This window comes from Pygocentrus nattereri, chromosome 25 (genome assembly GCF_015220715.1).
Source record: "Pygocentrus nattereri isolate fPygNat1 chromosome 25, fPygNat1.pri, whole genome shotgun sequence".
Classification (NCBI taxonomy): domain Eukaryota; kingdom Metazoa; phylum Chordata; class Actinopteri; order Characiformes; family Serrasalmidae; genus Pygocentrus; species Pygocentrus nattereri.
This window is the reverse complement of record NC_051235.1, coordinates 21,651,223-21,723,311: the sequence shown is the minus strand read 5'-3', so window position 1 is coordinate 21,723,311 and position 72,089 is coordinate 21,651,223. Positions and strand designations below refer to the sequence as shown.

General features: G+C 37.6%; 1 protein-coding gene across 1 annotated transcript; it reads left to right on the top strand.

The window, feature by feature from the left end:
- The first annotated feature begins 22,849 nt into the window (after positions 1 to 22,849).
- Positions 22,850 to 59,819, top strand: smad3a (SMAD family member 3a). The gene is made up of 10 exons (XM_017703570.2): positions 22,850 to 22,907; positions 23,056 to 23,292; positions 40,277 to 40,470; positions 41,466 to 41,600; positions 44,410 to 44,484; positions 45,332 to 45,382; positions 46,130 to 46,342; positions 46,564 to 46,701; positions 47,371 to 47,515; positions 55,538 to 59,819. Exons 1-10 carry the CDS (start codon positions 22,867 to 22,869, stop codon positions 55,659 to 55,661), a joined length of 1,353 nt encoding a protein of 450 aa, XP_017559059.2. The 5' UTR covers positions 22,850 to 22,866; the 3' UTR covers positions 55,662 to 59,819.
- The last annotated feature ends 12,270 nt before the right edge of the window (positions 59,820 to 72,089 follow it).

Genomic DNA, 72,089 nt, shown 5'->3' with positions numbered 1-72,089 from the left:
AACTGCCCGAAACCTGGTTTACTACTGCTCATGTTCACAGTCAGTGAACCAAAAATCAAAACGTGTCTCTTTGATTCCACCACCACTTCCTCATTATGTTGGTGGTTGGATAGTGTAGTGGGTAACATCTCTGCCTTCTATGCTGTAGACTGGGGTTCAATCCCCACCTGGGCAACACCCTACACTATACCAATAAGGGTCCTTGGGCAAGACTCCTAACACCACCTTGGCCTTACCTGTGTAAAAATGATCAAATTGTAAGTCGCTCTGGATAAACAATAGGAGAGCTTGCATCATGGCTGCATCTACATGGATGCCAAAGGGAAAAAATCTTGATCATTTCAAGAATTTAACCTTTTTATTTACAACCAAAACTTGACAATGAATATACAATACATATATTTAATTTTTTTTATTTCACAAAAATAGTTTTTTGTGCCTTTGGCCTTTGGCCTTTGGGTTTCCCCACTGCCTGTGAAGCTACAAGACTAATGTAGCTAACAAATAATGAAAGCTTATCCCCTATGAATTATTGCTGTGCAAATCTGCATGCCTAAATCAACATGTGCTTGCCTCAAACTGAAATGAGTTGTTAAGAAATAAACATCTTGGCTGATCAACTGGGGTAAGGTGAGTTTGTATGTATTTGACTCTGTGACTTTGTAACTTTGATAGATATGAACTTGTCAAAACAAACATGTAATTAAGGATATTAAGCACACTGGATCAAAGGCACAAAATACTTAAAATACTGAAATATACAAAAATAGTTAAACTCCAGGGATAATTAGTTGAATATGATCTCTCTCAACTCCCTAGATTAATAATGACCTAATAACTTGTAAAAGTCCTCTAAGCCATCCAAAGCCATGCATTCTTCCGGTTGGCAGGATGAAACAGCCACTAATCCACCTTTACGTAGTATTAGGCTGAAGACGTGTTCCATGTGAACCCTGAGGTCGAGGGAAGCGTGCTGTTAAAGCTGCTGTTTGTTCTGGAAGGCGACTGCTGCAGCGCCTGGCTTACTCAGCAGTCTGCCCGGCCCCACCTCATCCCTTTTAAAACAAGACTCCCAGAAAGCCACATGCGCCACGGTGGCCCGGCCTCCGCGGCCTCCAGACGCATTCTTCAGACCCATGAATGCTATATTATGACTGTGGAGACAGGGAAGGAAAACTGGCCCACTCACACGTTTGTATCTGTGCAGGGAAACGGAAAAAAATGGGGCCTTTTATTGGGAAAGACCTCGGCGAACGGGGGTGGTTGCATTACAAATGTTTTCTAGCAAATTCGTGCTGCCATTGACAAAGATGGAGGCTCTGAGTGGGTACAGGGTCCGTTTCAAGCATGTTTTAGGCTTTCTTACAGCAGCAGAAGCTCAGGAGTGGGAGTAGCCCTTCAGATACTAAAAGGCCATCTCAAATCATTCCTCAGTTATGTATGTACTGAATGACAAAAGTAAGGGGCCTGGTTGGTCATTAAGGGGATGATGGCTCTTGTAGACTCCTTGTTTAACACCTAGTAAAAGAAACTGGGGATTCAGTCAGTTTTACTCAAAAACACAGTCCCATTGTAGTAATAGCCAACACAAGGGGAATTCCATCAATTTCTGGCATATTTCTGTCACTGAGATGTAAAGAATGTCAGTCAGATGTTAGTTCGAAAGTTAGATGTGAAATGGCTGATTGTAGAGAAAAAACTGACTCAAGTTTCTTTACCTTGGATGTAATAAGAAGCAGGGGTCACAATGTCCACATACATACAAACTAGCATTTTATTTATAATCCAACATGACCAGTGATGATGGTAAATTAGTGGCAAAATCTGAAAATTAGTATTTGGGTACTATTTGCCTTACAATGTCCACCATTGACTTATATTGAAAATGAACTACTGTTCTAATGTCTCAAGCATCAGGCAGCATATTTGTACTCATGTTAGGTAATACCTCCTAGTGAGGCAGCCTTCATTAAATGCTTCATGTGTCTGGTTCCCATTACAGCGACTGTGAATAATTCTGACTCAGTAAGTTTGCCTACATTGGCACTGTTACTTTCCTTCATATGGAACAAGAGATTGATTTGAGACACAGATCAAAATTGCATTCAATTTTAAGATCCAAATACTCTTGCATTGTCTTTTTTTCACTGCACCTGACATCAGTTCATGAGAAACTGGTCGGTTTTGCTCTCTAACTGTCTGCGTTTGTCAAGTTTAGAGAGCGAGTTCCCCACATTTAGAAAGCCTCTGTGTTTCACTGTATTTCTGGCTGGGGCTGCAGCGCTGCTCTGACCTCACTGTGAACCTTGCCAGATTACTGACTGTGGGGATTATGGCTTGATTCTGGCTCCAGCTCACATCCAGCAATACCGTGGCCCATATGTGTCAGGGTCCCCAAAGTGGGCTAATCTAGGGCCAGCTCCACTTTGACTGTTTCAAATGCATTTGTTTGATAAGAGATAAACTGTTTTTAGGGTAAAATTCAATCTTGGTCAGAATTCTTAACTTGTTTTTGATACAGCATGCCACAGAAATGTTAAGGTTAGCATTAGCATTTCGTCAAGTAGTTGGCCTCATCCCTAGTCAAAAGAAAGCTGTGTCTCTTAATAGAATGGATGGTGGTGCTGTGGATAAGGTGTGGTTCAAGGGAAATCACTCCGTCAGTAATTGCAGTAAAATTGTGTGTCTCACCCTCAGGCACAGTGTTAATAGCTGCTATTAACACTTCATGGTATGGCAGGTTTAACAGAGTTCTATTAAATTCAGTTCAGGTCTATATACACACGTTATCTGCATGTAAAATAAAATTTAAAAATTGTTAGTAAAAAAACTTTTTTTTTTTTTACATTTTTTATTTTTCTTCAGCATTTGAGGACAAATGGAATGAATGTAATGCTCCAAAATCGCCTGGAATACAATTGTAATGTAATTATTATTATTTTTTTTTTTTTGCATCATGATGATGTGCATATTTTATACTTACAATATTTGTAAACAATTTGTCACTTTTACACTCTTTGTGAATTATTTGTATATGGTGTAATGTGTTTATACATGCATATTTTCTGAAAACAGGTGTATGCAATGAATTTGTTTTTGCTGTGCACTTGCACCATGGACACAACAATAATGTATTTATTAAATATTTTCATTGTCTCTTGTACTTATTCATGGATTTTAAAGGAATAATTAGGCAGAAAATCCAATTTATCGTTGTTTACATTATTTGTTATACATATACTCTGAAGTACAGTATAACTAAACACATTCAGTCTATTCTCAGATGTATAAGACAATACTTGCAGTATTAAGGTAGCAAAAAAAATAATAATTCTGAGTTACCCACTCTCCTCTACTGCTCTGTGCTTACTTCTTCCTTACCTGGAAACTCGCCCATCTAAACAATACTTACAAAACAACATTGAAATCGCTTACTGATCTGAATGTTTTTCTGTTTCTCTCTTTTTTTCCAGATAAATCTTTCTCTGGGCCATATAACCCTCAGGATGATAGCGCTTCGAATCCATGTGTATCTAAGACCGTCATCCAACTCGAAGTATGATATATACATTTCTGTGCGCTAAGCGTCCTTAGTGTATACTTGTATTGGTGTTTATTCTTAATCCGAGCTCTGTTTTGTTTCTTTAAGCACTATGTCTGTCAGCCACTGTGGTAATTATAGAGAGACAGAGAGACTGGGCTGGGACAGCCCTCTCTTTCAACAGCTCTCAACCACAGCACTCCTCAGGCTCCGGGCTTGAAAGTCAGCCAAGAACATTTCTCTCTCTCTCTCCCTCTCTCTCTCTCTGATCTCTGTTCTTTCTCTCTCTCTCTCTCTCTCTCTCTCTCTCTCTCTCTCTCTCTCACTGTCTCTCCCATCTCTCTTTTCTCTTTCTCTATCTTACTTTGTCTCTCTTTCTTCCATCTCACTCACTTTTCTGTTTCTCTCTTCTCCGTCTCCCTCTATCTCTCTTCTGTCTCTCTCTGTCTCTCTCTCTCTCTCTCTCTCTCTCTCTCTCTCTCTCTCTATCTATCTATCTCGCTCTCTCTCTGTGCCCTTTTCCCTCCCATTTGCCTTGCAATAACTGTTCTGTCAATGAAGACTGTTCTTGGATTGCTCCCATCAGAAGGATGTTTTGCTTTCATCAAGTGATTTAGAGTTCTAACTATTTTATAGACCTTTCTGGGGATGGAAAGTGTAACTATCATTCCAGAAAGTCTAAATTGTTTGCTTTATGCTTGCAGTCTGCTTTCAGTGTGCTCTGTCAATACTTCTGCAGCTGGGGGATCAATATGGTAGCTGCTGAAATCTACTAGCCCAGCACTGATCAGTCCCAGATGATGCAAATATGTTCAGGAAAAAAGTCAACATAATTCTTATTATCAAATATTTCTTTCCATTTTATTTTTGTGGTTGTTATGAAAAGCCATTCAGTGGAATTATAAGACAGTATTTAGCAAGTAAAATTACACAATTCTAATACAAATAAAGGACCCTTTCCTTATATAGGAGAATAAACAGTCAAATACAAACGTTTTGATGCCCTTGGACAAATTCCCCTTTATCTCTGCAGAGAAATCTTAATGCATACTTACTGATTACTTGTTAAAATCACATGCATACATTTTCTAAAATGCTCATCCCTCTGGGTCGCAGGGGGAGCTGGAGCCTATTCCAGCAGTCATTGGGCAGAGAGTGAGAAACAGGCTGGACAGGTTGCCAGTCCATCACATGGTGCAGAATTTAACAAAAAAACTTAAAAAGTGCAAAAATTATGTCACATTTCATATTTTCTGTTTTACTTAATTTCATTCTGATAAAGTCAGCAAATAAGTAGAAGCTGCATACTAAAGTTGCAGAAAATGCCATATTTAAGTTTGTTCCCTGCTGCATTATGTAGAAAAAAAATCAACAAAATATGTAATTTCACTGGATGTTTTCAAACTTTTGCATAGAACTGTGTACATTCTACATATAGTTATATAGGTAAATATGTGGACTATGTGTTGTTTTATATGTAGCTTTGATGTATGAAAGAAGGAATCAATTCATGATACAGATATGGCTGTTACTGTTTGCTTGGGCCAGTTATCTCTTCCAAACAGCAGCTCCACCCGTACTGACCACTTTCGCTTGTACAACTGCTCTCCAGCCCTGAGTTTCTGATAGAAACTCCTCCTGTACTGTGGTGCATGATTCAACTTAATCTCTCTCTCTCTCTCTCTCTCTCTCTCTCTCTCTCTCTCTCTCTCTCTCTCTCCCTCCCTCTCTCTTTCTCTCTCTCTCTCTCTCTCTCTCTCTCTCTCTCACTATCATTTGATTTACCAAGACAATGAAGCTTTAACTCGCTCATAATCGTTTGGGTTTGAAAATGCAGCATCATGCTGTAATTCTCTCAGTGTGCGTTTGTGTGGGCTGAGGCAGGTTTGTGTGTGTGTGTGTGTGTGTGTGTGTGTGTGTGTGTGTGTGTGTGTGTGTGTTGTTAATTACAGTCTGCTCTCTGATAGTCTGACAAACAGGTCTAATGGAATGAAGGAAAGGTAAAATAGAAAGAAAAACAAAAAATATAAAGATAAAGAAAAATAAAACACAGAATATGAAATGTGCAATAAACTTTGTACAGGCCACATTTCATGCTTTATTTTTTTTCCATTATTATTTTGTTATTTTCAAATATAAGAGTTTCATATAGTATGTAAACATGGTCTACCCAGTCCATACAATTCATATCTGGAAACTAAGCTGCATAAATAGCCTATATGATTCCATTGTTTGTGTGTCACTATAAACTGAGGCATATATCCACCTATTTAACCAACCACTGTTCAGGCCCACCCATCACATTCTGTGAGTATTTCAGTCTTCAGTTTAAATGCTGCACAGGAGAGGTAATTGAAACAGAGCTAATTTATATATCAGTCTTAAAGACACAGTAACAAAAAAAGCCAGTTAAAAAGAGGTTGAAAATGATCATATAAAAATGATTCAGAAACCCAGAGCAAAACTTGTTCTGATTGGTCTAAAGTGATGACATTTTGTATAGTTATGTCTTGGATGAACAAGCACCAACAGGAATTAAGAATTGAAGATTTTAGATCTTAATGGGTTAAAGACATTGTTAACATACACAATCTGATTGTTAGATATTGCTAAATACTAATTATTAATACAATACTTAGTAATTTGTATTATTGTGCAGTGCTTAAATTAAAAGGCCTATATGTTACCAGTCATAATTCATTTTTACAGGACCATTCACTAACTGCTCCTTTTCACATAAACAGAATTAAACAGACTGTTTTATTACTGTGTATTTAGGATTAGTATACATAAATGATCATTCTGTTTGGTAGTCCTATGTTGTGCCGCATACAAAAAACAATCCAGGAAGAAACGCTCTTTAATACTTCAGCTCAAGTGGGTGGAGCTAGACTTCAAAAGAACATATAGGCAAATAAATATAAGTGTGACAGTTTATGTGACATCACAAAAACAGTGGATTAAAAATGGGCAACTTAGTTTCCACATATACTGTATGGACTGTATGGATATGGGTTGTTTAACAAAAAAAATTCCTATGCCAATCCATATCTGTGTTTCCTGAATAATAAAATTGATTAAGATATTTTAATAAAGCTGAAGATGAAAAAATAGATAAAAAGGTAAATGCATCCAGTCTCTGTCTCTGTCTCTGTCTCTGTCTCTGTCTCTCTCTCTCTCTCTCTCTCTCTCTCTCTCTCTCTCTCTTTCTCTCTCTCTCGGCAGGAGGATCGGATGTTCCTGTGTCTTTAGCAGTGCAGTTGGTCGGCAGACGGCCTGGCTCCACACTAGACTGGGCATCCGCACGCAGCCAGACATTTTCTCATCTGCTTTACTTTCACTGCGCTCAGCTGAGCGTGCTTGTTGATTCCACACATTCACTCACACACACTTACACATACTGGAATGGATACACTCAAACATGCTCATCATTGACAAAATGCCTGTATACACTTATATGTATATAGAATGAGTGGCATGAGCAGTGCATCTGTAGAGCACCAGAGCTAAAACATGCACTAAGAGACATAGACTTTCATTTGAAGGTTATTATTATGAGTCATATGAGAATGCCCTGACATCTTAATACGCATGACAATTATTGGAAACAGAGTGATATTTCATCCAGATACTATTAAAAACTGTGTCAATAGAATAAAATAATGAGGGTGATTGTGTGGGGTGGGAGCAGATATTGTAGATTTGCACACTTATGCAGTACTCATGCATTACTGCACCATCAGAACTGTGGATTTTTTTGAGTCCTATTGTTTTGTTTTGTTTTGTTTTGTTATTGTTACCATTCTTCTTTGTGCTTTTCTTCATCATCATCTTCTTTTCCTTGGGTTTTGTCTTCTTTGTACTTTACTTCTTTTTATCTTCATCATCATATTCATTATTGCCTTCTTCTTTTCCTTTGCTTTTTCCTTCATCATCTTTTTAATCATCATCATAATCATCATCAATTAATTTTTTTCTTCAACTTCCCTTTCTTTGTCATTACCACCATCGTCATCAACACCATTTTATTCTTCCTTTAAAGAATAGATAAATGTTGTGCCTCCTTGCCTAATTTAATGTAATACGACACTGATTTGAGAAAACAACAGCATTTTGTGTCGGTTATCTATTTGACACAACCCGTAAAAAAGACTGTAAGGAATAAATATGGCATCAAACTCATAATCATGATCTCTGTCTGAGTGAAATCAGAGCACATGGGGCTCAAAATGGAATTCCTCTCTCATTTATGTGGTTATGCTATTATAGGACTATTTTAAACTTGTCAAAAGCCCCCAAAAGCATGTTAAATATCATAACTGTTGAAGTGTCTGTCTTCAATGGATTAGGCCTTTGTCATCTTTTATTAATTTGTGTGGTTATTTATATCATATATGATCTGGTCTCTCTATTTGTCCCACAAAATTATGTTTTTCAAGACTTTGTAAAAAGGCCATGGTAATGGGCCAAACTTTCATCTCGAAGTCGCAAATGTCTGAGCTTCTTCATCACTTTCAGCACTTGCTGCCATCTAGTGGTAGTTTGATGAGTGAGTAAGTAATGACCTTCGTCTAGTCTGAGGAGCAGGACAGTCTCTGGCATCAGACTCTGGCTTCCAGCCACACAGCAAGTCAATATTTCCCTGAAAGAAATATGAGATCTGAATGCTCACTGGAGCTAAGCAACCTCATATGTTTTCTTTTGCATTATCTGCTCCCATTCACGAGGACTTGGAGAGAAGCCTAAATAGCTGAGTGATCCACTGTTGATTTATAACCATGCAGAAAGTATCTTGTTTAATCTGCTCAATTACACTAGCAGATGCTGTAAACGTTTCCACAAAAATCTGAATACTTCCTAATCATGATAAATAAATTGAGGCTCCCGACTTCAGCATTGTTACTTTAAGATTCCTGGTAGATCCCAAATGCCTGGTGAAGCTCCAGGAAGATTTTAGTGATTTTAAAAAGAACCAATGAGTGCAAAATATTTCAACAATCTATCTGTTTAGCTAACTAACTAACTAACTAACTAACTAACTAACTAACTAACTACTAAATACCTTAGTTTCAGGACTGTACAAAAAACCAATTATCAAATTTCCAGGCAAAATGGCCATTAAATACAAGATATTTTATTTCAGAGGAGGTAATACATATTGCATTAAGAAGGGGAAAGGCAAAGAAAAATAAGTGGAAAAAAGGATATTCTAGAACTGATGTTCCAAAAATGAGTTGAAAGATACACAGAATAAAGGACTCATACATACGGACAATATATACACAGCACTTTAAACTTTCATCTTTCAAAGAGAGGAAAAAATCAAGTTCCAATATTGCTTCAGATCTGAAAAAATCCACAGGTGTTTCTGTCCATTCCTCCACTGTGAGAAGACAACTCAGCGCTGTGAGTCTGAAAGGATGTGTAACTGTCAAGAAGATGTTACTGAGTAAAAGAAACTGACAAAAAAAACAAAAGAAGACACATTTGGAGATCAAACAAAGAATCTGGTGGTTTTCTCAGAACAATGGACAGACCACCTCAGTTATGAACTTTGGTTGCATGGAAAAATATCCCTGCAGAATTCGTTAAAACACTGAAAGCAAGTCTCATGAAAAGAATGAAACCTGTAATAAAAGCAAAGGGAGGACACACTACATTAGTACTTAGTACTATTAATACTTAATTCTAGAGTAACTTAGTACTTAATGATAGTTTGACTAGAAATGAAATAAACAAAGTGTGGTTTCTGGCTTTTACACAGTACTGCACACGAGAAGAATCATTAACAAATGCTAGAATTCTATGAATGAGACTTCTTATGAATTCTTTTAGAAAACTTTGGGGAACTTTGTTTTGCTCTACATCTTTCATAGATTCAAAAACTCTTAGTCTGCACTGACCATTCATCATCAGTCAATGTTAATGTTAATGTTGCACAGAATCATCCACATAATACTTAATGAAAAGCTTCCTAAGCTTGATAATACTGCCATGTTTTTAAAAGGTCTTAGTAATGCTGAGTAATGCTTGTGTCTGTATTATTGATTCAATTAGGCAAGTAGCAGCATACAAACTAAACAGCTATTCATTAATGTATACTGTGTACATACACTGGTATTTAGGTTACATCACTCAGTTGGCCCTTTCAACATAGGCCAAGCTGACTTTGGATATTTGTTATGTAAGAGTAAGATGTGGTAATTTTTTTTGATAAGCAAGATTGTTCTTCAAGGGTTCTTTAGCAAAGATAATGATTCTATATAGAACCATCAACACTTTGACAACCCTTTATATCATTAAAGATTCTTTGCATCATAAAACATGCATCAGATTGATGGACAGAGTGTTATATATGGTTCTGTATAAACCTTTTGGAAAAGGGTTCTATATAGCACCAAAAATGGCTCTTCTAGTGTTACACACTGAAAAAATGGTTCTTTAGTAAAGAAAATGGTTTGATATAGAACCATGAACACTTAAAGACCCCTTTGCATGATTAAAGGGTTATTTTTATCATGAAATGGTTCTTCAGATTCATAGAGAATGTGCTGTAGATATTTCTGTGTAGAAGAATCCAATTGGGTGCTGTTTAGAACCCTTTTCAAAATGGTTAAATAGATATGTCTGCAAGACATTCAGAAGATCTCTTTCATGATGCAAAGAATCATCCCTTTAATCATGCAAAAGCTTCTTTGGGTATTCATGGTACTTTATAGAGCTATTTTCTTAACTAAAGAACTAAAGAACCCTTAAAGAACCATCACTTTAATATTGTAGACTACTTTTAATTAGTTACAGCACTTAAGTTATTACTTTACCAGTACTTTTTGGCACTTTAATCCTTTATGCTACTAAACTGTGAAAACAAACCAAAACATGCATTCATACATAAACTAATTCATGTAGCTACATTTTAAGAAAGTCTAGATTTTTTTTTTATTAAAACAAAAAACAAATTTACTTTGTCCTTTTGTTTTTTTAAATTGATTGTAAATGTGTCTCATAACTAAGCAGAACTTTGGCTGTTATTAAATTAATGAAGGATGGTCTCTTTGCACAGCACTGTATATACAAGTATATACACCATGCAAAACATTTCATTTTAAATCAGGTGATGTTAAATAATAACAACAGTCATAAATCATATAATTCTGTGATGTGCAATTTACCTAGAGCCAAAGTCCTACCACTCAGAGCAGGAGGTGGAGGGTAAATAACACGCCGTGTTTGCTCTTGTATTTTTAAGCTCTGTTATTTCCTCTAACGAGTATTTTGCGTGCTCTCGGTGTGCATACAGTGTTTAATTATAAATTACAGGCTGTTTGTGAAGCTGCTCTGAGCCCCTTTAGAGCCCCCATGCTGGAGTCTCCACCCAACATCTCTCAAAGAGACACATAGAAACTCCCAACTCACTAAAAAAACACTTCTCATTAACACAAGCCCACACAGTCCAGCTTAGAAACAGCTTCCAATTTTAGTCTGAATGATTAAATAAAAGCTTGCGAAGGTGACAAAAAAGTGCATACAAAGTGTTAGAAGACAAGTACAAACAAGCAAACAAACAATAAATAAATAAATCAGTAAATAAAAGAAACTTAAACCATATCAATTACTTAATCCAATAATTGAAAGCAAGTACAATCCATTACTATAACATGGCAACACTGCTCAGGATTATTGCACTGTGGCATTTTCACCACAAGGGAGAGCAATGCAACACACTGCAAACTCAAGTTTTACCCCCCATTTAACTCCAATGTCCATCTCTATAAATTCTATTCTGTACATATGTGAATGCATATGGAATTTCCAATACTATTGGTAATATATATTAGACAAATTACAAAAGTGTCTTGGATAGTGGCATAATGTCCATATATGGACTCAAACCTGCAAGATTTGAGTCAGCACCAAGTAATCCTTGTCATTCTCTTTGCTGTATTTCCATCGTACTCAGTAAACCCTGGAGTCTGACTTGTGTGCTAAATCTAGCATGCATCATCCCCAAGGACAATAGAACAGTCAGCTCAGCAGGCTGCGTCCAGGCCTGTGTACACATTAATGTGTGAATCAGCACCCTGGAGTAGGGCAACACAGACTGACACTGCAGTTAAAGTATATGAGGCGATTCCCCGGGTGTGCACTCTATGACCCAAACATGGCCCTTTTTCACTCATCTTGAGCAAATACTACAGCAATATAAACAAGGTGACTCAGTGGGAACGTGTAACTGCACGCACACCTCTTCAGTTGTACATGCCTTATAGGGACAGTATAAAATCAATCATTAAGCCCTCGAGCTGTCGCTGGCCAGCAGTGAGTAAAAGTGTAAACATCAAAGTTATTCATTCATAATGTCGTTTGTAAAAAGATGTGAGGTGTTGACAAAGGCTTGCTTCATCCGACTAAATAATGACATGCATCATTTGGCTCCAGGCCTGCTCATTGTTTCATGAGGAACCCATAAATCAGTAGATAAAGCTTCATACTTATGATTTCATACTATTGTGTAACATTTTTTTTTTGTTTTTTTTAGTCAAATTTTTTATAAGTTGTTTTCATTTACCAAACACCAACTCAAGTTACCTAACATGAAGATGGTAGAGCTAATTTATATTTTTGCATGACATTTTATACACGTGAAACCAAAGCTACCCAAAGTTTGGCCAAATTTGGCCCATGAGAACATGATTAGATTAGGCCTGTTCGAATGTTACCCTATCCCCAACCGCTCAACCAGTGAGAGCGAAGACATTTTTAAAATATGTATTTCACTCTCATTTTTCAGTTAAAATTGTGTTTTTGAAGTCTTTTACCACAAATCATCACTAACATTACACTTTGGTCCCTCCAAGACAAAACGTTTGGCCACCTCTGAATTATACTTACTTCATAAAAATCTTTCATATTTCACGTTCAAATCTTTTTAGATTCTTAGCACGAGAGTGAAATCAGGAAGTGATGCATCAGTTTCAGCATGGCCTGCCTTACTTGCACCATTAAGTGGCCAATTGCACGTGTACACCCTTGGATATAAAGGTGCCAAAAGGAACCAAAAAAGAAGAAGTACTTTTGGTTCCTTAATGAACCTTTCATTGGACAGTTTGTTGAGGTGTGAGTGTAAGAAACCTTTATAAAGTTTAAAAAGCCTATAATAATGCATTTGTTCAATGCTACTTAATGTTTTGCAACATTAATTTTTTCCAAGCCAAGCATATTTATATATGAAATTAAGTTGTCTTCTGTGAAAGACTATGTATGAACACTATATCTCTAAAACAGCTTTAAGTGAATGGCCATTTGAAGAACAATTTTTCTAAGCTTTGTTTTAGAGTGTAAAGAATTTCTGCATAATGCAAACGTTTTAGAAGTGGCATAGAATATTTAAATCATATAAAGGTTCTTCTTATGCCCCGTATTGACTACTGTAACTCCCTCTTTGTTGGTCTCCCTGTAAAGTCTATGCAAAAGCTACAGTACAGTTCAGAACTCTGCAGCTAGACTTCTCACCCATACTAAGCATTCAGCTCACATCACCCCCATTCTCTTTCAGCTACAACGGCTACCGGTCCCATCTCACTTTCAAAGCATTGCATAACCTTGCTCCCCCCGTACCTCAGAGAACTGCTGACCTCTTACACTCCCTCTCGCTCTCTCAGGTCTTCTTGTAATAACTCACCCACGCACCAGACTTTCCACTTTTGGAGGGAGGTCCTTCAGTGCCATGGCCACAAACTCTGGAATTCTCTTCCTCAATCCCCCAGGGACTGCTCTTCTTTTTTCCTCCTTCAAATCTGACTTTGCTCTTTAATGTGCATTTTTCTTCCTCCTCCACTGCTTAGTTTTTTGTTTGTTTGTTTGGTTTTTTGCCCATGCTATGTGAAGTGACCTTGGATTTGTGAAAGATGCTAGATAAATGTAACTTCTTCTTCTTCTTCTTATTATTATTATTATCATTACAATTATTCAGCCAATAGTGGCACACTATCGTGTGCAGACAGCCCTTCTAATTGGTGAATACAGTTACTGTAAGATGCGCCCAGTGCTGATGTTAAACTGCAAACACAGCTTGATGATCTCCATAGGAATGCATTTCCCAATAGAATGGGATGCAGTGGAGTAGCCTTAAATGAGCCTGAAAGGTTACCATGGACAATGCCAAATTGTGGAACCATAGAACTCTGTGGTGATGGAACTCATTCAACGCCCTTTGGATGAGTAGGAGTGGTGCCTGTGATCAGAATTAATCATCTAGCATCAGTACCTGACCTTGCTAATGCTCTTGTGCCTAAATGCAATCAAATCCTTATAGCAAATGCTTCAACATCTAGTGTAAAACCTTCCCAGAAGATTAGAGGCAGTTACTGTAAAAAGAGAGTAAAGAGAGGACAAGTTCTATTTTGAAAATACTGATTTCAGAAGAAATAGATGAGCTGGCATCTACAAGATACAGTAAATGCAGTGCATGTATGCACAAGAATCAGAATTAGAATCAGATTTATTGGCCAAGTATGTTGAAACACATAAGGAAATTGGTTCCAGTCATTGCTGTCTCTGTAGTATTAAATGCAAATTACAAACAGTGTGAAAATTTTATACAGACAAAACACAATACAATATATACAGTATACATGCAATATGCAGACTATATGTGGACAAATAATATACCTATAATGTAAATATTTATTTACAAACAGTATATAATATACAAGCAACATACAGATAATGTAGGGACAAGCAATATTCATAAGCACACCATGTACACCACACACCATGCATTAAAAGTCATCAATACAGATGGCCTTCACAGTCGAGATTGTAGGTGCGTGTGTGTGAGAGTGTAGAAAAATCAGGACACCGTGTGCTGTGGTAGATTTGGATCTTAGGCAATTGATGGTCTTACAAGAGAGAAACCATGACTTTATGACTGCCAAGAAAGATTCAGTAAAAGCTTACCGCACCCTGCCTCAAACCTTCCATAAAACCAACTTTAATAACACCCTACAGAGCTACACATGCCTCAGGTATGCTCATAAATATGTGCACACACACACACACACACACACAGACCTTGGTAGCATTGGTTTTATGTCTGTCCACACCTGTCACAAAATTCTGGCAAAGAATCATCAGAGCAATTTTACATAACAGACAGTTTTATGATAGTTTTCTACTTTTTTTTGCTGTGGTAAAGGTAACTGATCATAAATTAGACTTGCTTTAGTGAACAAGGTTCACATGACCTCAATTAATCTGGGTCAAAATTAAAAGTGCTCAAACTATTGCTAGTGTTTGCTTTTGGGTAATGCATGTTTTCGCAAATTGCCTGCCTCTAAATAGCAGTTTGCGGTAAAGTATTTTTAAACATTTCCAAAAAAGTTGTGACAGTATGTGAAATGAAAACTGAAAACAATAATTAATAAATTCACTTTAACCTATATTTAAACAAGAGCAGATACACTGCAAAATAAAGTATCTTGTCAGGTGAAATTATCTTAATTCTAGCTGATATATCTAATATTTCTTATTTTGAAATGGCTATGTACTTAGTATAACATTATTTAGCTTATTGCTAGACTTTTTTGTACCTGTTTTAAGTTATTTTATTGAGTGAGATTTTCTCCCTATACAGGTAGATAATTTAACTAGTTTCAAGCACATTTCTTAATCCAGCAAAATTATCTGCTTATATAGTGAGATCATTTTACATAATAAAATTACTTGAAACAAGTAAAAATATTTGGAAATAAGTTAAATAGTCTTAAAGTAAGCGTAAATAAGAAAACATTTTAATATATTAACTAGATTTAAGATTATTTTTTTGGACAAGATACAGTTTTTTGCAGTGTATGTAATGTTTTACCTCCTCAACTTCACTATTTATTTTAAATATTCTCATTCACTCATTCAGAAATTGAGGCCTGCAACATTTTCCAAGAAGTTGAGACAGGAACATCCAGGAAAGCTCCTTTCTGAGCAAGGACAGGTCTAGACTTGTCAAAAAATGCTTCAGGAAATAATCAAACAATTTAAGATGCACATTCCTCCTCAAGTAATGGCAAGGATTTTAGGTAATTCATAATATCATTAAAAGATTCAGGGATTAAGCCTGTGACCCTAAATTCCTTAACTGGCACTGTATTAAAAACAGCATTTTACTATGATGGATATTATCACATGGGCTCAGAAATACTTTAACAAACCAATGACAATAAACACTGTTCCTCAATGCAAGACTGTACTATACACATGTCAACAGCGTCCAGAAATGAGCATGGGTAACTTAACACATACGTGAAGGAATCATTCATAATGAATATAAATAGATATATAGAAATATAGTCAAACACTTCACTGCCTTCTAGATGCCGTCTTTTTAAAGGATGTTTATTTCAACATAGTGCTAAGCCACATTCTGTATGTGTTACAACAGCATAATCAGAGAATGTTCCTTGCAAGACTGGCCCACTGAAAATGTAGAATATTATTAAGTGTAAAACACACTAAAAAGTTGTGCAGCTAAAGACTTATAATGATACAATGAAAAATTTGGCTTTGAAGACTGGATCAGTGGGTGTCATAGTGGTCCCTATACAATTATTAGGTGTTGTTAAAAGGAAATTGATGCAACACTGTGGTGAATGTGTTCCTGTCCAAACTTTTTGGAACATCAAACTTGGTAAGACAATATATTTGAAAAAAGAACAATAAAGCTGATAAAGTAAAAAATCAAATATTGTGTCAAACAGAATTTTCTATATATTGGCGGTTGTTAGTTCCAGTTCACGTTTTTAACTGAATGAGTGTCAATAAATGCCAAAAAGTGCAATGATTTTTAACATAGGATTGGCAAAAAATAAGTAATTCTGTAAGGAGTAGTATGATTAATTTAGCAATCTATAAACAACAATAAATTAAAAAATAACATAATAGCCTTAAGGTCAAGATCATGTACTTTTTTTGCAGTTTATGTGTTTATGTAGTTACTACACACTGATTGTTGCTGTTATCATTCTATAATTGTTCTAAGTCTATATATTTTTCTAATGTTACACAAGGTTGTTCAATGTTCTAGAATTTCCACGATATATTCATAGAAGTGTCTATTAATGATGATAACAATAAAATATCATCACTTTGCCCACTCTTAGATAAATCAATGTCTCATGCTTTCCTATTACACCAAAAGGGCCTTATCAGTTTAGCCCCGGAGTTGTGTTCACAACCAGTGATACAGAGCTCACATGCTTTCCTTTATTCATACTACAAGTCTTCCTGTTGGAGCCCAGCTGAGCCACACGCTCCAGCCCAATCTATCCATCCATCAGTCCGTTCAACCTCGCCTCCCTCTTGCCTTTTCCCCAGGGTCTTCTCAGCCCAGGCATCCACAATAGCCTTATCACCAGTCAACTTGTACATGGTCATCATCCATTCACATTGCCTTTTGTATGGAATAATTCTTCTCACATGCACACACACACACACACACACACACACCCCCAGACACTCACCCTAAATCCCCTTACTTCTTCCCGGATCTGCTGGATCCCATCTGCCCCTCTGCCCCCACACACTCCCATACACACACACACACACACACACACACACACACACCCCTAACCAGCTGTCTCGGAGCTCGGGCCCTGAGGGAATAAACAGGTGCTGCACTTGTGCTGGCTTCTGCAGTCGGACGGCACATGGCAGAACTCATTGGCTCAGTCCAGTCACATGCGCACGCAAACATGCAAGAATAAAAACAGAAGAGAAACAGCAACACAATGTTTTAGTTATGTTTTGGTTTTCCTCCACTAAAATTTTATTGTTTTAACAGACTGGGATATAACATATTGCTAATAAGATATTTATAGAAAATTCCGCAACAGTGCTTTGGCACAACCTCAAAATCAGAATTATACAAAGGGGAAATTAAAGTTTAGTGACTCAAATGAAATCTGACAGTACATGAATAAATACTTGGCCTTCACAACCCTCATGACCTTCTAGGCTTAGAAAAAGGCCATGTGTAATAATGGTTTTAAAAATGTCTGTATTTTACTTCATTTTTATGTAATATAATCACTCCACTTGTTATTTAAACTCTGCTATTATTGCAGCACCTGATTATTAACTTTTAGCAACTTTAAGCTAACCTAATGAAATCGGACAGTAAATGAACAAATAGTTTGCTATCATTTGTGCAGAAGGGAACCTTCTAGGCCTTCATAGAGGGTCTAATGATTTTGAAATCAAAGAATATATGCCTGAAATGTCTAGTACATTTTTATTTAATGTAATCATCCTTAAATGTAATTAGCATTTAAAATCTGGAGTTGCAGTAGTACTACTCTCATTTTATTTTCAAGTTTGGTTGGTTTGCAAAGAAAAATCATCCAGTCAGATTTTTTTCATCATGATATCTAGGTAGATACAGCCAGATGAGCTCTCCCATTTGTAAGGCCTTTAGAAGCTTAACTGAAGGCCTTATATGTATGTTAGATAATATAACGAGGAACGGAAAGTGAATCAAACAATCATGTTTTGATTTACAGTTAGTGGGACCAATTTAGTCACTCCAGGTGTTCTGGAAGTCCTATATACATCACTGGCTATGAATACAGGTGGTAGCCCAATCAGTTTTGATACAGTGTCTGATACAAATGTTTGTGTTTAACCCATTAAATGGTCAGTGCATCCCAGTGAGCCCAACGTTTTATTACACTCTTCTATAGCCTACGAGTAAGAAGTCCATGTAGTCACTGAATAATAAGCCCCGATATATAACGTCTAGAATTCTAAGGGGTTAAACTAGAACAGCCATAAAATGTTCTTGTGGACGGCTGTTAGCTTAGTACTAACAAACTACTAGAATCCCATAAGCTGCTAGCAGAAATTAGCATTATCAAAAAGATGTTTTGGCCAAATTTTGACATTTATTGTATGAACTGAAGGCATAGCTCTAATAGTAACAGTTTACCGCTACATTTGCGATTATGATGTTCACTGCAATAAATGATTCACTTCATGACTTGAAATGCATTGGATGTTACAATATCACAAGGCATAAAAATTTGTCTGAACTTTTTGTTGCAATGCAATATTTTTAAAGTTTCTCTGACTGTTGCCTCTAACTGGGCAATGTGAAGGAAAAAAGGCAGGCAAGAGAGGATGTGAAAATATACACCGATGGTTCTCTAAAATAGCCGAAAGGAAGGGCCTTGGCCATGCTGAGTTGTAGGCCGTTTTATTTTTAGCACCATTAGTATGCTGTTTTATAAGAGGAACACAGGTCATTAGAGGGGAAGAGAGCAAGGCTTTCAAAACTTGCAGCTAAAACAGTTCCTTATTGATGCTGACAGGCTCCACAGTTTCTCTCATGATTAATCTAAAGAAGGACAAGCAGATGCTGATCTTCAGTAAAAGATAAAACATGTTGTTTAATACACGCAATATTGTTAGCAGGGCTTGACATTGAGCTTTTTTGGGGTAAATCCACTTGTCAGTAGAATAAAAAGGTGACTACCCCTATATAAAATTACACATTGTGTGAGCAAGCCATGTGGTTTGATGGTTACTTTAGCAGCTAATACGTTTACTTACTTCTATATGCCAGCACTGGCCCTTGGACTGACTTGTTTTGGAACTTCATCTAGTACTTGTTCAGATTGTGCTGGTTTTAAAAAGTATTGTGACTGAATAGCTTAGCAGCTGCCATTGCAGTGAATCCCCCAGGTCTAATGAAGATATGAACTATTTGCTGTTTGAAACTATTACACATGCGCCTCGGTTTCTGCTAGAAAACCTTCATGTATATGCTGAGATTCTGTTCACTCCTCTCAGAATATGTTTGTTTTGTAAAATAGTTCGTTAGCCTGTTTGTTAATTTTGCTTTGTATTTACTGAATTTCAGAATCCAGACGAACAGACAAGCATTAATGTTGAACCCTGGTTATTGTGACTACTTTTAAATACAATCACTGCATTTTAATGTAACTTTTAGATCCACAAGCTAGCTAGCTATATATATATATATATATATATATATATATATATATATATATATATACATACATACATACATACATTTACATTGGCATATCTCTAGGGACGAGTTACATACACGAATGTCTATCTTGATAGTCGTGATTCATAAATTTTGTTGTCCTTAGTCATTCAAATGATATCACTTCTGTATCCAGCAGTTGCAGTATTAGAGAAATGACTAGGGGCATGAATTTTTGTGTTTAGACTTGAGGTGAAACAAATGAATAATGCTTTGCACAACACAGGGGCTACATTCGGTATGACATAATAAATAAATAAACAACATAAATCTTTTAAAATATGAAATCAAGAAGAGAGTAGAGTTGCATCAAACAAAATATGGCACATGCAGTAGGGGCTGCTAATTGCTGTTAATGAAATAAAAAAATAATCTGTGCAAAACAGACGACAAAGATGTATGAAGTGTGATCATTCTTTTTGGGTGTAGGGAGCCGTGTGTTGCTTTGTTTGCATTATAGGGGTAACATCTGGCCCTCTTGTGCACACTTCTTTGGTCTGCACTCTGACCTTTTCACCCCTTTAGCATATGCTTAAGGGATATGTGAGCACATGTACAAATACATGGGTGCCTGAGAGCTGGGAACAGGAAGAGATAGCCAGATCATTTCATTCATGTAATATATATATATATATATATATATATATATATATATATATATATATATATATATATAAATATATGTCTTAGTGAAAACATTTTGGTATTCTTTATCATATTTCGGAGGGGAACCCTTTTTGACATCACTTGAAACTCTTCCACTAAAGACAGGTTCAGCAGATAAAGGTCATACTGAAAAAAACCTTAACATTCCAGGTAAATTCCAGACAAAGGCTTATTATTCAGTAACTACAGGGACTTCAGTGCAAACTAATGGATCTGTTCTTAGGTTATAGAAGTGTGTAATAAAACTTTGGGGCTGCCAGCAGGTCCATGTCTTATTAAGGGGTTAACCTAGAAGAGTGAAGCACCACAGCATATTTTCATCACTACTTAGGCATGCCTTCAGCAAGAAAGTGATGGCAGAATGCACTGGAGGGCCTGAAATGTTAGAACTTGCAGGACTTTGATATTCTAAATTGCTTTAGATTTCTTTTGCTGTTTACATTTCCCCCCCCAGAGCACTACGACTTAAATCTAGAACCCTTTAATAAAGATTATGTTAAATGGGGAGTACACAGTTTTTTTGTTTTTTTTTAATTCCTGCATAATTCAGTGGTTGAGAAGGAAACAAAGTACTTCAGAGTCTTTTGATGCAAAATTGTTCATTGTAGAAACTTACTAACTCAAATTTCTTAGGAACCAGGGGTCACAATGTCTTCAACACAAATATAGCCATTTTAATTACTATCCAGAATCACCAGTGAACCTACGCAAGTCTTCTGAGTTTTATATGTAAGTTTAATGATGGTAAATTAGCGGTAAATCTGGAAAAACACATTTTCTTTGGAGACTTTTTTGCTTCACAATGCCCTGTTCATCTCCATCATGAATGGATTTTAAAAATACATTTGAGGCCAAAGGCTTTTCAAAACTATCGTAACCAATGCCCCAGGCATCAAATTCAAAATGTCAGCATTTCATGAGTGAGCTTTTAGAGGGATCATTGATTAAGATGTCTTGTTCCTCTTACCACCACTGTGAACAAATCTGACTTAATATGTTTCTCTAGAACAGAGCATTTCACATTAGACCACTTTGAATGACTTTGGTTGCATAGTAAACAATTAAATAAGCAGATGTTTTGAAAAATTGGTGGCATTTCCCTTTAGATGCCATAGCTACATAAATGGTAAATGTCCCACTGTTTAATCCCAAATAAGGCCTATATCTGTCTCTGCCAGGAATTCTAAGGAATATGTGTTTGTGTCTTTTAGGGGCAAGCTGGAGCAGGTTTCCTGTATGTCTAGTATGACATCCTTTAGACCCTTTTCGCTCACTATAAAAAAACAGGCCATGCCCCCCTTGAGTCTGAAGGGTATCAGATGGAATGAACGCTTGACAACTCCATCCATCGAAATACCCTCTTATTTAATTATGCAACCTACTTGCATACATGCATAATGCCTTGCAGTGGAAAGTAAAGGGAGGGGGCACTTGAATACCTCCCCTGAACATTTTCAATTTCACCCTCTAGTCACCCTCTAACTCACAGTCTATTGGTAATTATTGTCCTGAGTTTAAATGTACTTTCAATGGAGAAGGAAGTGGGACAATAATACCATATGACAATGCGCCCAACTTCTCAATCCACAACAATTCATGGATGTGGAGATGCTTGATGAGAATGTCTTCACTTTTTATGAACTTTTCTAAAAAAAAAAACATACCTCACAATTAGTTTGCCTCATAAACCTAAATAAAAGAAGATCTGTTGTAATTCCGTACTAGTGTTCAAAAGTTTGCATATGTTTGGAATCATTATTTTAATAAAAAACACAAGTTGAACATAAATATCTAATTTCATAACTTCTCAGGAAATTACTACACATTACAATTAGTCAAACTTGAAAAAACATCCTCGTGTCTAGCCTGTAGAATTCTATCTGCACTGTATAATTTAAATTCAATACACTAACAGCAATTAATAATACATCAATAGCATCTTTAAAATTGTATATGAAAATATAGGATTTCTATAGCGCTGTGTTATGCTTCTATAATCTATTTATAACCTATTACAATACTTTTCAACCTATGATATTTTCTGAATTTACTATAAGGCTTTATGGGAATCCTGTAGAAAGTCATGTGGTAACACTATAGCTCTTTTTCATAAGGTAAATAAGTAGCTAAGTTATGTTAAAGAAACCATCACTAAATAAGCCCATTCTCAAAGTTATTGCTGTTCTCACAGTTAGTCTGGTCGAAACAAACCTGGGCGGTGTGAAGACCACGTTAACACCACTCGGAAACTCCTCTCAGTGGGCTATTGTGAGTTTGAACGCTTTACTTGTGGCTTATTTGCATTAGAAGCAGACTCAGCTTGTGACGTCAGAGGCAACCGTATTACAGCGTTGCCGGCGGAAGATTCTGAACTCTGAAGCAAACTTTCAAATTCGCTACTGATACATGAAAATAAAGCAAATAAAGCATATTTTAACATATAGATATTAGTTTATAGTTTTGAGTGACATATATATGTGTAAAGGGACAACATTCGTATTATTGTTTTAAAGCAACGAAACACAGAGAGGGAAGAGGACTATATTTCTCGGCGGAGTAATACATTACCGTGCTAATGGTGCTGCGCGGGCTGTGCATGCAGAGATATGGTAAACCCAGACACGACTGTTTACTCAGGTCGGAATAATCTGCCTCGCTTGCTCCGTATGAAGCGTTTTAGCTCATGGTTTCGCTAACTGGTCTGCTTTCTGCTCTTTCCGTTGTCTTTGGGCTGTAGCTGAAAACATTTTTGTTGTTCATTTCTCTGTATATGTGTGTGTAAAAGTGCGGCGAGGAGGAAGATAGCTGAAGTTGTGAAGATGTCAATTTTACCTTTCACTCCCCCCATCGTGAAGAGACTTTTGGGGTGGAAGAAGGGAGAACAGAACGGACAAGAGGAAAAGTGGTGTGAGAAGGCGGTTAAGAGCCTTGTGAAGAAGCTGAAGAAGACGGGGCAGCTGGACGAGCTGGAGAAAGCCATCACAACTCATGATGTCAACACGAAGTGTATCACAATACCGCGGTAAGTTGAGGCAAAGTGCCTCAAAATCGACGTGTTGTGCTTCTCGCGTACTTTCACTCCGGCTTGACAGCAGCAGGTTCACATTTAGGTCCGATTGTGGCTCTGTGTGCCGCGTTGACAACAGTCAGCCCACTCTGTTTACTAAGAGGGAGAAACCGAGTAATAAGACCTCAATCTGGGCAACGTTGACAACGGTGCTTTATACTGAAATAGTCTGCTTTAACTTCTGATAGACTGTCAGGTTTGTGAGTGCCTCTGGTAAACTGATGAAATGAAACACATGAATAAAATGTTTTGAATACAAATTGAGGTCCTTCAGTTTGCCTCTTGTGACAAGAACTGTGTTGATATAACTTACTTTGTTAATGTGTAACACATTTGAATCTTGTAAAATCAAAACAGTGCAGTTGCAGTCTTCTTCAGTGTACCGTCAGTCTTAGAAGAGATGGTTCATTTCATCATTGAAGAGTGTGTTATACATGGACAAGGCGTAATAGATGGCTCTGTATAGAACCTTTTTGAAAATGGTTCTACATAGCACCAAAAAAAGTTCTGCTTTTTTACAATGTCAAGCTTGCAAGCATAGAAGAACCCTGTGTAGAACTATATATAACATTCTGAAGAACATTTTGACCATGCAAAGAACCATTTAAGCATGACATGGTTCTATATAGAACTTCTGCTTCTAAATAGAACCATTCCCTTTAACAACCATTGAAGAACCATCTTTTTAAGAGTGTAGAGATGAATCTACACCCCATCATAGCCCTGTTTGTACATTCAACCTCTTATTTCCATCTAGGAAACTCAAAGTGGTTGTGATTGTGGTTGCATGGAGTTGCCTCAGTCTTCCACTGCCTCTCATTCTTTCCTCAGTTTGCGGTCTGCTGTCTGATAATGTTATATAACGCACGACCTTAATCTCCAGTGCTTTCTAGCTACTGTGCGTTTTGGATCCAAAGCAGTGTTATTGATGCAGTTGTGTAGGTTTCAGGCTCATTGCACTGTCCCAAGCTGCACTTTGCCTTTTTTCACAGAAAACAAAGACTGTGTGTGATTACTTGTCATGTTTTAGTGCGAATTTGTTAGCTTGAGTTTTATGCTGCCTAGATAATCTTGTTATGTCATCTAGTGGTTGGTGCTGACCGACCACTTGCAATGTGGCTCTGTTTACAGCAATGCTGTGGAGTATTACAGACTCTGGCACACTGGGAGATACCTTTGTGGTGTTTTTGGTGGACACCGTGCCTCATTTTAAACATTTCTGAGATAATCAACAATCACTTTGCTACGCTGAGAGGTGCACTGTGTTCTGACGGATGTTTCTTTACTTAGGCAGAGTTAGAGTTCCACTGGTTCCTGCTGGTGTGGTTGTAAACAGTGTCCACAGTACTGAAGTACGTGACACCTGAAGATAAGAGTTAAAGTTTATGTCCCTGTGCTTCTCTGCCTTTGACTTTTGAAAAGTATAAAATACAAATGCATTTGAGACATTTCACGGTGCATAAAGAGGAATGCCATTTTCTTCATTCTGTGTAATTCAGTTGTTGTCATTCAGAGTGTTTTGATGTGAAATGGTGGATTTTATCTCTCATTTCTTTTGGACAACTAGTAGAATTCTGATGAACTGTGCAAGTGAGATAAACAGCTGGTTCCACAGTTGATCTTTATATAGAAACATTTGCTTGTATCTTTGGACTGAGTGAGCCTGAGTTGGTGAAAGCGTGGTGCTACACAGAGTTAAACAGCTGTGGTTTTAGCCTACACTGCTGCTGTTGTTGTTTCCAAACACCAGATAGTGGAGTGAAAGCAGGGCCTGGAGCCAGTGATCAGTCTTAGTCACTCTGGAGCAAGCCTGTGGCTTTGTGGTCTAGCCCTTTGCTGCCCAATTGGTGAAGCTGTGTTGGGAGACAAACTGCAGACAAACCAACAGGATCTCCAGCTACTGGGATGTATGAGAAGAAAACATTGCCATGATAGTGGACAAAAATAGTCCTGCTTAGTTTAAATGGACATGTTTATTTGAAGCTTAGAACTTACTTTTAATTAATTATTTAGATTTTCATTTTAGATTTCAACTTTTTTTTTTCTCTTCTGGGCTGTCTGAATATCCTGAATCAGCACAGTGTTCAACCCTGTCATCTGTTCATGTCCAGAGTCTGCAGAAGGCCAGACGGTGGTCTCTCTGCTGTTCTGTGCCTGGGCCTAAGGTGCTAGATTCCTCACACCTGTCTGCCTCCTCTCACACAGACTTCCAGAGGGAGCGGGGCTGCAGGTCACTGCTAGCTTCCAGGATTCTGTCTTGCCTCTACATGCTGTGAAAGCTGGAAAACTGTCAAGGCCTGCTGAAAGAGAGAGGAACAGAAAGAGAAATTGTAAATGGTTCAGTAGGGGCGTGCAGTATGATGATATTTTATCAATAGATAATTAAATATTGTGTTATTGTCATGAACAGTATACATTTCTGAGCATATCATGGACATGGCAAGTTCACTGAACTGCAATGAAAAGCATGTTCCTTTACAGGAAGAGCATTGTTAGTCCTTTTTCACTAGATTTGCAGTACAGTATGTGACTAATCTATTGAATAGTTATCGATGTGTAGTTTTTAAATTAAATTAAATGTGACCCTACTAGCACATTTTGTCTGTGTATCAAAATTCTGAGAAATATCATAAAATGCCTTGAAGTACTGCAATATACTATTTTTTCTGTCACCCACCCCTGCTGTTCACTACATGGAGATGGATAAAAGTAAGATGTAAACTCCAAACAACAGTGCTAGAAGGTAAAAATGGGATTGTAACATCATGTGTGTACACAGTAACTGTAAGGATTAATATTAATGTATGAAAAATGATAACAGATACTTGCATAAAGTTATGCTTTAGCATCCAATGCTTAGGGAAATAGTACACCAAAATAATTTGTACTGCAGTTTTATGAGCTGTGTCTTGACACGGAAAACTGGTGTTTCTGGTAGGCAAGGTTTCTACAAGCACTTTGTGACTTGAAATACATCCCTGCAATTTAATACTGTTAGCCTACAAAGATGTTCTGAAACTCCACTTTGACCGACAGATAGGCCTACACAGCAAACCTGTCTGCCTTTGTTGTTGTACACACTGCCTGACACTGTTACATCCATGTTACATGAATCCGCCTAAGTATGAATGTAAGCTGAAACGTGGCCTGGTCATGCCTCTGTGAACTGCACCCACTTGGTGGGTTCATAAGTGTCTGTGGATTCCGGAGTAAAACAGAGACTTTAACACCTCCATTTCAAAAGAGTGTATGTGGATCAGAGGTGCAGTGCAGCCAAACAGAAAGGCTACTCCATGAAATACTTTGTTAAGCCATAATACTCAATTTTAAGCTTTTATGAAGGTACAATGTGTTTTTTTAGTTAAGTACAGGTAAATTATGGTATTGTTAAGACGCCAAAAGCAAACACTCACTTACAGCTGTTTGAGTTATAGAGTGGTCTAAAATGACTTGGAATAAAATCCATTATATAAATAAAATACATGAACTTATGTTAAAAATGATGATATGTTACAGTATATCTCTTTCAGAAAACTCATGTCTGTGCTCACATTTTCAATAGTTTTTAGACCTGTCACATATTTTTGGACTTTTTGGACATGTAATGCATATAATATGTAGAGATTAAAATTTTTTTTGTGTGATTCGTTCACATTTCCATTGTTCACGCAGTGCTGAAATGTGATCACATGTGATTAACATATTGTGATGTTATATTATTCACATTATGTCGCATGTTAACTTGTAAACACCTTTTTAGACACTTCACTTATGATCATGTGAAATGTTTGCAAGTTTTCTCCAAGTGCTTATATCAGTGTCATGAAAAACACTGTGCACCATCACAAAAATCTTGAGCTTGTTCTTGGACTTAATTGTCTGTCATTGGGGATTCCCCCACTTAAAATCTTTTTGAACCTTAATCTGCGTCTGGAAACCTGGCCCTTAATGTTTTAAATCACAGCGAGCTTTGGTTTTTTGAAGCCTTGGTCTTTTTAAAAGTGATACTCTGCACCTGTTTGTGTCCTCCCTTTGCTTTACACACATCCTGCTTGACCCAGCGGAGAACCAGCAGTGCAGAGGATGTCTGCACAATGCATCTGTCTGTCTCTGCGTTCCGAGAAGCCTGCTCTGTCTCTAACCGCAGTCTTGATATGCTTTACATGACCCTCGCAAAGAGTTTTCAAGTGCGCAGAGCCGTGAAAAAGAAGCCCAGGAGCCCATTGCATGGTGTGATTCTAATTGCTGCACAACCAAGAGTGGTTTATCAGAGAGAATGATGTCTTTTGTCACGACAAAAGTTTTTCTTTCTCCTTGAGGCTGGATCTGTCTGCACCCTGAGGAGATGTCTGGCCTCAGGTTCTGCATCCTGAAACTCCAGCCTGTATCCTGTGATTCAAAGCAGTATTTGATAAAGTAAGGAGATCAAATTTCCTAGGTTTTTAATTGATCTGCCTGGCTTATTTTGCATATGTAGGCGGGGTGCATCTTCAAAGAGATGGGTGTCTACAGAAGGTGAACTTGAGACTGTGAAAGATGAATCGTAGTTATTGTTTTAGGCGGCAGACAGCAAAATCAACATGCTAGTGACAGCTCCTGACACTCCAGTAGACTACTGACTGGGAACATATGTAGTTCACTGGGTCTGAATGGCTCACAGTTTGTTCACTTGAAATCTGTCAACAGTCTGTGTCGGGACTTGTGATTTTTGTTGGTTGGTTGGCAAACCGGTCTACTGAAAGATCACAATCAAATACAGGTCTAAGCTTATTATAGTTATTAATAACTTATTATTATACAGTTACAATATAGTTTGAGAAATAAACAGGTAAACTTCATCTTGTATTTCGAAGTCATTAAGCTTGTTCTTCAGTTTCCCTAATCTTTACAAGCTTACCAGGGGCACTGGCTAGGCATGGAAAAATCAGGGGTTCAGTTCATTGTAGGATTGTTTTGGGGTATTCTTGCTCCGATTTTAATTAATCTGTAAAATGTGCAATTTTAAACTTTTTTTATAGTGTGATGATCTATACATTAATAAAACATGTTTTAGATCATCACAGCCCTGATGTTATTCGTGATAACACAACCTCGAGTGTTCTACTGCTTTTATACAACAGTTAAATAAACAAAGAAAGACATAAATAAACTGTGCCGTGAATGTGTCATTTAATATGTTTTAATGTCAGCAACTCCTTCTGCCAAATTGTAGTTTCTTGTTGCTACGTCAGACTAACTAGACTTGCTGCACAGTCTGCTTTAAGCCTCGCCTTTTGAAGTACAGACTGAGCCATGAAACTGCTGCAATATCAAGTTACAGCCAGTCTGTGAAGCATCTTACAGCCCTTTTTGTTTGGCGAATGGTATTCGGTTAATTTCTGGCTAATTCCAGTTTGTTTAGTTGTGCTTCTGTCGCAGCTGCCGACTGAAAAGCTTGCTCGGTGCTAATGACAATTGCGGAATTTAGTGTAGTCTCATCTTCAGAGTTTGACCAAATCAGCTGTCAGTCAAATGTGATCTTAAAAGTATCCATTTTCTGTTTGCGCGCAAAGTAAGAAGTAAAAACGTTCAAATGCTTGAGAGTCTCAATGATGTATTATGTAGGAATGATGTAGTGTTTGTGAAAGAGAACGCTTCTCAACCAATCAGCTTGCATGGCCGGAACTAACTGTCTTATAATGTGGCATAGTTCATAGCGTTAACGATATACAGCGATCAGGCATAACCTTATGACCACCTCCTTGTTTCTATGCTCATTGTCCATTTTATCAGCTCCACTTACTATATAGGTGCACTTTGTAGTTCAACAATTACAGACTATAGTCCATCTGTTTATCTGCATATTTTGTTAGCCCTTTTTTATCCTGTTCTTCAGTGGTTGGGACCCCCATGGACCCTCACAGAGCAGGTATTATTTGGGTAGTGGAACATTCTCAGCATTGCAGTAACGGTGCTGCTGGAGTTCTTAAACACCTCAGTGTCACTGCTGGACTGAGAATAGTCCACCAACCAAAAATATCCAGCCAACAGCATCCTGTGGGCAGTGTCCTGTGACCACTGATGAAGGACTAGAGCATGACCAACACAAACTGTGCAGCAGCAGATGAGCTGCCGTCTCTGACTTTACATCTATAAGGTGGAGAGACAAGGTAGGAGTGTCTAATAGAGTGGACAGTGAGTGGACACAGTGTTTAAAAACTCCAGCAGCACTGCTGTGTCTGATCCACTCAGAGCAGCTTAATACACACTAACACATCACCACCATGGAAGTGTTAATGCAGTGCTGAGAATGATCCACCACTCAAATAGTACCTGCTCTGTGATGGTCAACGGGGGTCCTGACCACTGAAGAACAGGGTAAAAGATGGCTAACAAAGTATCCAGAGAAACAGATGGACTACAGTCTGTAATTGTAGAACTACAAAGTGCACCTATATAGTAAGTAGAGCTGATAAAATGGACAATGAGCAAGAAACAAGGAGGTGGTCATAATGTTATGCCTGATCAGTGTCATATTTCCCAGCCCTAAACAATATAAAAAAAACAAGAGAAAAGAGGAGCAGAACATAAGAGAAAATAATAAAATGTGTCAACACTTTCACCCATATTGCCGCTCTCTATCCACGTCTTCTACACATTCCTTTCTCTCCACATCCAACTGTTCTACACATCTCCTCTTAAATGTCTCTCTGACAGAGAAACAATTTACCTGTATTTCTGTGTAATTTTGTGAGAGGCAACCCAAAGCAGAGATGTTATAAAAGACTTTGGTCAGAGCCCAGCGGGGCCAACAAAATATCAGGTTTTGGGACGTTTTTTGATATAAAAAAATCAGGCTTGGTTTGGCTTGTACTTCATGTAGTAGATTTGCTTTTCTGCAGAAATGTCATGCACTCTCACTGATTTTTTGTGATGCATTCTCTTTCTTCCTCTCTTTCTGTCTATCCCTCTGTCTTATCTGTCTTGTAAAGGTGTAGCCTATAGCTGTGTTTGGAATAGTGCAGGGCTTTAACTTTTAACTTTACATCACTTATACCATAGCAGAGGAAAACAAAGCTCTTCAGTAGGGCCGACCAATGTAATCATTTTGTCACCAATACCATTTTTAGGGAAATTGATAACTGATAATCTTCTGATATCATTTAATATGGTCAAAAAATTGTAATTTTAACTTTTTTTGTGTTTTATTCATCTGTTCAGTTGTTATTGCTGGAAACAAGTGAGCAGGTGGTGAGTTCCTGTTTCTATAAAGAGAGGGGCAAGAGTACGAGACCTCTATAATGCATTGAAGCTAGCAATTTTTCACACATTAGAGGTGAACAAGCAAGAAAAACAAGCAACTTCAAATAAACATGGGTTGGATCTTTGCTGATACTGAAAAATATGTCAGCTAATTAATCATCCATGCAAATATCTTAGTTTGCGATCTGGTGCGAAATATATTCGTACTTTTCTTACTTTTTTTACTTTTAAATTCGTACTTTTAAGAGTATAAACTTGTATGCTTTTCAGAAGACATCAGTTGTTATCCTTGAGTGACAGCATGTCAAGCTGTTTCAGGCTGTCATTAAAAAAGGACAATGCAACATTTAAAAAGATATAGTAATAATTTGTAAGTTCATTCACAATATTTTTAATGTAGCAGCCAGATGGCATACATTTGACTTCTGGACTACGTCAGTCGGTGTGTTTATGACCACAGTGACGACTTAGAGTGCAGGTGCCAGGTTTGGCTGTGGTTGTGGTCAAGAGTAGCTGTGCGGCTTTTGCCTGTGTGTGCGCGTGCAGTATTAGTGTGTAGGCGTAGGGTGTCTTTCACATTCATGTCTGTATTTTGGATCTATGTGTGGGTGTGTGCATGTTTGTGTTTGCTCTGACAGAAATGGCCCAAATATTGTTACATTAGCATGCACTAAAGTTAAGAATGTTTTGGCTTTCTCTTGTAAAGGTTCTGTTTCAAGTAGACATGGTTCTATCATGAGAGTGATGATGTGTATGTGCAGTTTTCAGAATGTTCTCAGAGATAAGAGGGTGTCAAAATAGCTTAGCATGACATCAGTGATCAAAATGAACACAATTTTTGATAATATCTTGGTATTGTTATAATATATTGATATAACCGATAGGAAGATGATGTGACCAATACTGATACTGGTTGAAAGAGCCAAAAAATGTAGATAATATCAGCCAATGTAATCTAAATTTGTGGTTTAGATTTTTATTTCATACATACAGTAGTTGTAGTTAAACAGTTCTGACAGGTATGATTGTCACTTCTCAATTGTCGCTTCTTAAACTCAAATAAACAGCAGAAACATGCAGTCTTAAAGTAAATAAACACTGTAGCACAGTAAAATACCTCTTATTTTTCATTAGTTTGCTTTGTAAAAAGGGCATTTTGTATCATAACATGTTAATCTTGTGTTTTAAGGTTTGGATGCTTTGTACATGAATTGTTATACTAACCATGATGTTTTTTTTGTTTTGTTCACCCTTTTTTGCTGTGACATATTGGGTAAGGAGAGTGACCTATATTGGTCTTCTCAGTGGGGACATTGAAAAAAAGTTGCTTTGAACTGACATGATTAAAAATGCTTGAAGTGGTTGCACATGAATAAAATGTCTTGCATGAACACAAAAACTGACAAAATAAGTAAATCAAAAAGCAAATGTGTTGATTTAACACATTTTCTTTGTGTGCTGTTCAGTGTAATGTTCTGTCCTTTTGCTGGGAAATGGTGAGTTTGAATGCTGTGGCTAAAAAAGCTGCTAATTATGACCAGGATTTTTTCCGATACTGGTACAACAGAAACAGTTGGTAATGTCATAGGCTTTGTATTGAACATCTGTATTCCTTTAAAATGCCAAAAAACAACTACAGTTTAACATTTTAAAACAGATGCATTTAACCCTTTAAGGACAACACAAAAACGTGACTTTTTTATCATTTATTCTGCTCTGCTCTGAAATTAAAATAATTTCTCAGTGTTGTTTGTTTAAAAGATTTAAAGATTTTTATTGTGTTGTCCTTATTATATTTGCAGGCAGTTAACTGTTTACTTCCACTGTGACTTTTTTTAAAAAGATGTTAATCAAATGCGGTTATCAGAATTATTACCAGTTTAAATGAAATAATTATGCTGGGATTTAGACTGTGGTGTACAATCTAGTAACCATCCTATCCCTGATGTGTGTGTGTGTGTGTGTGTGTGTGTGTATGTATGTGTGTGCGTGTAGACACTGTGTTATGAAGTTAGTCAGCCCTCTGGAATGCTCTGTCTACCCAGGGGAGGGCGTGGGACATTGCTTGGTTTGTGGCTGCTGCTGGGGTTGAAGGTTTAGAAAGCTCCTTGCCGCCTCCGTATCTGCTGGGATAATAGACACTCTGTACAGCAGACAACAGGCCTGCTTTGTGCTGCTCTGTCATCACGGCTGGGACCACGCGCAACTACAACTGCCACTACTAGCGCTCAGGCAGCCGCAGACTGCCGTGCGAAAATAGCACTTCTTTGAGGCTTTGAGTGTTTCTGAAGTGTGTGTGTCGATGTATGTGTATCCATGCATGTATTAGACATGGGGAGGGGTAGTTCGTGAGGGATGTTTTGAAGTTTGTGCTTTTTGGGAGACTTTCTTTAAAGTCTGCAGTGTGTACACAGACTAATCTGCTTAATCTCAATAGCCTTTAATTTATCTCATTTATTCAGTGAACAGCACGGCTATTTCTACTCTTTATGTGCGAACTTTCTATTTTTATTTTTGATTTTAATTTTTGTTTATTCATTTATTTATTTCAAATATTGTCATAGCATAGATTTTTGTAAGAAAATATATGATCATTGATCATTGATAAGCTACTTTCTTGAGCACAAAAGCATGTTGTGGCACATGTTATGCCTGTATTTGGTCAGAGTATTTTATCATCACACTGATAGATTGCATTTTTTTATGTCACCAAAAAGTCAAACATAGTTATCTGTTGTCTGATCTGAATGCCACTGCACGCCCTGGCTTGTATTGAAAATGGAGCGTCCAATGACGATAGCAGACTTGGGCTTGAAGCATCTCTCTTTTGAACAACGCTGGATGATGCAGTTACATTTTACCATATAGAACATCAGTGTGCAATAACACCACTGATTTTAAGATAAAGAAAATATATAAACAAATCGAAGTCATGTTTCTTTGCCACTATATGTTGGTTTACATTTTGCAGATCATGGTTTGTCAGTAGTACTACATATAGCATTTGCCTTGAGTACTATATATAGCAGTTGGCCAATCAACTTTGAGATTATATTAAAATAAGAAATGGCTTTTAATAAAAGAAAAACTTTACTTACTGCATCACATAAAAACCTTCATAAAAACACCCACAGAAACACTCATTTGGAACTGTGATCGGTCAGGATGCTCACAACTCACCTGTAATTGCATAGAGGGAGCATATGCTTACTGCAGGCTTCTGTTAAATAAATATTGTGTAGACCAGAATCATGACAGTGATAACCAATTGGCATTGGATACAGAGGCCTTAAGGATCCATATATTTTCAGTTAAAAAAACAAACCTAACCAGAATTGGGCACAGCCAGAACTGCTTTCGCTGGCTTACAGCCCTACATACTTTCTGAAGTTTTGTTTTGACTGATCCATCTTTGAATGATGGCATGCCTTTTTTGCACCAACCATTTACAGGCTTTGCCATGTAGTGTGTTCGTCCACGGGGTTCCCTGCAAGAAGTATATTGAGGCCTTTATTCTCATACAGTGAGATTAATGAATGAATGAATTGAATAAAAAAGGGACAGTTAGCGTATTTTGCAGACTAGGCGCCGAACAGTCATTTGTGATATTATATTATCTTGAGCCCTGTGCGGTCCAAGGTCCATTGTCAGGAATCCTCTCTTTCCTGTTAATGCTAACAGCTAACGAACTAGCTAGCTGGAGCATATACAGAGTTGGCTAGAGGTCTCAGCAAGTTTCCCAAGTGTACCTTAGGGCTATAGAGGGAGGCTGTCTGTCTCTTTTGGAGTTTAGTCTGCCATATTCTGCTCCCCTGCTGAGTTTGGGCCCCCCTAACCACCACCAGCCGGTCAGTGATATCACCTAAGGATCAGACTCCAGCTAGTTTCTGTTTACACAAGGAAGGCCCTAATGGCTTTAGCAGAGGGGGAGAAACCCAACCTAGTGAAGGAGAAGAAGCTAGATTTTCACAAATCATGTGTCGCTGATTCTGGCTTTGTTTTGCAGATCAGAGGTATTGTAGAACTGGGGTGTTGCTTCTACATCTGGACAAAATACAAGGATTTTGTTGGTTTTTTCTGTATGTTCAATCGTTAATGAGTTATGTTTAATGAATATCATCTTATTATGTTATCTGTCTATCTAATGTCTCATACTTGTGTGTCATGCTTTTCACTGGACCTGTATTGCATACTGAATTAGAGTCAGTAGTAGTTATGTGTGTCATATAAAGTCTCATATGTATTCAAAGAGGTGCATACTAGTCTTTGCTCTCACACAGAACTGTTTTACAATTGAGCCCCCCCCCCCAATGATATATATATATATTTGAAACATTCTGCTTTTTTTAGATTATATTTTTATATACTTTTTTATGTCAATTATTTTGTTTTCTGTTTTATTTTTTTATAACCTTTTCCATTAAAAGTCAAACTGTGCTTTATGTATTTTAAAATGAATTCATAAAATGTATTTATTTAATAAACATTTTAATGACCTCTTTATCAGAGGATATTGGATGATATTTACAAAAAATGTCACATTTACTGTTTTTCATGGCAAAGGCTCAACTGAGGAGAAACATTGGAAATAAGCTTTGACTAAAGAGAAATTATCTGTCTTTAACCACGCTCTGAATTAGTTTGTGGCCCTGCCTTTGACCATAGTCTGCATACTGCCACTCTACCTACTCTCTGGCTTTAGAGCAGGGGGGATGGGTTGCAGTAGTGATTGTGGAGAGGGTATTTTTGGGGGGCTCAAGGGCAGGAGGGTCAAAGGGGGGTGAGTATATGCTGGAAGCAGTCTGGTCTGTCAGTCCTGCTGCTTTTGTCCTCTCTCCCTCTCAAATAGCCTGCTTCTGTGCATCACATTTGCATTTAACAGAGTTCAGCAAGTTCATGTCTTCTAACACTTCCAAAGCTTCTTTTCAAGAGTTTCTCAAAACTGTAAATTATTTTTCTTTTCACAGCACAGCAGCACGGAAATCTAACCTTGGTAATGTTTAAGTAATACGGCTGTATTTTATCAGTCGTCCCTCCAGATGCTCAAGTTATTACTCTCAGCTCAGATTTAGCAAAGGGAAGCCAAGTAACCTAAATAAACCTAACCCAATTGCAATACCTGAACTGAATTTTGAGTATATAAAATCTACAAACCTCACTCCGTGGGATTGCTAGACATTGTTCTAATGTATGTAAGCTCACATATATAACTACACATCACTTTTTAACTCTAAAATGAACAACAAACAAAATAAGTAGCAAGAATAGAATCAGTAATAGAAATTAAAGCTCATGTAGTTACAGTAATATGTGGTGCAGTGCTGAAGTTAATAGTTTGTGTTGGGTCTTGAGTCCCACTACACAGTATCTGCTGGTAACTCCACAGACTAAATCTCCCCACCAACTTCCCTTGTGGGGTCATCTCTTTCACCCCCACGATTCCACTTCTCCATTATACTCCCACTTCTCTGCTTTTCTCCCTTCTCCCAACTCCCCTTTTACTCAAATTTTACCCATTTCTCTACTCGAGTGGTGCACTGGGGGGAACTCAGGGGTTAGTGGGACAGACCTTCCCTCTGGATATGTGTATTTGTGTCTCTGTTTATAGAACTTCCAGTGCTATAATTTCCCCAGAGCAAAATCAATAATCAGTCAGCAGAAAGCATTTCCCTTCCCTGCCAGGTTTGCCAATCGTACACAATGGACAAGTGTAGCCTGACAATGTAGCCTGAGTGCTGTGACTCAATTGTAAACGAATTGAATAGTGACGCAAGGCAAAAATGAGCATTCAAGTAAAAGAGACTTTACCATCCTTAGCCCTAGACTTTACCATCCTTTGGGTGTGTGTTTCTGTGTGTGTGTGTGTGTGTGTGTGTGTGTGTGTGTGTGTGTGTGTGTATGTGTATGTGTGTGTGTGTGAAGTTTAAGTGCATATATATTTCTCTATTTACAGTCTCTCCCTGCCTGCCAAGAATATGACATGAATGGTATCTGTGCCCTCCATTCCTAAAGGGCTTGGGCAACATTGCTGAACCAGGATAACCTTTTCCATCTCTCACTCTCTCTCTCTTTCTCGTGCGCTCTCTCTCTTTCACTCAGGGTATGTGGGGTAAGAGCGTGTCATGGGTGCCACTGATGCATAACTAAAGTGCATAATGCAGCATTCATGCATAATGCATATGTGCTGGAGGACTGACTTTAGGGGACTGCAGTGTAGCCATTCCTGGGGAGATTTTGATCACAGATGTTTAGTTTGCTAAACATTAAAAAACAGCTAGTTTGAAAGGATCAAATTGTAAAATTAGCTATAAGATCCTTCCTTATATTTCATTTCAGTAAAATATTGTGCATGTTATTTCTTAAGTGTGCAGCAATGCTTTTTTTAATTACAAATTTTCTTCAACATTCTGCATGATTAAATTGCTCAGATATAAACATAGTCTTTCAGAGTGGTTTGATGTGAAATGCACAATTCTGGAGAAACTTACCTAATCGGAATTGTTCACAACAGTGACCATAAGTTGTCACAAGTGTTTAATGTCTCTAAAAACTCCTTCATAGGAAGCTGTTACATGAAATAATTACAATTGTGTTGCCTAGGAGATTATTTTATGATCATTCTGAGCTAAAGTTTTAGGCTTAAAATGTATTTTTTAAATACATTTATGGCAGAGAAGTCATAAATGCATTTAAAGAAGGCGTGTAGGTTCACTGGTTTATAGTATGTAAAAATGGCAATATTTGCAACTCCTGGTCATTATCACCACTATTGCAAGAATATCTGAGTGAGGTAGGTTCTCTTCAATGAACAGTTTCTCATAAAACTACTGTGGACCCAGTTTCCCAAAGACATCTTAATGTTAAGATCATCTTAGCAGACACAGAGTATAGAGAGAGTGTTCATTGTGGTGCTTGCTCTACCATTTAAGAATCATATTGGTGCCGAGATGCTTTTGTTTAAACTCAGCCCTGAATGACTTTCTGTAATTCACTCTCCTGTGATAGAATAATGATAGATGATGATAGAATAAATTTTAACATTACATTTTAATTTGAAACAGAAACATCAATTTTGAGTTAATTCAGGAAGTTAATTTCACATTTTTTTCTGATTCCTACTTGCTTAGAGGTTAGTACCCACCTTAGTAGTACTGTTTAGGCTACGCCTGATTGGGAGAGTGTGGTTTAATGAAAATTTCAGTATCTTTGAGATACTTGGCTTGTGAATTACTTCTTCACTCTCTCTCTCTCTCTCTTTCTCCATTAACCTTAATTTGCCTTTGTAGCTGGTGGAGCACTGAAGTGTAAACCAGAGGAAATGACAGTGAGTTTACTTGCAGAGGCTGTAGCACAGCCCTGCCCTTCCTCTTGCAGTCCGGCCGCTGACCCTGACTTCGTGTGTTCAGAGGAAGAATGAGGGACCTTGCCCTTGCTTGTATAGAGTTTTATTAAATAAAAGCTGTGGATTATTTAGAAAATCAGGCCACGGCTGAATAAATCAAGAGCCGCATTACATAATTCATTTCTAATGGAGCTTTTTATTTTCTAGATTTGCTGTTGTAATTCACTCTTTTCCTCTCTGTCTCTCCCTCCCTCTCTCCTTCCCTCTCTTTCAGCTTCTCTCACAGACACACACACTCATACACCCGCACTCTCTCAATGGGACGTCTGGTTTTTTGGTTTTTACATCGTTTTTTTCCCCTCTCCCTAACTGCCAGTGAAGTGAAAGCTTTGCTATGAAAAATTGAAAGCACATTTTGCTGCTGAGAGTGCTATAGCAGGCCCTGGCAGAGATCTCCTGGCGGTCCCTGTGTCTGAGCTGGCCTGTCCCATTCAAACCTCTGCACTGGGACGGGTGAGTGTGGGGGTGGGGTCGGTGTATGGGGCAGTATGAGTAAGGGGAGAGAAGTGGGCAATATGGGGATATGATATCATTATAAAATAAAGAATGTTGTAATACACTTTTCTGAGTATATTGTGAGGAGATCCTCAGTACTTCTAGAACAATGACATTTTAGAAGAGGCTCTCAAGTAGGGCTGTCACGATAACTAGATTTTTAAAACATAGATTCAGATTTACCTTCAATATGATAAATCAACAGCAAATTTTCATTAATAAAATAGATATTTTAAAAGGCCTGTGTCTTTTTGCTTTTTATTTTTTATGCTATTCTAGTTCTACTGTTTCTTTTCTAAGTTCTATAATGTTTTTATGGGTTTATGCAAAACATAATCAAACATAATCAGACATCAAACACTATAATGTCAGTATTCATTTTTCATGTGAACATTTTCAAACCTTAAAATTAAACTGTAAAATTGAACAAGACTTTTTTGTTACTGTGCCTTTAAGAATGATATATGTAAATGAGCTCTGTTCTAATTGTCTGTCTTGTATTGTGCTTTATTAAAAAAGCAGTCCAGGCTGAAACACTCCTTAGAGCTTCAGCATGCATGGGCAGGGCTAAACTGCTGTAGTCGGAATAGGTAGATATATGTAAATGAGTTGGTTTTCGTTTCATCACAAAAACAAGTGCCTTGTATGGTTCTTATGAATGGTATGTTTTGAAACACTCTCATTTATTCATTATTTTTGTATAATGTTTTTGAAGCCTTTTTAAAGGCCTTGTTTTTTCCATGAAGAGATTTGAGTTTCAATGCTGGTAGTGCCAAGAGTCCAAAAGAGGTTAATTATCCCTGCTGTTTAGAATGTAATGCAATATGTGTTGAATTAAAAGAAAAACCACTGTACTCATCTATTTTACAGCAGTTTATGAAATGTGATACTAATGGTGTATTATGTGTGTTCTTGTAGACCTCAAAAAATGAAGCATCATGACGCAATGTATTGTAATATTTTGGCAATATTTCCTACCCCCGCTGAGATGCTCTAGAAGTCCTTGTTTTATACACTCTAGCAGATGTGGCTTAAAGAGCTTTTGGGCTTTGCCATCATCAAGTGTTGAAGCATTTGGGGTTGTGTGCACATATGTGTGGTTGTGTGTGTGTGTGTATCCATGTTTGTGTTAAACATATGTGTGTGTGTGTGTGTGAGAGAGAGAGAGATGCCTGTTGGTGGTCTCATAAGCCCATGTAAGATGGTGTTAGCATGGCTGGGTGGATTCTGATGATGCTGGAGGCTCGCTGCTCGTCTGGAACAGCATAAGGAGGGGCTGCAAGCTTTATCAGCATTAAACTAGTCAGCTGTATGCGGTTTAAACTTCAGTTCAGGATTATCACTGACCTTGATGTCACTTGATATGCCACTTTAAAATGCATCACGCAAACCTGATCGTGTAACACCTCTCGTTTTTACACTTCCTGTTTCTTTTCCTTTTTCGTGCTCAAGTGCATAAATGAAAGCATGAGGTCTTTTCACAGGAAACTGAGCCCGTTATCTGTGGTCTCAGGAAATCTGTTTGTGCTAATAGTTTAACCTGTTAGACTATAGGATTATTATTTAATTATCAAGGTTTATCCAGTAACAAACATGAATTATTGAGGCACTAAATAAGGCATGAGAGTGTTTACTTATGTTGTAATGGTATAGATTTGAACATATTTTACAGTTTTAGAGCTTAAGTCACGCAGTGATCTCAAGTCATGTTTTTTGTCTGAGTAGCACATAAAGGAATAAACTGACATGCAATTAATCATGACTATCTCTCTCTTTGTCTTTGCACTTTCTTTATTTCAGGTCTCTGGATGGGCGCTTGCAAGTGTCCCATCGAAAAGGTCTCCCCCACGTCATCTACTGCCGGCTGTGGCGTTGGCCAGACTTGCAGTCACACCATGAGCTGAGAGCTGTCGAGCTGTGTGAGTTTGCCTTTCACATGAAGAAGGACGAGGTTTGTGTGAACCCATACCACTATCAGCGTGTAGAGACACCAGGTAAGAAACAGACCCTGCTGTATTCTTAAACCAGTGGTAAATTTCAAACAACAAAAGAGCTAAGTGAAATCGAATTGCCTGTCTGAAGCATACTTAAAAAGACCTTAGTGTACATCTTTTTAACACCAAGCACCACAAGAGGCCTGCGCCATGTAATGACACGAGTAGTCATGTAACATGTGGACCAATCACAGTCAGGGTCGTTGAACTGCTTAGCCGACAGCATGCACTATACCATGTGAACTCAAACCAAAATGACATTGTTTTGCTTTTAAACATCTTTTTTAAGTATAATGCTGGAGTTAGAGAAGCAGAAAACCCACAAAGATTTATTGTTTGCTTTATTGTTGATATATGCATACATATTGGCTTTGTCACTTGTAACTTGTTAAAATCGTCTTCCTGAGTAGTTGTTGTGCATGTAAAATAGATCAGCATTTCTGTGTTCTACTGTCTTTTCTATGACTGTTTACAAAAACTGCAGTGCTGCCATTTATTGTTGAATGCACTGCTATTTCAGAGTTCAGATTTCAGAGGGTGTTTTATTGATTTGTTTCACCATAGTAACAATACAAGGCTACAGAAGTGTAGTATATTCATATGTTTTCTTGTGCAAAGTGCAAAATAAAAATTTACAAAATTGTACATTATTAAAGGAGAACAGTAGATTAGGGGTAAGCAAAAATCACATTTCCAGTCATAATATAGCCTTTGTGGTGCTTTAGTGTTCTAGCAAAGGATTAGGCTGGCGGAGAGCAAAATTAAAGCCTGCGGAACACTAAATAGCAAGATAAAACAAAAACTGATTAATCTATAGTAAGCTTACAAATAAGAGCAAGATTTGCAATGTGTAGATAGTGTATTGAAAGCATGAAAGCAAAGTTCTACAAGCTTGTGGTTCTTTTGGAGATTTGGGAGTTTTTGGGATGAAAGATGAAAGGCACTGTTAGAATTTGTGCTACAGCCCTCTTCTCTTTTTCTTTCTCCCACACTAGTTCTGCCACCAGTGCTGGTGCCTCGCCATACAGAGATCCCAAGTGAATTTCCTCCTCTGGACGATTATAGCCACTCCATCCCTGAAAACACAAACTTTCCTGCTGGCATCGAGCCTCAGAGCAACTATATCCCAGGTAATTGTGTCCCTGTTATATTTATTAGGTAAATGAGCACGTAATAAGGGTGTACATTTCTGGCCTTAAAACAAATAGAGTCAATTACGATTCTTTGGAAAAGATTCAGTGCATTTCAGGTTTCACCACAATTTGATAATCTTGGTAAGATTCAGAAGAATTTTCACTGTACACTGTACACTGAGAATGGAAATGCAACTGAAACAACCAACTACCTAGACTTTTATGTTAGAAATTAACCGCAGAATTTTAGTTTCACCAAATTAGCACATACTTTACAAAACATTATTATAAGTGATTAGTGTATGAAAGTGAAGTGTAGGAGTTTGTGGGATATAACATTACAGTGTCATACACATGCCTAAAACGTATTCACTTAAACTGCTGTTCTAGTCACATGTGACAGATGAGGCTAAAAGATACAGCAGGTGGAGTAAAAGTGAAAGATTGCTGGTTGCTGCAAATGCTTTTGAGATGATTTGCTTGTGTGCTGGCTGTTTCCGGGGTCTAACTGAATAAGCCATGTCTGTAGTCACAGCTCTACTTGTAGTGGAGGCAGTAAGCTGGCAGGCATAAGGAGACAGAGCAGGCCAAGCAGACAGACAGAGAAACAATTTAGCTCATGGCCCCCATTTCCTCAGTCCACTCCAAGCAGCCCAGCTGCCCAGCCACCCAGCAGGGGCCAGCCGCAGTAATACTGCCTCATACACATGGAACTGAGGCACCCCAGGGAGCAGTTTGAGAGACCAGCAGACACTGCCTCATAGACGCACACCTACACACCCTTAGAGTGTGTGTGCTGTTCAAAACCTTGAAATCGTATTTAATAATATTGAAATAATTCTGTTATTTAATAATACTCTGTTACAGAAAATATTCCAATGTCTTGTTAGATCTCGACAGCTTCATCAGTTTTAAATGTAGATGGATAACTGGATAAGAAAGTGACTGGACAGCTGTAATATGTTGTATATAATTAAATACGTTTTTGTTGCTCCCTCAAAACTTTCAATAAAATGCCAAAAATGCCAGAAGTGTAACTGATGTTTGGGAGGGGGACCATGCCTAAAGGGGAGTCTGCTTCTTTTCTTTCCACTGCCTCTTCTCTTTCCCTTCTTACAGTCTCCTCTCATTGTCTGGCTATGCTGAAGACAAGAAATAGTTGTTATTTAATTAAATAACAACAAATATTAATGATTCAAGTGATGTGCATGTACTGTAGCTGTACATATAGATAACTGGACAAGTTATCTATATGTATAGAATAGTTATCTATACTGGACTATACTCCAGCATGTTGAAGCGATTACAAGGCTGAAGTGCAGAGTGACATCTCTAATTTGAAGGGGTTAATAGCATTGCTGGGTGAACAGTGTAGAAATTACAGTCCTTATTTATTTATTTTTTTTTTATACCTATGATGGGGTACATTGGTTATTAGACATTTGGTTGTTCAGTTGTGACCAATGTTATTGGCTGTGGAGGCTAAAGAAGTGTCAAGTAAAGCACAGTCAGAATAAACCAGTAAAATCACAATAAACTAAGCCGAGCCAGCCAGCCGTATCAGTTATGTCAAGATGAACAGGTTGGTACATTATTAAGAAGAAACTAGTGAGCTTCACAAACAACCTGCTAAATATGCAAACTAAATCATGGAGAAAAACTGTTGACGAAGATCACTTTCCAGGATGTAGACATAGGAGAGTCAGTCTACCATAAAGACAAGACTACACCAAATGGTTTACCACAAGGTGCAAACCTCATGTACAGGAAGTCCAGGTTACAGTATGCTAGAAAGAATTTACAAATGGCTTTAGAGCTCTGAGACTTGAAAGCACTGTGAATGATGCTTCACTTTGCAGTTGGATAGTTGAAGAAGTAGCTGAAAGTACTAAATAGTACTAGTAACAGTATTAGAATAGTACTAAAACAAATGATAAGCTTAAGGTTAAGAGGAGAAATGCTCTTGATTGTCTGAATTAGTGACATGACCTGAACTCCACTGAACATGCATCATAGATAATGAAAGAAAGATAAAAGTCAACTCCCTGAAGCAGACGGTAAAAGAAAATGACATGTGCAAGAGTATATGGCCATAGTAGACAGATCAGCATGTGACATTTGAGCTCTCTGTGCTAATGTTTCCTATCACTGTATGAGGAGGTCCATTCTGCCCTTAATGTTGGATGTACTGTCATAGAAATCAGAATTCAAATCACTGTTGATTTTTTGAGTGTAACTATAGAAGTGTGAGGTTTGTTGCTTTTAAATTCATAGTTTGATAGTTTGTTACACAAAAAAAGGGAAAACTGAATTTATGATTTTGTTAGAACAAAAATCAAGATAAATGTATCAACACTGAAAAGTCACATCTCTCTTGGAGAAGAGCAGATTAAAATGCAGAAAGAGGTTTTTGTCTCAGCTTTAAAGGCAGTTATGCCTAAGGAAAAGTCTCCTCAACTCTGCATGTGCCGTATTTGCCACAGGGTATATTCTTTGACTTGCGTCATTGGAATGGTATTCAGTTTAAGGTTTGGAAATGTGTTCAGTTACTGTAATACAGTAGTTTGTTTTTCCATTTCCTGAACAGAGCTGTACTCCTGCTGCTGTTGAACGTGAACTGAGTCTGACTCTAGATACAAAACTCAATCTGAGGAAAAGACCTCATGAGTCATTGTATGTGTGTTGCACCTGTCAGCAGTTCAGGGTGCGAGGATGTTTGTGTATTTGCAGCCCTAGTCTTTACCATCCTTTGGGTGTGTGTGTGTGTGTGTGTGTGTGTGTGTGTGTGTGTGTGTGTGTGTTTCAGAAACGCCACCTCCAGGTTACCTCAGTGAGGATGGGGAGACCAGTGACCATCAGATGAACCATAGCATGGACACAGGTGTGTTATTAACAGACAAAAGACCTATAGACATACTATCGCTATCATATGAATACCTTGTAACTCTATCCTTATAACTGTTCCTTTAGAAAATCTGACCAGCTGCTCTTTACTTTGTAGGAAAATTTTATGACAAATGGAATGATTCATAAATAAATCACTCAAGATTAAATTTAAATCTTGTTATGCGGGTTTGTTAATGTATAATATTTTTTTTCTTTGTCATTCAATGTTCTCACCCCTCCCCCTCTCCTCTCTGCGAGGTTACCTTAGTTTTACCCAGTCTATTTTGGAGAGTAAAGAAAGGTCCACATAGCTATGTTAAACACAGGTCCTTAAAACAAATATTGAGTTGTGCTGTTAGTAATATGTGTGGGCTAGCACCATCTCCATGTGCTCCAGGTATGCCATGGAAAGAATTTAGCAGAGAAGGCATGTGGTACAGCATAAAGATCAGGTTATGATTGTGGAACTGGTATGTTTTTATAAACCCTTAGAAGCCAAAAGTTGTTTGCATTTGATTCACACCTATATAAGTACTTACATGGTTAACAGTAGTGTCAAAGTGAATGTTACTAACATGTTTTTTTACTTTCACACATTTTCTTTCAATTTGACCCATTGACTCAGCCATAGTTGTAAACAGAAAAATTACATTATTTCTAACAGAGAACAGTGGATAAAACGGCATAAAAGGTTTAAGGTGGATGGCCTTAAAAGGGTCATCTGTTTCACTCACTAAGACCTGATCACTGAGTTAATGGGTAATTGACTCATGTCTCAGTCAATGCAGTTTGTGAAATTGTGGTCAGTCATTAATGGCTGCTTTCGTCCTCTCTTTCCACAGGATCTCCAAACTTGTCACCAAACCCTGTGTCTCCAGCACACAACAACTTAGGTAAGACTTTTAGGTGTGTGCATTTGTTGGTTTGGTATTTGTACACATGTATGTTGTGTGTTGAATTTGTCCCTCCGGTGGCTGCCCCAAAGGAAGCAACAGCTGAATGAACCTTTTGTCTTTCTTCAGTCTGGACTCTGCACTCGTACTTGGACAAATACTGCTCACACTTCATGTGCATTACAGCATCCTGTCCCTCATTATCTGAAGTGAGAATCCCACAGGGCGCTTGTCTTCCTCACTGCTGTAATAATAAATACCCCAGTTCCACATTCTTCAGCTGGGCGTTTACACTTAGTCAGCAGCTCTGTCTTTCTTTCTTTCTTTCTTTCTTTCTTTCTTTCTTTCTTTCTTTCTTTCTTTCCATCTTTCTTTCTTTCTTTCTTTCACTCTGTCGTTCCTTCTTTCTCTCTGTCTTCCTTTTCTTTTCTCTTTCCTTTATTCTTTTTTAAGCAGTTACAGGAACTTTTGGTGTGTTTGGGAAGCTCTTGCCATAAGGCAGTAATTTTCTTGTGTCCAAGTGATGGTGGTGTTTCCACTGCCTCGGATTTTTATTTCTGGGAATCGGCTCTTGCAATTGACATCAGCATGTCATCGATCTCCACCCATTTGTTATTTTTAAACTTTTTTTTTCTGTCCCTTGACTTGTCTGTTCATCTTTTTATATCCCTCCCTGACTATTCCTTTGCCTTCTATCTCTATCTTTCTCTCACATCCTCTCATTCTCTTTCTTTCCTTCTCTCTCAGACCTGCAGCCTGTGACATACTGTGAGCCTGCGTTCTGGTGTTCTATATCATACTATGAGCTGAACCAGCGTGTGGGTGAAATCTTTCACGCGTCCCAGCCCTCTCTCACAGTAGACGGCTTCACTGACCCATCCAACTCAGAGCGTTTCTGCCTGGGCCTGCTGTCCAACGTTAACCGCAATGCTGCCGTGGAGCTCACCCGCAGACATATTGGTAGACCCTCTTGCTAAGAACACACTTATACAAGATGGAAATACTTAGCAGTACTTTTGTGTCACTGTAAATACACAGTAAAGCAAAATAGCACTAAAGATCAGGGAAATTTGAAATGATGGCTCTAAAAGTAATGTTTAAATCACACCAATTTAAATCTTCCATTTTATTTCTTTGGATTCCACTTCTGGATACAGCAGTCATTTGTGTATGTTTCACAGGCCGCGGGGTGCGTTTATACTACATTGGAGGTGAGGTGTTTGCTGAGTGTCTCAGTGACAGTGCCATCTTTGTCCAGAGCCCCAACTGTAACCAGCGCTATGGCTGGCACCCTGCCACGGTCTGCAAGATTCCACCAGGTCAGAGAGAGTTCGGTTCTGTTCAGCTTGAGTCCTTTGTTGAATCTGAACCAAACAGTTTTAATAAGAAATCATTTATCTGTCTCTTTTAGGGCTGCTACTATCTTATTTCTGTAATCAGTTATCCTATTGATTAATGTTATTTTAACGTTTACAATAATTGACTTACAATAATAGAAACTTATCAGCGTCAGAACTTTCTGTATGCTACCGTGTTTCCTGTCACTATGTAAAAGATGCATAAGGCTTTCTTTGTAGTCAAATGCACTATTTTTTCCTGATGAGTATGCAAGCTTTTCAGATTGTGATTTGGATGAGTAAGAGCTTATTATCATTGTGTTTATACAGAATAAAGATCAAAGCTACTGATGTATGACTTATTTTCCTATTAATGTGTATGCTTGTGATTTGTCAGACAAATAAATATCAAATAAATGCAACAATAATGACATTGAGAAATCATGTAATTAATGAAGAACAGCAGATTAAATAGTACAAACAGCCACTTTTTGTGTTGGCCTTAAAGGGTTTAAAATTAAATAATCCATGTCAACCTTTTTTCAGTAATTGATTTTCTATATTAATCAATGTAGTACTAATTACTTTCTCCTCTCTCAGATGTTTAATCTGTTTAATGTATCTTTTGTTTATATTCTTGCTCTGTATCAGGCTGTAATCTGAAGATCTTCAATAATCAGGAGTTTGCAGCCCTTTTGGCCCAGTCAGTGAACCAGGGCTTTGAGGCTGTGTACCAGCTGACCCGTATGTGCACCATACGCATGAGCTTCGTCAAAGGCTGGGGAGCGGAGTACAGGTGAGCTTCTGCTCTTTTCTCTACCTGTCATACCTAGACTCTAGACTGTACCACTTGGCTTTACTTACTTCAGCTGTACTGGGTTGCCAAGGAAATCACTTTTAATCAGTCACATCTTAAATAGCAACTTTTGTGCAAGTAATTGTAATTCACAGTGCTTTACAGGTTGGCAAACTGATAAGACAAATATTAAGAAAAATAATATTAAGAACAGTTATCGAGAAAAGTTATAAGAACAAAAAATAGAGTAAATAGTAGTAGCTAAAAATATAGAAACATAAATGAGAATATATGCGGCAAAAATAGTCAGCAGCACGACTCGTCTTCAATCTGCCCAAGTTCAGCCACGTCACCCCATTGCTGCACTCCCTTCACTGACTTCCTGTAGCTGCGCGCATCAGATTTAAAACCCTAATGCTTGCCTACAAAGCCAAAAATGGACCAGCCCCTACCTACTTGATGGCAATGGTGAAATCTCGAACTGTACCACGAGCCCTTCGAGCTTTGAGTACAGCTCGGCTTGACCCGCCATCCTTCAAGGTGCACGGAAGAAAAGCGTCGAGAATGTTCTCTGTACTGGCACCCAGGTGGTGGAATGAACTCCCACTGGCTGTCCGAACAGCAGAGTCTCTTGCTGTCTTCAAACGCAGACTGAAGACTCATCTCTTTACACAGCACTTAAATGAGCATTGAACTATAAGCTGCACTTATTTTATTTATTGTATTGTATCTTATTGTTATTGTATTGCATTGAATGGCACAGAGTTCTGCGTTCAACTCTGTTCCTTTTTCTCTTGGTGTCTGCAGTGACATATTTGTTTCTAGCAGTATCTGAGCTCAGGACTGTCTTTTTCTCTAAGCTATTGGTAACTAGCAAAGATACTTTCTCTAGATTGACAAAGCACTTCTTGTAAGTCGCTCTGGATAAGAGCGTCTGCTAAATGCTGTAAATGTAAATGTAAATGTATAGTACTATTTATGGTGTCGTTAGTCAAAATTGTAGCTACAGTGCATCTGTATTTATGATTAAAGCTGTCTCAGTCACGTTAAAAGTGTATTTGCAGGGAAGGAATCTACTACAAAGAGCAGGGAATTAAATAGGACGTTTCCCTGTTCCTTTTCACTCTGGTTTAGTACATCTGCTTTTCCTCTTTGCTTTTGCAGTCTTTGGGTATATAGGTGCAAAATAAAATTTACCTGTAAATAAAGATTACTTATTATATTTAGGTACTAGTTTGCTTTATTTAGAGGAAACATTTGCCTTCCCTTATTAGTTTCCCTTGTTTATAGTATTTATGGTATTGGTATTCATATACATATTCCAAAAATTTAAACATTGCTATTTGGGTTTGTGAGTAGAAGAAGAAATATTTTGTTTTGATTTGACATCAAAACAAATGATAAAAGACAGAAAAAAGATACCAGTCCTGTCAAAAAAAAAGACAAAAGTGTTTCATAACATTACATTCTATGTGATTACATACGAATAATTATATGATGGTAATATATATGAAGCAGAATATGTTTGCAACTCAAATGCGTCCATTTTTAAATGCCTTGGGTGAGTTAGAGTCAGTTAGAAAGGCTGAATGTGGGAATCAAGTTTCTGCGAGGCTGGATGGCTTTTGTCCAGACAGTGTTGGTGCAATGTTTAGAGGAGAGCTGGTGGTGCATAGATTGACTGGGCAAAGCTGTTTGCCTCAGTGGGCCAGCTGTCTGACTTGTCCTAGGCTGAATTGGTGCTTGCTGGTGGTAGGTTCTCTGGTGGAAGAGCACCTGGTCTCCCCTGGCTCTGCATGCCAGCCATGTAAACTATTAGGTCTACTTTAGCAAGTCACACCACTCCAAAAACAAATACACACCCACCATGCACCGAGAAGTGTCCAAGTTTCCTGGTATGAGCCCCTTATCCCTCTCTCTCTCAGTCTCTCTCCCTCTCTCAATCTCGTGAGTAATCTTATTGTTGGAAAGGGAGTAACCAAAACCATAATCGAAACCAGTTGTGGATTTCCACCAAGGACATTTCCACCACAGAGAAAAGAGAGAGTGAACTGAATGGAAGAAAACGAGGGGAGAAGGAAAAAGTGAATCAAAAAAATGAAAAAGACAGAATCAAAGAAACAAAAGAAAGAAAGGAGAGACAGGAATAGAGACTGTGGTTTCCAGACAGTTTACTGTATTTCAGCAGTCACTCTATTACAGTCACTTTCTCACATGCCCTTTCTCCATGGACAGTTTCTTAACCTCTTTATGTAGCCTCCTTTGTGGGTGACTATTCTCCTAGTGGAATGGCAAGTCACTAGAATGGCTAGAATTAAGTCACTAGAATTATTATCAAATAATAATGAATCAAATTATTTTTTCCTTGTAACTCCATTATTTGATTAACTATAACACTGTTGTCTCTCTGTATGTTAAATGGTATGCATCTATGTTGAGCTGTTTGCGAGCAATGATGACTAAAACAGGAGTGAGAACACCCTGCTGTGTAACCAATTCATTCCTCACCACAAAGACGACCATGCCAAGATAAAACCCAGAGAGACAGAACAGCGATAATACATACAGCTTTCTTTATCTCATAAAATCAAGTACAGCTGCCACAATAAAAAAAATTAAATTAAACACTACAAAAACACTTTTAGAAATGTTGAATTGCTTGCTCACCTAATCTAGTTTGCCTGTTTTGTACATCATATGTATTTTCAAAAGAATATATCCCATGAATGTTACTGAAGAACAAAAAGGTATAATTCAAAAGGTGAATGACCTATGAACAGGCAGCATTTGTGTTTTTTGGCTGATGTGAAAAGGGGTTAAACAACTGCTTAGTCATCTTTCAAACCTGAAACCCCTATGAACTCTCAGTTTGACTACCATATATCTGAGTGTGACAGAACAGCACTTAAAGACCGCTGAAGAAATCTGAAGCTTCTCTTTAGCAGAGTCAGCCCGGTTTGCATTCTCCCATTCTGTCACATCTATCTTTATTCCACTGCTGTAGCTTAACTCTCACCTAGCTCACTTTTCACAGGAGAATGCCCTCTGACCTGTAAATACCTCATCCTCAGCGAATGCCTCTGTGATGGTGCTAAATGGTCTACAGTGGGTGATAGGGATCGTGTAAAGGCTGATTTATACATCTGTGAAGATGCATGGAAACATACCTGCATTAAGACAAAAAGTACACACCGCCAAAATCTATGGAGCTGTGCGTCAATCAAATGCTGATTGGCTATCCATTGGACGTAGGATGAGATGCAAACAATACTGGACCCAAACCAATAGTAGCGTGAATCAAATCGATCAAATCAAGGATCATCTGATAGAGTGAGTGAACTGAATAGGAAGAGGTGTGACATTACAGTGTAACATTTATGCTACCCATCTCAAATATTACAGCAAAGTAGGTATTAATTCTTGAAAAAAAGGAGAAAAAATGTTAGAATGGCCTATTTTTAATGTACTTTCTGGGTACTGCACTCTACTGCACACACAGACATCTGTGCAGGTTTGCAGATACACATATGCAGAAGTATAATTCAGCTTTAACAGTGTATCTGGTAGTATTTAGGGTTCCAGCAGAAAATTATCAGCTCAGTATATAGTATATTAATAAATTTTCCATGTATTAATGATGCTACATTCTGCGCTTGTAGGAGAACACTAACTACCACTTACATTAGCTAACAGGAGCCTGCATTAGCTAGCGTTGCATTGAGTGATGGGGAAGTGAGAGCAAGGACAGTTATGCTCTGCTGAACTAGTGGAAGGCTATTGCATCACCGGGGATCAACCTTACGATCTCCCAGCATATGCGTTAGATTCTGTATTAGACTCATTAGTACAGCCTGACAGATCAGACTAATAAATGACAAGAGAAATAACTGACTATAAGAAAAATGCCAGGTTAAATCTGCAGAAAAAACCAAGGATTTGGTTTTTACCTATGAGAACCAGTACATACAAGTATGAGCTGATGAAAGAGCAGTAGATTCTGCTGAAATGAGGTAGTGCCAGCTCTATTTTTGTGGTAAACAAGCCAAACCTTAGAACTACAGTATCAGAGACTATGCTGCTGCACTCTTTAAAAAATATATTAATGTAAAAGTATTACTTATGACATATTCATGTTGGAATAACTGAACGCTTCATCACCACTATTGCACATTAAACTGAATTTCACATGCAGTGCTGTGCCAGCAGCAGTATTTGGACCGGCATGTTCTCCTGCATTAGCGCAGTCAGTAAGTCATATTTTTCCCTCTTCCTCACACATTGAAAAGAATCATTTAAAGTAGAAAAAGCCTTAACCTGAAGAGTAGGGGATAAAATCTGAGTCCTTTTCTCTGACTCCCATTTTTATTCTGTCTTTCATCTTCCTTCAGTTTTCTACTCACTCTATCCCTACAGAGCCACCTCACACTTCCTCTGCTTCCCCAGCATTTTTTCATTGGCCATTTCAGCAGCAGTGGAGGATCTGTTGTCAGCTTAAGGCTGTCGCTGAGAGTCACTGAGAGATGGACTCGCAGAAACTATCTGTAAAGATGGAGCCAGAGAGACATGCAAGGAGGAAAAGAGAGGGAGCTCCTCTTTGTTGAAACATATCCTGAAGTGTAAAAGCAGCTATTATAGTCAATTAAGTGCACAAAACGGAAACCACAATAAGGACGAGAGAGGGAGAAAAAGAGAGAGAGCAAAAAGAGAGAGAAGAGAGGAGGCAGAGTGGGACAATGAAGGAACAGTAGTGCGTAAAAAAAGACTGAAGGAGTATGTAAAAGAGAGATAGACTATAAAGGAGTATGCAAAATAGAAAAGGGCAAGGCCAAGGTGTATGTAAAAAAGAGATAGACTTTGAAGGAGTATGTAAAAGAGAGACAATGAAGGAGTATGTAAAAGTATCTTTGGAGGAAAACAAGTGCAAAGGAGGATGTAAACAAAAAGTGCCAGTGAGTCTAAAAAAGAGCACTAAAGAGTGAGTATGAAAGTGATTGTGAGTTAAAGAGAAGGGAGTATGAGAGAGGAGTGTGCAAGAGTGTGAAAGGGAGGAGTGTGTGTGTGAAAGAGAGATTGAGTGAGGAGAGTGACAGTATCTATCTTGTAACATTAGAGCAATAAGCCTTGAGACTCTGTGTTACTTTTGTGTTTTTCATTTATGGCATTTGGGAGACGCTCTTATCCAGAGCGACTTACAATTTGATTATTTTACACAGGTAGGTGAAGGTAGTGTTAGGAGACTTGCCCAAGGACTCTTATTGGTATAGTGTAGGGGGTTTGCCAAGGCAGGGATTGAACCCCAGTCTATAGTGTGGAAGGCAGTATACTACACCACTACACTATACCAACCACTTTTCATGATGCAAAGTAGGGTGGAATCCCTGTAACACAGCCTCGAGTGGTTTACTGCTTTTACAAAACGGAGAAACATTAGCACTTTAATACAATAATAATAGTTATGTGTGCATTTGGGTATATATGCATCATTGGGTATTTTATTCAAACTTTAATCTTGCTTTAGCCTTGTTTTAAAGCTGAACCCATCCGTTCTGTAATTACCGATTCAGGGCTTATGAAGAGACAATAAAGCGCATGAACATGCCAAAACAGCATCAGAAGCTCTTCCATATGCTAAAGAACTTAGAGCAGACAACAGTTCATTCTGTCTTTGGTCCAATTTAGATGTCTTTGGACTGTATTGCATTCATACTTCAAATGAACCGTACCAGAGTTAGTTTTCAAGCACGCAGAGACCAAACTGTTCGGGGGGTCTGGGTCCGCTTATCTGGTGTGGACCAAAGTTCGGATGGCAGCACTTTCAATTGCTGTAACAAACCAGGCTAACAGAGCAATTGCAGCAGAGTTTGTTTTAATCAAACCAAATCTGCCAAGTCAGAAGGAACCCCAAAACAGAGAAAGAAAGTAGAGCAGTGTGTGTGCGAGAGATGGACACTGGCAGAATAAAACATAATGTGAGTGGTATTAGATGGAGTCCCTGAGAGTTCTCTGTCTGCACACGTGTGTAATAGAGAGAGTCTGAGGTATTGTGTCAGCAGTATGGAATGTAGGAGTGTGTTTGGCACTGATGGTGGTCCTCTGAGGCTGGAGCTGTGTGTGTGTGTGTGTGTGTGTGTGTGTGTGTGTGTGTGTGTGTGTGTGTGTGTGTGTGTGTGTGTGTGTGTAGAGTTTTGTGGATCCTGCAGAGGCGAGTTTACACACACAGAGCTCAAATCCAGACGGTCTGGCAGCCTCGGCACTGCTACTGTCACTGTAGCCCAATCAGCTGTCTCCTGCTGCTTTATAACCTTAATTATATAACTGGAGATTATTAGATGGAAATTAAACCCCTGAAGTCTTATTATTCAGTTATTAATCTTAAGACTAAGGTCCTTCTTGCAGAGACGATGTTCGCCTGGCTTCAGCGGACAGTATGATGTAATTGCAGAGAAAATGAACAACCGGACAAACACACTATGTGTTCAAGCTTTTAAGCTTGAGAAGGAGGTTTAAGCTTAATGCACACTTCACAAGTTTTGTTTTGCTCAGTGTATATTGAGGTGTTTATTATTCTAATTACTATAAATATTTCAGTTACTACTGTAAAACCAGTATGTATATTAAGCCCCCTTAAATTTATCAGCATTAGTGAAGCATTGATAATGTTTCTTTAAGTGTAATATAAGAAAATTAATTTGTGAGGTGCTTTTTTAACTACAACAGACAATATATACTGGAAAAATGATGTAAAGTTCTTCCTTGGAAAAATAAGTAACCAGGCTGTCCTAAAATTCTGAACTTCAAATGATGAGTTAACAGAATGTAAAACACAGATTATTGTTCTTTTGACCTAATTTTTGAGTCTGCTCAAAATGTGATCACAGACAGGTCACTTATTTTTTATTAAAATTTAAAACAGTCAATCTTTTTAAAGTGTATTTTTAATTAGTTTGTTTTAGACTTCAGTATTTAAGAGTTCTTGTCATTTAACCATTTATAAGGGTAAGTTATAAGTGATTTATTTTATATAATATTGTTTAAGAGTTTCAGCTGTTTAATTGAGTTTAACCATACAGTTAACAGTTGATGATTATATTAGTTAGTAAGACACTGTCACTAAGACACTATTTCAACCTAAAATCAATTGTTTTGATATGTGCCCACCTCTGAAAGGTATATGGATAATTGGCTACATCTCTATGCACTAAAATCATGTTTCACCTCACCCTACCCCAACCTATCATCCCTGATAATGTGTTTCACTGGGTGAAAGGTCACTGTGTGGAAGGAAATTTTCATTTCACCATTTAACCATGTTCTTTGATGCGAGGACCCCCACAGGACCACCACAGAGCAGGTATTATTTGGGTGGGGGATCATTCTCAGCACTGCAGTGACACTGAATGGCGATTGCAAATTAGTGTGTGTTACACTGGTCTGAGTGGATCAGACACAGCAGAGCTGCTTTAGTTTTTAAACACTGTGTCCACTCATTGTCCACTCTATTAGATACCCCACCCTTGTTGGTCATCCTTGCAGAAGTAAAGTCAGAGACAATAGCTCATCTGTTGCTGCACAGTTTGTGTTGGTCATCCTCTAGTCCTTCACCAGCATTCACAGGACATTTTTGGTTGGTGGGCTATTATCAGTCCAGCAGTGACACTGAGTTGTTTAAAAACTGCAGCACTGCTGTGTCTGATCCACTTGTACCAGTGCAACAGTAAACACACCACCACCACATCATTGTCACTGCAGTGCTGAGAATGATCCACCACCTAAATAATACCTGTTCTGTGGGGGTCCTGACTACTGAAGAACAGGGTGAAAGTAGGCTAACGAAGTATCAGAGAAACAGATGGACTACACTCTGTAATTGTAGAACTGCAAAATGCACCTAAGTGGTAAGTAGAGCTGAAATAATGACTGTAGAAACAAGGAGATATTCCTCAGTGAGTGCAGCCTCATACAGCTACATAACAAATAATTGCATTTGATTTTCCCTTGTCTCTGTCTTCCTCTCCTTCCTAGGCGACAGACAGTGACTAGCACCCCCTGCTGGATAGAGCTGCACCTGAACGGACCTCTGCAGTGGCTGGACAAAGTGCTGACCCAGATGGGCTCCCCCACCATCCGCTGCTCCAGCGTGTCCTAGGAAATGCCTTCCCCCAAGAAACAACACTCGAAGTACCCAGTCCAAAACAAGAACTGGAACTGAAAAAAGGTTACAATGGGAACCAATGGTAATGACCCTGAAACCCATCAGCCAATAGGAATCCACAGTCTCACCTGACAACACGCACCCTCTTTCAGTAGCACTTTCAGTACCACATTTATCTCAAAGAGGAAGTGTGCAGTAAAATATACTATTTTTGTTTATATTTTTTACATAATGCCCATATCATTATTAGGAGCATCATTTATAGCTCATGAGATTTTGGTATTTAGAGCCATTTTGGTTGCTGAGCGTGTGTACAGTATCCTTATTTCTTGTCTTAGGCATTGTTTTGTTGCATACCACAAGTGTGTTAGGACACACTTGATTAATGTACGAACAAGTCAAGTGCTTTCTGTGTACAGTGAAATATTAATGAAGTTTTATAAATTTCAGTTCAGATGTCTTTATGTTTTGGGCATTTTTGTTTTGGTTTTAACAAAATAATAGAAGAAACCCCATGTTGTATGTATCATATTTTACATGATAATGTGATTGAACAGGAGAGATCCTCATGATGCATTCTATGTGTAAAAAAAAAAAGCCTTCTTTCTGTCTGAGAAAAACAACACCTTATGTTTAAATCTATTCAACCCTGTGTTTTGCCAGGAAAGTCTTTAATAGATCCAACTGGACAAAGTTCATTAAGTGAGTGAAAAACGCAGCTTATCTAGAGCCATAATTGGTCAGTGCCTTGGGATGCAAAAGTGGAATTACCAACATTAACCATTAACTGTTACATTTTACTGGAACACTTTACAGGTGACTGTACGAGCACATTGCATAGTAACACATATAGCACAGCTGTGCACGTAAGCAGATATTCTAATGTATGCATTGTATTGCTTAAGGAAAACTGTATAGGGCTGAGCTGAGGTGTGGGGGGGGCGGCAATTGTAGACGGCTGAAGGATGAAAGGCTGTTATTCCTCCTGTAGTAGTTTTTAATCTGTCTGTATGGAGCCATGCCAAGTCTCGCTGGGTGTGTGTGTTTGTGTGCACATTCTCTTAAGATGTGCTTATGGTAGCAGTTTAATCTGTGGCCCAGCTGTCTCCGCTGTGTGTGTGTGTGTGTGTGTCTGCCTGCCCTCCCATTGAGTTCAGATAGGTCTGTCTGCAAGGAAGAACCCACACGTATTCTTGTGTGGAAGGTGTGTAGCTTTGGACCTGAAATCTGTGCTTGCATGCTTGGCTTGTCCTCATTTTAGTGTTACAGAGTCTTTTGGTGAAGGACGTTTAGTGAACAAGTGAAATGGGCATTACCTTCACCAGGTTAAAGAGCATTCAGTTATCAATGCACAGTTTCTTTCAGAATGTTTTTGTTCAATGTCGATTTAATTTTCTTCTTCATTGTGCTGGCCACTTGCAAATGACTCTGTATTGATCACCAACTTCAGTACTTTGTGACAACATTGGAAGTAAATTGCTTTATATTGTATAAAAGAAAAGATTTATTCCCTGCTCACAGAACGCCCTGAGCCACCCTGCTATGTAACATTCCACACCTGTACTTCTTGCTCTTCTTATGCTTCCTTAGCTTTATGTACAGTTTATACATATCCTAATTTTAAAGAGGAATTCCACCTATTTTTTTTAATTGCTGAAGACGTAAACAACTTCATTCAAAATGTTTTGATGTGAAATAGTACATTATAGAGAAAATGAATACTATTTTCTTTACAGTGATAGGAACCAGGGGTTATGATATCTACAGCACAAATTTCTATTGAATTAATAATGAATCTAAGATAAATGATTAAATATAGATAAAAAAAAGTGTTGTGCAAGATTTCGTGCATGTGCCTCTCAACAACAAATGTATTTAAATTTATTAACACAAAGGTTTAGGACAAAACTGAATCACAAGACTAGTAAAAGTCATGCACAAATCAAAGTATTTGTAACCATTTTGCTTAATATCTTTCTGTGAGGTAGCTTTTAGAGACATTAAAGCTGAATTCCACTTTTTTTCAGATTTTCTGCATAAATCGAGTTTTTGAGATGTAAACAAAGTTGTTTAGAGTGGTTTGATGTGAGATGGTTTATTTTAGAGAAATTTGCTATCACTTTGCAGTGGTGGTGATAGGAACCAGAGTCACAGTGAATCATGAATATACAACAGCAGTAGTTTTATGTTAAAAAATGACCAGTGCATCTAGATTTTTATGTGTAATGTTAATTTAAAAAAGTGTCATATCTGAAAAAAATATTCTCTGTATTATATTGCATTACGGTACCCTGAATGTGTTTTAAAAAATATGTTTCTGGCTAAAACCTTATAAACTTCCAAACAATTGTAAAAGGCATCAGGCAGCATATCGATTACCTTTTCAAGTAACTTTCTTTGAGGTCGCTTTGAAATTTTGACTTGGCAGTTACGTGAAATTTTGGAAAAAAGTGGAATTCCCCTTTAAACACTACAACCCCTTATTCTATCACTAACTGCAGTAAGTCAGAAAATTTCACATTAGACCACTTTGAATTATTTTCTTTACATCTTAATAATTGATGAATGCAGACCGCAGTGGAATTCTCCTTTAAAGTACAATAAGATCTCTCTGATGCAGAGATAAGAGCTCTGAATGCAAGAACTAATGACATAAGGAAAGATATGCAAACGTGTAGCTACATTTGTGTGAGATAAAGACTTTGCAGTGAAAATGAAGCATCCGTTAGATATCTTCAAATGTAAATAAATAAAAAAATCAAACTATAATTTTCAACTAAAATAGCTACAGAGATTAGTGTTTATGGCTTAAATCAATTTAATGTGGGCAGCTTAGCTCAGTCTGAAGCCATGATGCTGTTTCCTCACAACTATCTGTGAATATATCTTCACACTCCCTCCCATCCACTCCACTAAAATCCACTGAATGAGTGTGCCTTTGCATGAAGTTTCACATGTCACATCATGTCCAGCTCGTCTGAGGAGTACTCTTGATTGGGATTAACTCAAGAATAAACAGTTTGTAAATATATCGTATAGATTAATGCATGCCTATTTTCAAAGATTCAAATTTCTACCCCAGAGTCTATTTTGCTATGATTTTTTGTGAGAGTAGCAAGTAATGCTGATGTACTCATTTATCTTTTTTGTTTTTTGTTTTTTTGTTTGTTTGTTTTTTTGCAAAGGCTCAATGGAGGCAAAACTGCTGGCAGACTTTTTAAAATACAATAGCCATGTATTTTTATACTACAGACAGGTGAAGGGGAAAGGGGTTTTAAAAGGGAAATATTTGTAAAAACGGGCTTTTTCACATCTTGTATAGCACATTCTGTTAGCAGTTGCTGTTGCATTTGTTTGGTAGAGCAAACCTTTGCAAGCCTTCTAATCTGATCTCCATTAATATTTGGAGTAAAACTGAAGGCAAAGCTATGATAGAGCTATGATTTTACATAGATCAGACAGGTTCTTCATCTAGATTTCATCTATTGATGTTTCAGCATAGTTCAGCAAATTCAGTTTCAAAAAACAGACACATTTCGCTTTTTTACTCATTCAGTTGTTACAAGTAAACATCATTATAAGGAATTACTGTCATTTATGATCATTAGTAGGTTTCTTATTGAGGTATTCATATTGATTATCCTTCAGTTGACAGCTAAAAGATACTTTTTCATCCTTGAGAAAAGAATCTCATTCAAAATTTATCAGCAAATTGTTGAGTTTACTTTTAGTAGTATGCATTATTGTGCTTGTGTTACTTGTCGATTGTGCTTATTCTGTGTTGTTGCACTTAGTTGTGTTTGGTGTGCTTTAAATCTGGTCAGCTGCTCTCAGAAGAAAACCTTGTATCTCCAAAATGATAATGTCAAAGGAAAAGCAAATCTATGAAACCAGAGTTATTTTTTTTCCAAGTCATTTTGGGCCATTTCTTTAGGTCCATTCATAGTGAAACGTACACGCAATCTAAAGGGCAACAGGCACTTTTAAATTATGTCAAGAACTGAAAAACGACAGTAATGGAGATATGAGATTTTGTTTTGACCGCAGCAATATATATTCTGTATGATTTTTCTTTGAATCTAAAATGTTTGTCAAATATATACTACATTGTATTTGTTATTATTGTACTTTTAATAAAAAGATATATCTAAATTGCTTTTCATTTTTCATTGGGCTTGGTTTTGTCAGCAGGCAAGACAAAAAGAAATATTTACAGACCTGTTTTCAAACAGTACTAGTCAAAACAAGATGTTTATGAATTAATTTTAGGAATTAATTCACATAGTCATACATACAAATGTTATACAAACAAATCTTAAGTATTTAAGAATATAGCTTCAAATGTAAGATCAATGAAATCATTAGTAAATCTGGTGTGCCTAAAGTTTTTACTGCACCTGGCATCCTTCAGCTATACCAGCTGGAAGCTTTATATACTTTTTATGTTAAATAGTGCTACACTACATACTTTAGTACCATACCGTCACTGTTACTAAAACATGGTAACCTTAGTGCCTTATACTGTTACTAAAACTTGGCAACCTAACTGGCACAAAATGTTGCTTAAATGCACAGCCTTTTTGACAGATACTGTTGCCAAATCTAAGGGACTTTATTGGCACATTCTCTTACAAACTGGCATAATGACATGTAGAGTTGCTAAAATTTGGGGGCTTTTTGGCACCTAAACTTGAGGACTGTTAAAAGATTTTTTTACTAAATCTTGGGGGCCTTACTGGCACATATTGTTATTATGACTTGGGGATCTTACGTAAACAGTTGCTTAACTTGGGAAATATTCAAACATATACTTTTAGTACAACCTTGGGACTACACTGGCAGGCATTTCTAAATTTGGGGGCAATTACAGACACATACTGTTACTAAAACTTGAAGACTTTATTAAAACATACTATTACTAAAACTTGGGGACCATAGAGACACCAACTGTTACTAAAACTTTATTAAAACATACTGTTAATACAATTTGAAGAATTTATTAAAACATTAATTTGTTAAAAAAAAACGTAGGGCTCATACTGGCACATATTGTCACTTAATTCTTAGGAACTTTATTGGAATATGTTGTATATGAACACAGCAAAAGGAAGGAAAAAGAGTGCATATGAAATGTCTATAAATTAGAGTTTGTGAATTTGGAACATGAATTGGTCGTTTTTGTCCGTACCTACAGGGATCTGCATGCAAAGGTAGGTTTTTAGTCTTTCTTAAACAAATTAATAGTTGAATAATTGATAAATCTGATTAATTATTTACTTAAACCACAGTCGGCACCTGGAACCCAGATACTTTTAAGGCACATGGCCTACCACTCTCCAAATATTCTGCCTAGCAACCCTAAATATACTCAGAGATGTTATTGGCACAAGCTGTTATTAAAACTTCAGGACCATACTGGGATACACTGTTACTACAGCTTCAGGACCATACAAGCAGATAATATTACTAAAACATGGGAATTATACTGCCAAATATAGTTATAAATACATTGTTACCAAAATCTGGAAACTTTATTATCACATACTTTTAATGAACCCTGGAGACTCTACTGCAGGGTAGAAGGCCAGATCCTGCCATGTCAAAATACCTGAGGGTCAAAACAATATTCAGAAATTATAAAAAATATTAAGTTTTCAAAATATCAGCACATAGAATCAGAGCTGTCTGTGTCCTACAGTGTTTCCTATCACCCTACTAAAGATGCACATAGCTTCCTTTATAGTTGGATTGCTCATATCAGTTTGGATCAGTAAGTGCAAATAACAAATAATTAAATTCTTCAAGATTAAAAACAGTAATATTGTCTAATCTGTTAAGTATATTCCTATTCAAGCATGTACTTACTCAAAAATATAATTTGTGAGACAAAATAAACAAAAATCTATATATTTTTTATTTTGTTAGATAATGTTCCTTACATATCAAATAAATGCAGCAATTGCAATTAGAAATTATTTAAACAGGAATAGCAGATTAAATAGCATAAATAGCCATGTTATTGTTTAACCTTAAAGAGTTTATATTTACTGAACTACTGAATTTTCTCTGATAAGTAGTTGCTTTAGTCTCTTTGCCTTCACCTCCCAGAATATTTATTGTAATGTCTATGCTTTGTTCCATGTCTATTCATTTTAAATTCATACCAATGTTTTAAAATTGAACACATGCACTTGCTGTAACTTCTGATGGAAAAGTGTTTAAATTTCCATCTTGCCAAAATCATTGATTCTAAATGTTAAGATTTAAGGCTGTAATCTTGATTAAATGACATTAAGTTGAAGGTCTAGTCTTAGAAGAAAGTTCTTAAACTTTGTTAATTTTGTTACCGCATTACAGTGCATTACACAAATTTTGTAATATTGCTGCAACCATCAGGTGAAAAGAAAAACTGCTGACAGACCACTTATCACATCCTCTTAAACAGAAGCCATGGGACAAATGAAATCAGTCTGAGGACTGTATTTGGCCCTGGGGCTGAACTTTGGACACCACTGACTTATTGGCTCATACTGTTATTAAAAATTGATGATGTAACTGGCACATTCTATTACTGAAATTTGCTGACCTAACTAGCATACCCTGTTACTTGAACTCGAGGACCTTGCTAGCACATACTGTTTCTGAAACTTGGGGACTTATTAGCACATACTGTTTCTGAAACTCGAGGACCTTACTAGCACATACTGTTTCTGAAACTTGGGGACTTTACTAGCACGTACTGTTTCTGAAACCTGAGGACCTTACTAGCACATACTGTTTCTGAAACTTGGGGACTTTACTAGCACGTACTGTTTCTGAAACCTGAGGACCTTACTAGCACGTACTGTTTCTGAAACTTGAGGACCTTACTAGCACATACTGTTTCTGAAACTTGAGGACCTTACTAGCACGTACTGTTTCTGAAACCTGAGGACCTTACTAGCACATACTGTTTCTGAAACTTGAGGACCTTACTAGCACATACTGTTTCTGAAACTTGAGGACCTTACTAGCACGTACTGTTTCTGAAACCTGAGGACCTTACTAGCACATACTGTTTCTGAAAATTGGGGACCTTACTAGCACATACTGTTTCTGAAACCTGAGGACCTTACTAGCACATACTGTTTCTGAAACCTGAGGACCTTACTAGCACATACTGTTTCTGAAACCTGAGGACCTTACTAGCACATACTGTTTCTGAAACTTGGGGACTTTACTAGCACGTACTGTTTCTGAAACCTGAGGACCTTACTAGCACGTACTGTTTCTGAAACTTGAGGACCTTACTAGCACATACTGTTTCTGAAACTTGAGGACCTTACTAGCACGTACTGTTTCTGAAACCTGAGGACCTTACTAGCACATACTGTTTCTGAAACCTGAGGACCTTACTAGCACATACTGTTTCTGAAACTTGGGGACTTTACTAGCACGTACTGTTTCTGAAACCTGAGGACCTTACTAGCACGTACTGTTTCTGAAACTTGAGGACCTTACTAGCACATACTGTTTCTGAAACTTGAGGACCTTACTAGCACGTACTGTTTCTGAAACCTGAGGACCTTACTAGCACATACTGTTTCTGAAACTTGAGGACCTTACTAGCACATACTGTTTCTGAAACTTGAGGACCTTACTAGCACGTACTGTTTCTGAAACCTGAGGACCTTACTAGCACATACTGTTTCTGAAAATTGGGGACCTTACTAGCACATACTGTTTCTGAAACCTGAGGACCTTACTAGCACATACTGTTTCTGAAACCTGAGGACCTTACTAGCACATACTGTTTCTGAAACCTGAGGACCTTACTAGCACATACTGTTTCTGAAACTTGGGGACTTTACTAGCACGTACTGTTTCTGAAACCTGAGGACCTTACTAGCACGTACTGTTTCTGAAACTTGAGGACCTTACTAGCACATACTGTTTCTGAAACTTGAGGACCTTACTAGCACGTACTGTTTCTGAAACCTGAGGACCTTACTAGCACATACTGTTTCTGAAACTTGAGGACCTTACTAGCACATACTGTTTCTGAAACTTGAGGACCTTACTAGCACGTACTGTTTCTGAAACCTGAGGACCTTACTAGCACATACTGTTTCTGAAAATTGGGGACCTTACTAGCACATACTGTTTCTGAAACCTGAGGACCTTACTAGCACATACTGTTTCTGAAACCTGAGGACCTTACTAGCACATACTGTTTCTGAAACCTGAGGACCTTACTAGCACATACTGTTTCTGAAACTTGGGGACTTTACTAGCACGTACTGTTTCTGAAACCTGAGGACCTTACTAGCACATACTGTTTCTGAAACCTGAGGACCTTACTAGCACATACTGTTTCTGAAACCTGAGGACCTTACTAGCACGTACTGTTTCTGAAACTTGAGGACCTTACTAGCACATACTATTTCTGAAACTTGAGGACCTTACTAGCACATACTGTTTCTGAAACCTGAGGACCTTACTAGCACATACTGTTTCTGAAACTTGAGGACCTTACTAGCACGTACTGTTTCTGAAACTTGAGGACCTTACTAGCACATACTGTTTCTGAAACTTGAGGACCTTACTAGCACGTACTGTTTCTGAAACCTGAGGACCTTACTAGCACATACTGTTTCTGAAAATTGGGGACCTTACTAGCACATACTGTTTCTGAAACCTGAGGACCTTACTAGCACATACTGTTTCTGAAACCTGAGGACCTTACTAGCACATACTGTTTCTGAAACCTGAGGACCTTACTAGCACATACTGTTTCTGAAAATTGGGGACCTTACTAGCACATACTGTTTCTGAAACCTGAGGACCTTACTAGCACATACTGTTTCTGAAACCTGAGGACCTTACTAGCACGTACTGTTTCTGAAACCTGAGGACCTTACTAGCACATACTGTTTCTGAAACTTGGGGACTTTACTAGCACATACTGTTTCTGAAACCTGAGGACCTTACTAGCACATACTGTTTCTGAAACCTGAGGACCTTACTAGCACATACTGTTTCTGAAACTTGAGGACCTTACTAGCACGTACTGTTTCTGAAACTTGAGGACCTTACTAGCACATACTGTTTCTGAAACTTGAGGACCTTACTAGCACGTACTGTTTCTGAAACCTGAGGACCTTACTAGCACATACTGTTTCTGAAACCTGAGGACCTTACTAGCACATACTGTTTCTGAAAATTGGGGACCTTACTAGCACATACTGTTTCTGAAACCTGAGGACCTTACTAGCACATACTGTTTCTGAAACCTGAGGACCTTACTAGCATGTACTGTTTCTGAAACTTGGAGACTTTACTAGCACATACTGTTTCTGAAACCTGAGGACCTTACTAGCATGTACTGTTTCTGAAACTTGGAGACTTTACTAGCACATACTGTTTCTGAAACCTGAGGACCTTACTAGCACATACTGTTTCTGAAACTTGGGGACCTCATTAGCACATACTGCAATCACAAATTGGGGAGCTTATTTGCACATACTGTTACAAAAATTAGGAGGCTTTATTGGCACATTCTGTTACCAAAGCTTGGGGACTTTTTTGGCACATGCTCTTAATAAAACTTGGGGACCTTACTGTTGTTATTAACTTTAAAGTCTATATTGTTCTGCTATAAAGCTAATTACTGGGTGTGCCACTCAAGGAAAATTACAGACAGATCAACCTGACAGTACCGAATGTGATGTATTTGGGCACCTGACTCCCCCCACTGTGTGTTTATATTGCTAGGTTACAAGTAACATAACTCCAGTCTCTGACTCATCATAGACACTATAGACAATGTACTTGTGTTTGTTCAGGAGACCCTCAGGGCAGGGTGAGGACAACTTGCTAATCCTTTTCTCCCTCACACACACAGGTAATATAACAGTGGCACAGAAGTTGAGTGTGTTCACTCTCACCTGAGCTCTACAGATGTGCACTTAGATGAATCATGCCATGTTTTTAACACACTTAGTGACAGCTGCACCCACCTTCCTCAAAATGTGTAGATTGTCTCTGTAACAAAACTGAGTTGCTTAATTTTTCCTTTCCAGTTTTCTTTACTGAAGTATGGCATATTTTCACTGTCATAACAAAATTGTAACTTTGCAGGAGACAGAAGAACCTGTTGTAAAACCACTAAAAATCAAAAATACAAAATACTTCTGTTCCAAGAATAACAATATGCAATATAAATTGCACTATATTTATACAATATATTTTGCAAATTAAAAGTATCACAAGGCAGTTTCTAAAACGTAAAATTTAAAGCAAGAAATTAAATTAATAGATAGAAGAAAATGAATACAGCCAAAGGAAGCAAAAAAGAATGCATTTGAATATTAAAACAATAATACAAACAAGAGTTAATGTTGAATAAGAGCTAAAACCTCTTAAATGAAAGTTTTCAGCTGTTCATTACAGTTTCTGAATTTGGAAGATGAATTGGTATTTTTTTTCACATGATTACAGGGTTTTTAATCTTACTAAAATAATAGTTTTATAATGGAGAAATCTGATGAATTATTTTCTCAAACCCCAGTCAGCATCCGGAACCGAAATACTTTCAAGGTTCATGGCTTTGATTATTCTGCCTAGCAACCCCATATTTACTGCTCTTCCTTTCTCAGCTACAGTGCAGACAGCAAAATGACAAGTGACAGGACATTTAGCCCCCCTACCATTCTGGTTTCTGCATAAATGGGTTTGGAGTCAGAGCCCACTCTTTCAAAACAAATGAATGATTCACAGTCTCCAGAGCTTTTTGTGCAGACTCCTACATATGTGTTCAATGGAGATGGGTAGTCAGTTCACTCAGCACCATGTACTTAAGTGATATTTAGAGTATTTGTGACTGATTATAGGCTTAATTTTACTCATAATCAAGTCAAACCAAAGTTTATTTACATAGGGCTTTTTAGAAAAATCCTAGTCCAAGCTCCCATGAACAAGCCAATAGTGACAGTGGCATGGAAAAACACCTTTAGAAACCTTGAGAGAAACCATGACTCAAAAGGGCAGCCCATCCTCCTCTGGTCAACACCAGATAGCAAACAATGACACAAGAGTAATATAAACAGAGAATAGGGTTTTAGCATTTGTCTAAAATATTAAACATACAGAAAAGGGAAAAAGCAAATGAAGCAATGTCTATGATTAAATAGTTCAAATCTGTGCAGCAGCAGTAACAACAGGAGGGTCAGTGGCATGCAGGTGAGGTTTGCACAGCGTGAGCAAGGCAGATTTATTCTGTATTGTTGGTTAAGCACTTACACTGCTTCTCTTGCTCATGTCCTTGATTGCTATGATTACATATACTTCAGTGCTACTTATTGAGCCATACTATAACTAAAATGTACTTAAATGCATTTTTCAATATCACCTAATCCACTAAGATGCATCACACAAAAACATAAAACATGTTTTTAAGCGTACTTTTATAAAACATAATGAAATATACATATGAATATTGTGTTTTAGAACAAATAAACACAACTTGTAAATGCTTAAATATTTAGATTTAATATTAATATAATAACTTACAAATGTTGTTCTTTCCTCAAGTGGAGCAGCTTATGTTGCAATGACATTAACTTAAGCAATTGCCAAGACATAAACTTTACTTCACTTAAATGTATAGTCTTGGATGTATCGATACCCACATTTGATTTCTAGCTACTTACCAGTGTTATATTGCAACTGAAATGTACTTGCAAAGTATACTTTAAAAGCCTTAAAATATACTGCTAAATAATACACTTAGATTTATTATAAATAAATATGCTTCTGTTTATGCATGCCTCAGTATGTTGAGAAAAATATTTTTACATGTATATTTCATTAATGCACACTAAAAAATTTACAATGTAAAATTATAATGAATAAATTAAAATGCGTTACTGTAAAAAGATACCTACTTTCAAAAAATACACAAAAGTGTCATTTAGTTATAAATACATTTTTAAAAAGCTTTACCATTAGTAAGTACTGTATACTGTTAGTGTACTAAATTATGCTTCTTTTTGCTTTGATCTACATTTATATTTGATCTTAGACTGAAAATATCCCAAAAGAAAAAAATGATATACCAAGATATACTGGTAGATGCTGGATGTATTAAGATGTATTAAGAAACTCCTGTACAGTTCTATGATGAACTTGAGTAATGTTTGGCCTGATAATGTCTCATTAAGTTGGTTTATGGTGTCTACCTTTATATTTATGTGATGTTTATACTTAAGTACTTCAAAAAAGGCTACTTTCCCCACCTATAGGGGCCAAAATTGTTCAAGAAATCTTTTGTGTAAAGATACAGACAGACAGTGGCAGGCCTTTTATAAATAAATAAATGTATAAATGTGTGTGGAGTTCTGTTCTTCTGTGAATGTTCCACATTTGAGCTCTGGCGCCCTCTGTTGGCTGAAGAAGTTAACAAAGCACTCCACTCCCCTCTTCTCTTCTCTCAGTGATGGCATAGTGTCTCAAACTGCCCACTGAAAAAGGCCAAAAAGAAATAGCCAGACAGGCCGAGACGGATGTGTCTGACACACTAAGAATGTTTTGGACCGCTGGCTTGTTTGACTCTTAAGCCATTTATTTGAAGCCCTTTGAAGGCCATTGTTCACCAAAAATCCAACACCTGGTTTCCCTTTTGCTGAGTCACAGTACAGGCTGCTATTAATGCCTTATGTTACACTCGGGTATTGTGTTACTGGAAGCATTCCAACTAGACGTTTATGGGGCAACTGAATGAAAATTCTTGTCTTGCAGCTAAAACATATATGTGCCCGTGCCTGTGTGTGTCTGCTGTCTTAATTATTCCACCAGTTCATGGTTCATTTTCTTCACACAAGACACTTTTGCAGACTTTTGCTTTTCGTGCAGTAATGACTGCAATATTACATTGTAGGAAAACACAGGGTTGGTTTTCACTGGGGGAGGTGTCTTGAAATATTGACACAAAATTTAAGGATTTGAGAGCAGAGGTCATCTAATTTCTCACTTTCATAGAGACTTTCATAGCACAGATTACAATGTGAATATTTTGTGTTATTGACGATAAGGACACAAACAGGCATGCTCTTTAGTGTAATAACCTCTGGGGGTTGGTTGTCATGTGTGCCAGTGGACTGAGCTTAGAGCATTTTGACGGACCTGTTCTTAAACATGTTTTTTTCTTTTTTTTTTTTGCGTGCGTGTGTGCACTAAGGATTTTGTGAATTGTCAGCAACAATTTACTTGAAGGGTGTCTACATAACAAATCCATAGCATCTTACATAAACACTTCATAACATGTTCATGAATGTTTAAATCAACATTCATAAAGCATATATGTTTTACATGATATTAATATGGAATATATTCATGGAATATATTCTGAACAACCAAAATTAAAATGATCTTGCTTTACCCCTTTGGTCACTTAGATACATTAGGCGTATACTTCTGACTACACTTTGTTATCTTTCTCACTTTGTCTTCTTTAAATTTTATTGTGCCAAAGGGTTAATTCAACAGTCTATATATTGTTGAGGAAACTGCTATTATCCTTTTGGGCTGAAATGCTAGCACTGTTGTTCCAAGGATGAATAAATTCCACTTTTCCTTTACCTCAAAAGTGATGGAATTTGAAAAACTGAAATTATTATCCAAATAATTTGATTTTTCTTCATTTTATTATTTTTTTTCTGTCTGATTTTTGCCACTAACTCATTCTGTAGTTTGTAGTTCAGAATGTTCGTCTGATCAGAAATGTTGTGCTTTTATACAACATTTTGATTGGATTTATAGTTTTATACAATTTGCATTAAATAATGATTTTTTTTCCCATGGAAATTAATAGGGTGCAAAAGTTTGGGCACCCAGCTTATATCACAATGATTTAAGCCCATGTTAATCATGTGGGATATCATAGAAACCACCAGCGAGTACCTAGCAACCCCCTAACTACCACCTGAAATACTATAGCCACCACCTAGCAGCCCCCTTGCAACCACTTAGGATACCACATTGCAACCACAATGCAACATCCAAGCAAATGCATGGGATACTATAGCAACCTCTTAGCAACACCCTAGTAACCACTTGATATACAATAGCAAGAGCCTAGGAACATCTTAGCAAGCATAAACTGCCCCGTCACACTGATATTCTAGTTGTTAGTTTTTTTTTGTGCAGAACGCCCTGCATTACATCTAGGTTTGGTTGATTCTTTGATTTGTTAGATAAGAGAACCAACATGAGAAGTGCAACAGTAAAACCTGCATGTGATGCCATGAGATATTTGATATGCTATTTTAATAATTGTGTAGCGGTACTTATGCTTTTGTATGTCTGTACTTTGTTGTTTTACTGTCAGGAGCACACTATGGATACATTAAATCTTGATACGTTTGTCTTATTCAGTATTTGTAATTATTTATAGTTGCTGTGATTGCTTGTACTGTCCAATGCAGTGACATTTTGTAGGTGTCTCTTAGTATTAAACGGAACATGCCATTACATCCTGGCCTATCTATCTTTAGAAAAGTGCTCATGCACACTCTGTTAGCTGTCTTAAGCTGAAGATGAGGGACTGGCAGGAAGGTTAAACTGAACAGATGACTCTACTAAACTTCCACTCAACCTGCTGACAGTAACATAAAGGTCAGCTGTCATGGCGATGATGGCCGCTGGCTTTGTTGGTAAACAAATTAATCTTCTCAAAGGTCACCATTTGTCCTGCCTTGCCTCTCTCTCATCGTCTCTCTCTATCTCTCTCTATCTCTCTCTCCTTGCTGTCTCTGGTCAGGAGGAAAATCTGTCAGATCTGGCCGGTGGTCCACAGATTGCCATGGTGTCAGCATTCTGCAGCAGTAACACACACCTGATTGCGGCGTTGCGCGCTGCTGCGCCACAGCTGTCCCAGGACAGAAGCTTCTACATGCCAATAGAAACTGCGCTCGCCTCTCCAACTGGCGTTCTCTGGACCTCTGCCCACCACAGTCTTGCTAGCCAACACCACCCACCCAGCCTTAGGCCTCCTGTCCAAGATAGAGACACAAGCTGCTGTTCTCTTTCCTGTCTGGAAATGCATCCACCTGCAGAGCTACAGTGCATCATTTATGGGTTGGCTCTGTGTGGAGCTCAAAGCTAAAGAAAGGTTCTATCCCACCCTCACTATGCTCCAATTGGCCCCCTGATCACTGTTCCTGTATTGGAGGGGTTTGTGAATGAATCACTTCTTCAAGCTGGCCTTTTCAGGTGAGTGTTGGGAGCGCATGTCCAAAGAGTCACTTTTTGTTTGCTGTAATCTAAGAATTTATTATAATCTAAGAAATATAAAAAAGTCAAATAACCACTACAATGTTAAACGTGACAGTAAGCTCAACTTGAAATTATAGTGTAGCGGAGTACACAGCTTTTCTTAACTCAGTTTGAGGGCACTAGAGGTCACACAGCTTTAATTAATATTAGTTGAGCCAAAAATTCTGCCTATTGTACTCAGTTTAAACAGGCAAAACATTATCCATCACATAATCCCATGAGGCATTTCTTCTCTTGGGTACTCACTTATGGATGGCTATGGCATTGCTGGTGTTCAAACTTACAGTTTCTTCTTGGGCTTAGTACATTGTACCACTCAGAAAGACCTGAAGGAATTTTGTGTTCATAAGTATTTAATAAACAGTAGAAAATGTTTGTTGTTTTAACTTTGAAAAGTTAAATGGTCACATGTGGTGCAACTATTTAATTGAGTTTGAGGTGGATTCCCAGTAAAGCCACAATTATCCATATCTGGAAGAGTAAGAGTAGGACAATGTCTGATGAAATTGCGGGATGGTAAGTGGGTAAACTGAGTAAAAAAAATCTAATTATATTATTGTTACCATCTGATTTACAGAACAAGAACAAGGGAGTTTTTGACTGAACTATGAAGTTTGACTTGGGTTCTTTGCATATTGATGCTAACATGTTGAGTGTCAGTAGTAACAGTAGAGTTTCATTGCAAAATGCAGAATATCCATTGGTAACAATTTTGAATACAAAGTGGTTTGAAAAAATAGTGGATGTTTGAAACACTTTGTCAATGAAACTTTTTTATCTATCTAATAAAGGTCATAATCATTCTATACCATTGTTGTATGTTTAACACCCATTTCCAACAACATAAAATAAAAAAGAAAATTCATTAAAAGTGTATTTTTAGAAGTAAGGCCTTTATTTGCACAAGTGAGTGAAAGTTTAAATGTCGGATGCTATATTTTTCCAGTTTGTTTCTTTTTATGGTGTGATTTTTCTCTTATGTGATTTGTTCAGTTGTATTTATAGTGGATTTTTAAAAATAAAATCACCTTCTTTCAAAGTATGTGTAGCTGTTTTTACTTGAAAGCTGCACTGTGGAAGATGTGTAGAATATGGAAGAGTATGGAGAAG

Excerpts from the sequence above, each read along its gene's own strand:
- smad3a (XM_017703570.2), top strand. The coding sequence starts at position 22,867 with ATGCAGAGATATGGTAAACCCAGACACGACTGTTTACTCAG. Across the intron at positions 41,601-44,409 it reads TCAGAGCAACTATATCCCAG|AAACGCCACCTCCAGGTTAC; the intron begins GTAATTGTGTCC and ends TGTGTGTTTCAG. Across the intron at positions 46,702-47,370 it reads GGTCTGCAAGATTCCACCAG|GCTGTAATCTGAAGATCTTC; the intron begins GTCAGAGAGAGT and ends GCTCTGTATCAG.